Source organism: Lycium ferocissimum, unplaced genomic scaffold (assembly GCF_029784015.1).
Source record: "Lycium ferocissimum isolate CSIRO_LF1 unplaced genomic scaffold, AGI_CSIRO_Lferr_CH_V1 ctg657, whole genome shotgun sequence".
Classification (NCBI taxonomy): domain Eukaryota; kingdom Viridiplantae; phylum Streptophyta; class Magnoliopsida; order Solanales; family Solanaceae; genus Lycium; species Lycium ferocissimum.
This window is the reverse complement of record NW_026726405.1, coordinates 162,153-234,241: the sequence shown is the minus strand read 5'-3', so window position 1 is coordinate 234,241 and position 72,089 is coordinate 162,153. Positions and strand designations below refer to the sequence as shown.

At 35.3% G+C, this 72,089-nt stretch overlaps 4 protein-coding genes, 1 long non-coding RNA gene and 1 other non-coding gene across 6 annotated transcripts in view; 4 read left to right on the top strand and 2 right to left on the bottom strand.

Moving 5' to 3' along the window:
* LOC132045399 (lysM domain receptor-like kinase 3) overlaps nt 1–1,379 on the top strand; it is a 1,513-nt gene extending 134 nt beyond the window's left edge. The window contains exons 1-2 of the mRNA XM_059435986.1: nt 1–678; nt 1,357–1,379. The exon at nt 1–678 is cut by the window's left edge and continues 134 nt beyond it. Of these exons, the coding sequence (XP_059291969.1) occupies nt 48–678; nt 1,357–1,364 (639 nt within the window). The 5' untranslated portion in view covers nt 1–47 and the 3' untranslated portion in view covers nt 1,365–1,379. The remainder of the gene's footprint in view (nt 679–1,356) is intronic.
* Nucleotides 1,380–4,797: 3,418 nt separating this feature from the next.
* Nucleotides 4,798–4,904, top strand: LOC132045406 (small nucleolar RNA R71). The gene has a single exon (XR_009412409.1). It is a non-coding gene; the product is annotated as a small nucleolar RNA R71 (small nucleolar RNA).
* A 9,703-nt stretch (nt 4,905–14,607) lies between these two features.
* On the top strand, nt 14,608–31,230 carry LOC132045400 (lysM domain receptor-like kinase 3). The gene is made up of 12 exons (XM_059435987.1): nt 14,608–15,532; nt 25,152–25,185; nt 25,302–25,306; nt 25,436–25,588; nt 25,826–26,022; nt 26,647–26,736; nt 27,569–27,662; nt 27,773–27,924; nt 28,000–28,091; nt 30,176–30,302; nt 30,526–30,624; nt 30,719–31,230. Exons 1-12 carry the CDS (start codon nt 14,902–14,904, stop codon nt 30,884–30,886), a joined length of 1,842 nt encoding a protein of 613 aa, XP_059291970.1. The 5' UTR covers nt 14,608–14,901; the 3' UTR covers nt 30,887–31,230.
* Nucleotides 31,231–32,556: 1,326 nt separating this feature from the next.
* LOC132045402 (uncharacterized) lies at nt 32,557–34,215 on the bottom strand. The gene is made up of 2 exons (XR_009412406.1): nt 34,027–34,215; nt 32,557–32,824 (listed from the first exon to the last, which is right to left on the bottom strand). It is a non-coding gene; the product is annotated as an uncharacterized LOC132045402 (long non-coding RNA).
* Nucleotides 34,216–66,146: 31,931 nt separating this feature from the next.
* On the top strand, nt 66,147–67,833 carry LOC132045384 (peroxidase 22.3-like). The gene is made up of 3 exons (XM_059435975.1): nt 66,147–66,399; nt 66,611–66,805; nt 67,151–67,833. Exons 1-3 carry the CDS (start codon nt 66,190–66,192, stop codon nt 67,697–67,699), a joined length of 954 nt encoding a protein of 317 aa, XP_059291958.1. The 5' UTR covers nt 66,147–66,189; the 3' UTR covers nt 67,700–67,833.
* Nucleotides 67,834–69,964: 2,131 nt separating this feature from the next.
* On the bottom strand, nt 69,965–71,134 carry LOC132045382 (non-specific lipid-transfer protein 2-like). Its single transcript, XM_059435972.1, has 2 exons — nt 70,698–71,134; nt 69,965–70,197 (listed from the first exon to the last, which is right to left on the bottom strand). Exons 1-2 carry the CDS (start codon nt 71,024–71,026, stop codon nt 70,188–70,190), a joined length of 339 nt encoding a protein of 112 aa, XP_059291955.1. The 5' UTR covers nt 71,027–71,134; the 3' UTR covers nt 69,965–70,187.
* Between the last annotated feature and the right edge of the window lie 955 nt (nt 71,135–72,089).

Genomic DNA, 72,089 nt, shown 5'->3' with positions numbered 1-72,089 from the left:
ACCATTTCTCAGATACCCATTTCAGAAATCTTCATGGTTTTAGAAACATGTTTGAATCCAGACCAAGAATTGTGTTAAGCTTCCTAGTCCTGGTTTACTTATTCTCAGTTCCATTACCAGTTGAGTCCCAATGCAAGAAAGGTTGTGATTTAGCTTTAGGTTCATTCTATGTATGGAGGGGTTCAAATCTCCCTTTAATCTCACGGATGTTCTCCACCAGTATACCTGATATTGTAGCTTACAACAACAAGGTCAATATCCCTAATCAATTTAGTGTCATAGCTGGGACAAGAATTAACATACCCTTTCGTTGTGATTGCTTGGACGACGAGGTATTGGGACATTCTTTTCCGTACAAGGTTAAACCCCGCGATACTTATGATCTGATCGCGAGGAACTACTCCGATGTTACGACTGTGGATTTGTTGAAGAGGTTTAATAGCTATCCTGAGAATAATATCCCTGATAATGTGAACTTAAGCGTGGTAGTGAATTGCTACTGTGGGAATAGTGATGTTTCCAAAGATTATGGCCTGTTTGTTACATACCCTTTGAGGGCTGAGGAGAACCTGACGTACGTGGCGTCCACGGCTAATGTGAGTGCTAATATAATCAGAAGGTATAATCCAGAGGCAAATTTCAGTTCAGGGAAAGGGATCATCTTTATACCGGGAAAAGGTCAGTGTTGATATTTTTCAAATGAGTAATATAGTTGATGGTCTTATGTGTTCGTTTTATTTCCTGTTAAGAGTACTAAGGTTTTATATATGTCTCTCTTTTAGAACTTTAAGGTTAAAGTCCTAGTAGTAATTTTTGTTGTTCATCTTTTAGTTTCGTGGCAAAGGCGGGAAATGCTCTTTGAAGGAAGTAGGAACCACTTTAGGAAGCAAAATGTTTTGTTTAAGGGGGAAACTGGATAAAAGTTTATCCTTTACTATAAACTGGAGTTTGTAGTCTGAATCAATGAGGATGGGTTTCGGTGTGTCTAATGTATAAACACTTAGAAGAAATGATGGAATAACTGAATTTATTATTGAAAGCATCAATGAGTTAAAATATACAAGTTATTTGTATTAGGGGATTTTTGTAAATCAAAATACTAACAGACTATCCTAAGTTCCTAACTGAAGAAGAGCTCTTAAAAGTATAGTATCTGGCTAAATAATAATCTATGTTAAAAGCTAGAAACCAGAGATAAACATAAACAACATAAGGGTAAAATAAACGACTTTTTAAGACAATAAACAACATCTAAAGATGGTGCTCCAACACACGCCCCTCAAGTTAGGCGATGTGTCACTAAGCCTAGATTGAACAAATTGCGATCTAACGGATGCTTTGTGAGAGTGTCATCAGCTAGTTGATCGGCAGCATGGACATGGATTACACGAATCCTATTCTTTTCAACATGTTTGCGCACAAAACAGGATTCCACCTCAGTATGTTTCATGCTACTATGAAAGACGAGATTCTTGCCCAAGACTCAAGTAGGTGACACCAATGTAGTCACAATAAATGGTTGGAGCTAGCCTTCCTTGTTGGAAGACGCAACTCGAGTAGTAGATTGTTCACTAGAGCATCTCAGCAAGAGCATTGGCCATAAATCTGTTGAGAAAATGATATGGATATCTCAAAAAAAAAAATATTATTATTTCCTAACGTTGGTCTTGGGACAATTTGATATAACAATTGAGTGACCTTAAATAGCCTTAATTAGCCATTACCCCTAATACAATTTCTTCTTCATGGCTAGTGTAAACAGATAACAATTGTGAGCCATTTCTTTAATACAATTTGATTGATTATGCAATTGTAACAGATACCATTAAAAGCCACTTTATTTCCATTGATTTCAATATAGACGTTGGAGGCTGCTCTTTGATCTATTCCATTTAGATGATTATTTCATCTATATAAACTCAAACCTTCTTCTTTTCTAAGCGTAGAAAAAATATACATCAAGCCAAATTCTTCCTCCCATTTTTGTGTGCTGGTTTTGTTTGAAATAAATCTTTATTAGATTCCAGGTCCTAGTTTTATACTAGAAGAGCTTGTTGAATCCTTAGGGATACACCCATACCGGGTGAAATATCCTTGAGGACAATGTCCTTGGACATGCGTCAAGCTTTCGGGAATTCCTTACAATGTTTGTGATAAAGTATTTCCATAAGATTTTCAACAAACTTAAGGATATTTCCAAATGATGATTATTATATTTTTGAGATATCAACATTATTTTTTCAACAATCCCCCACATATCTCAAAAATAGTTATAAGAGTACCAATTAATCTGGTTTTATCCAGAAATAATAAATACTCAGAGGTGGAGGTCCTATCGGTGGGATCATCAGCTTGTACCACAAATGTACTTTACAACACGCCACCTAGTAACTGTACGAGTGGGAATTAGCTCATTCTTTGCATTAGGCACCACAGTGATACCTCCTTTCTTTGGTACACATTGAACAGGACTTACCCACTTGTCATGCCGCAATCGGATACACTACCCTAGCATCTAACCACTTTATGATCTCCTTTTTCACGACCTCTTGCATGTTACTGGTTCAATCTCCGCTGATGCTCAACACTCGGCTTGCTGTCCTCCTCTAGCCGAATTTTATGCTCACAAATACCGGAAGAATACCCCGAATGTCCGCTATGGTCCATCTAATAAAGACGTCTGTACTCGCGCAAAATCTCCACTAAATGCTCAATCTGTTCCTCAGTCAATAATACTGAAATGATCACTGGCAATGTCTTGTTCGGACCAAGGAACTCATATCTCAAGTTTGCTGGGAGCTGATTAAGCTCAAGCTTTGGAGGCTCGACAATAGAAGGCTTAGCTGGTGGAGTAGTTCTATTTGCAAGATCAAGATCAAGCTTTCTTGGGTGATAAGTGTAAGAACCTCGACCCTCAAGCGCATATATAGTTTCCACGTAGCCCTCCATATCAGAAGCATCAAAATTTATCAGAACTGCAGCGAGAGCTTCTCCCAAACTTTCTTTTTCCATTTTATGTTCAACAGCATCATCAATCCTATCAAACGACTCAATAACCGAGATACTCTCATAAGCGCTTGGCAACTTCATCCCCTTGCTTGCTTGGAAAGTTATTTCTTCATCATTCACTCGGAACTTAGTTTCATCCTTTTCAAAATCCATAAGCGCTCTTCCCGTAGCAAGGAACGGTCTTCCCAAGATAATGGGAATATCTTTATCCATCGCACAATCCAGAATCACGAAATCAAGAGCAAATACGAACTTACCCACTTGCACCAACACATCATCTATGACTCCAATTGGCTTCGATATATCCGTCCGCCATCCGTAGTTGCATAGAAGTCGGTCTAGGGGTCCCCAATCCGTATTGTTTGAAAATAGCAAGGGGCATCAAGTTAATACTCGCCCATTATCACACGAGCACGGCGAATGTACGAAGCCCAATATTGCACGGAATAGTGAACGCCCCCCGGGTCTCCCTTCTTCCGAACCGTGGTGGAAGCAATAATTGAACTCACTCGATGGGTTAGATTCAGCATCTCGTTAAACGGACCTTTTCTTTGTAAGGTGTCTTTCACAAACTTAGCAAATCCGGCATCTCTTTGACAACATCTAAGAATGGAAAATTAACTGCTAACTGCTTCAACTGATCATAGAACTTTTGACACTTAGCATCATCATTCTTTTTTGCCAACCTCTGAGGAAAGGGAGGCCTTGCTTTGTACATTTGAGTCAAAGGGCGAAGAGCCCCTTTTATCGTATGTTTCCCTGTATCAGCAGCAACTTTTGGAATATCAAAGAACTTTTTCTTTACCTTGGACTTCCTCATCAATAATAGGCACTTTAACGCACCTCTTCTTCCTCGAATAGGTTCTAGATCAACCATATTCTTGTCAAGACTTGAAGTATTTTACCACTCCTTGTGCTAATAGCAAAAGTACGTTCCACTTCCCCACCATTCTTCGGGTTTGGAATAGTATCACTAGGAAGCCCTCCTTTTCTAGCAGGATGCTGTTCTCTAGAAAGATCTCGCATCTGCTATTCAAGATTCTGAATAGCTGCTGAATGAGAGACCGCCGTCTCTGAAAGCCTAGATAATGTCTTTTCAGTGTTCGTCTGACTTGCTAACACTTTCTCAAGCATTGACTCCAACCTCGAACTACCTTGATCATTAGATTGCCCTTTTGGTGGAATGTAAGGGTTGGAACTTCTGTTCCCAAAATTACCGTTGTTGTTGTTGTATCTCCCTTGGTTCGGTCCACCATAGTTATTGTTGTCATTCCCTTGGTTGTTGTTATAGTTCCCTTGATTGTATGACCCCTGCCTTGTTGGAGTCGCCAGTATCTCTGAATTGGCCCAGGAATCTCCCCCTTCGCTATGTAATCTGCATACTGAACATTCTCAACTTGCGGAGGGGGGCTCTCTTGATACGGGCCCTCATGGACTTGGTACATTCCAGGCAGCATGCCTGAGATATCTTCACAAACATTTACCTTCTTTGCTTCTTTCTCATCAAGATTCTTTGTCAGTAAAGAGAGACTGGTGGCCAATTGTGCCAATGTCTGTTGCGTTTCCTGGCTATCTTTCGCAATGTTTTGAATCAACGATGTTCCAAGTGATAGTCTATCAGAATTACTTGAATACCATTCTTGGCTATGGGTAGTCAATCGGTTAAGTATATCAGTAATAGTAGCATAGGACTTATTCATGAAACTCCCGCTGGCAGCATTATTGGCTATTGCTTGGGTCATAGGATTCAAACCTCGTAAAACTTCTCCTTCAAAATGCGTTTCCGGAAAACCATGGTTTGGACTCCTATACAAATATTCCTTGTACCTCTCCCAAGCTTCAAAAAGTTGTTCCCCATTACGTTGTTTGAATTCGTAAATCTGATCACGAATTTTAGCCCTTTTACTCGGGGGGTACTACTTCCTGAGAAAAACTCTGACCATCTCTTCCCATGTAGCAATAGAGTTCCGGGGCAGATTTGTGAACCATTTTCTTTCTTCTCCGGCTAACGAGTATTTGAAGAGTTTCAACCGAACTGCTTCTTGAGTCACACCCCGTTGGATATGCTTATAAGCACACATCCAAAAAGTTTGTTATATGTTGGTGAGGGTTATCATCGATCGCATTCGAAAGTATCCCTCTTGTTTGAGCATATGATAGAGGGAATTATCAAACTTGATAGTAGTAGCGGTCACCTCGGATGAACGATTGCGGATGCAAAGTCTTCATCCGTTCGGTTCATCAAAGAAAAAACATTCTCGACTGGAAGTTCGTTGTTGGCCATGATCACTCGGTTTACAAGGTAGCAAACGAGGTGTGTTGGAATATGACAAAGACTTTAAGAAGAGTAAACACTATTTAGTAATGTCAAAACCGTATTTCCCCAAGAAACGGCGCCAAAATTTGATACGCTCAAATTACACCTATTAATGGTATAACGCGGACGTTGTCAAATATAGTAACCCAACGACGTTAGGGTCGAATCCCACAGAGAATATGGTGTGAAAAGTTTACTAAACAAGTATTATACTAATCTTGCTGTCCTGGTGTATTCCAGAAAAGGGTTTTATAATTGATTTGGTTTGTGGACTAATTTAAAGTGACGGAAATTTAAAGTTGTAAATATATGGGTAAAAAGAACCAAGGTTGTGTCCCCGTCAGATAAAGTGTATGATCATGGGTTTCGATCTTGATGTACTTCTAATGGACTGTTTGTATGAATGCACTTAACCTGTATATGAATCTAAACTGTTTAAAATAATAAAAGATTATTTCTTTCTATGCTTTTTCCAAAAATAAGAAAGTATGCATGAAGAACGATTAATTATGCAAGTAAATTCCTCTTATTCCTAAGTGAATTTATTAAACAAGGTTTAAAGCCCTGAGTTCTTGTTATTTGTTCTTACCTAACCCTAGCTATTTTCCCAAATAAACTAAAGTTTATGGCGTGAGCTAATGTTTGCAACCACTAACTATATGATGAATACGAAGAACAAATAAACCCTAACAATCCATTATGCGTATATCTTTCACGATCCTCAATCACAAAACACCCATCCTTGGGTTCACAACCTTAGTAAAGGTGTTTAGCTACTCATGGCAATAAGAGAACAATAAAAGATTGAAGATTGCATAATTGAATTATTGTATTGAACTTATGAATAAAACTTGAAAGTAATGAATGTAATTGTCTGGAAGTCTTCAAAAGCAAGAATAACTCAAAAGTAATTACTACCAGTCTAAAACTCCATATGTCTAAAAAATAAAACCTAAACAGGTATTTATACAAGTTAAAACTCTAATAATCAATCCCCGGGCCCGTTCCATCTCGGCTAGCACTTCGACGGTTCGTCTTTGCACTTCGACGGTCGTCGACATGCTCGATGACCAACTCGATGATCTGAGTACACTTTTATCACCCTACAGGAATTCCACCGTCGAAGCACTTCGACGGAAGTCGACGATCTGAGTATGCTCTGATGTTTTTGTTACTTCGCAGGAACTTTTTGACGAGGCGATTTGACGGGCCGTAGAGCATGTTGACGGTCCGTCTTTATGCTTATCAGAACAGATTGCCTATTTTCCTCATTTTTTCGCTTTCCGAGCATTCTAACTTCAAAATACCTGCACAACATATAAAACACATCAAACTACCACGAACTTGCTCGAAAACAAGTAAAACTTAGAGTTAAAGAGCATTAGATGTGCCAAAATCTCGGCACATCATTGACGACAAAGAATATGTCCAGCTTGGTGAAAGAGAGATATAATAGTTTTTCAAGTACTCAATGATAGCGAATGGTATTTGTCAACTTGGCTCCATCACTATGTTTGACCACTTTAGATGCACTCATAGGTGTTTTGGCACTTTTGCAATGAGATATTCGTTAGTCACATAGGATTTCATTGACATAGTTGGCTTGCATGAGAACAAATCTATTAGAACTCCAAATAACTTCAACACCCAAGAAAAAGGTTAGATTCCTCAACTCATCAATCAAAAAAACAGAGTGGTTAGGGAAGAAATAGCCTAATTCACACTAGTAGGGTCGCTGCCATGACGATGATGTCCTCGACGTAGACCAGAAGATACATAATGTTACTAAGGCCATGTAGGATAAAAAGAGAGCTGTCAGATTCAATCTTGATAAAACGCATGGAGAGCAAGGGACTCTTGAGGGTAGTGTACCAGGACTGAGGTGTTTGTTCCTGGTCATAAATGGCTTTGCACAACTTACAAATGCAAGAAACATTTGTAAAGCCCGAAGGCTGCAACATGTACACTTCCTCGTCAAGGTCACCTTGAAGAAAGACATTTTTGACGTTGAGTTTGTAGAGATGCTTGTTGAAGCGAAGTGCAATAGACAATATGACACGAACAATTATGGGTTTAACCATTGAACTAAAAGTCGAGTGGAGTCAACCCCCGCCTTTGCAACAACGGTGGTTTGCCATTATTTTTAAGTTTTTCCAAGAGATAATATCTCAGATGGTCACTCAACTATGGGTGTTTCACTCAGAAAGTCACTCAACTTTGTTTTCTGACCAGAAAGTCACTCAACTATTAGTGTTTTACTCACAAAGTCACTCAACCTATTTAAGTGATTTTTTAGTTACATTTTGTTGATTTTTATTTAAAGCCAAAATTATAAGAAATAAACAAGTACCCATTTTATTAATTTACTGCAGTTAAATTGGAGTGATTAGACAATAAGGAAAAAAAGTATCTTGGATAGTCTAAATGAACTTAAGTTTTTCACCGCCAAAAAGTGTAATTATGTTAACCAATAACAAGAAAATAGTTCTTCCAGTTTCCCTTGTGGTTTTAGTCTATGCTACGATAACTATCAAAATTTGTACACATAATTCAGTGTTGAATATTTGAGTTTGTAGTCCTCAACTGGGAAAAATGGTTTTATAGTCCTTGACAAACTTGTTTTTAGTTTTGTGTCTGTTTTATAAGAAATCTTCATTTTTACACAAAAAAAACCAAAAAGGTCATTTTCTTCTAATTTGCCTATATTCCAGAGGTATAATCCTTGCCTTGCTCTATATAGCTGATTTGATACAATTTAAAGAGCTCTATCCCACTAAGCACTCTTTCATGAGCTAAATTGTTCTTGCTAGCTCTTATTTTGTGCATTTTCCAGTTAGTTCTTGGGAGTGCCTTTTATGTTCTACCTAAGTGCTAAAATAGGTCTTTGTCATGTCTGCAACATATCTTATATTTAGCCGTTTTAAAATTAACTTCGGGCTTACAAGAAGACTGAAGTAGAAATGTCCATGTCTGCAACATATTTTATATTTAGCCGTTTTAAAATTAACTTCAGGCTTACAAGAAGACTGAAGTAGAAAATCTAATTACGTGTGAAGACATAACGATATTGCTTGTGTAATTCAAACTTCAGACACATTTAGGTCTGAAATAAGCTTGATCCCTAACTTCAGCCGTATATTTAAAATTTGAACTACCAAATCTAAATTTTAACTCTTACATCTGATATTGGAATTTAGTTTGAAGGAAATTCAACTTCATACAACTTCGTACCTGCATTAAGGTATGAAGTTAGGCTCTACAAAACCTAACTTCATACATTCATTTTCGAAGTTAGCAATTATATCAATCTATGTCATGATACTATATATCATAATGTTTTTGTCACACCCTGATTTTACTAGGGTGTGATGGGCACCCGACCCCATGCTCGGAGCCGAGCGGACCCGCGGACTTTTATTACAGACATAACTCCTGAGACTCCTAATCAAACACAAATGACAATTTCGAAAATGGTTTTCGGGACATACTTTTTTTTCGTAATTTTCAAATCAAACAGAATCTAAAATACATGGAATTTATTACATAATACAGAACGACATATCGGCTGATGGAGCCGGATACAAAACTGATGTGCTGAACCCACGACTCTGTCTGCAAAGTCTCTAACAGATAACCGTAACATATAGATACACACTTTGACTCGGCAAAGACTCCGGGAGCAAAAGGAGCTTGCCAATGCCGCCGAACATCTTCTATACTTGTCTTCTAGTCACCTGGTGTACCTGCGCGTCATGAAACGCAGCCCCCGAAGAACAGGGGGTCGAGACGGAATATGTACTGAGTATGTAAAGCATAAAATACGATAAACGTAATCATAACCGAACAGAGGATACAGAACATAAATGCAATGACCGAGTATCGTAAACGCTTACTCATAAAACAAAGGCAAATGCATAACAGAAAATATGCCATAGCCGGCCCCATTATGGGACTCGGTAAAACGAAAGTGGTCGCCCCCGACACTGGCGCCACAACATATCGGAACATATCAGAATGTGCACATATCATAGCATATCAGATGGCCATATCATATCATGTCATATCAAAGTGTACATGGCACAACATACTCCACAACCCATGTACATGTATACCTGCCCCCTCACACCGAGGCACGGCGAACAATGCGGTGGAAGACGCTTGATAACATATCCCGGCCCGGCTCGGTGAAGGAAGCATTGAGGCATCCACGAGTGGAGTAGTGAGAAACTAAATGCAATATAAAATGTACAACATATACAGAGATCGGACGGAATAATCAGACGACATATCATGAAAAAGGGTCCGGACGAGGCATAGCACATACCTTTTGAAGGCCGCGGAGGATTCTTATCAAAATAGAACTTCTGGGGTCATTTGTATATATCAAAATATAAAACTTATACAGAACTCGATAGCATAACTTAGATAACAAATCATACGAAGGAAATTGTACGATGATCAAAGTGTATGACTTTCGGATGTCACGACGGATTAAGTCAAAAATAATCCTTCTAGAATCGTTCCCATTTTTTGAATATAGTGTGAGACTTTTTAAAATAATTAAAACGGCTATCATCAAGTAGTTAGAAAAGTAACCCAAAAGTTTTCCTTTACATTTTACTCAGAACCAAGTCAAATAAAATAATACGGGAAAAACTCGGGAATAGTGGGCCCACCTCGGGTCAAATGAGGTGGCGTACACATAACACGTACTTTAGTGTTCAAAATATCACTTATAAGAGTTTTAGGATGGTCGGATTCAATTTACACAAAATCTAGATATTTAAACAGTTTTTCCAACTGTTTACAAATTACTTAATTCAATTTTACTGAATGGAAAAGGGGTGAATTTGGACGTAGATTCCCAAGAGTAGAGTCGTCCCCGAGATCCGAATTCAAACCTACCACATCTAGGACATGCCAGAGGAAGGAAGGGTGGAGCCTTACATACCTTTCTTGCCTTTTATGCTCGCCAACATTCAATTCCCGTTTCGTCCAAAACCTACAAATGGTCATGTTTACCAATTGACAATTGTAAGGCTTTTAGCATTCGAATCTTTAACTCACTAATTGTCTATAAAAATTTGGGCAGCATCTCCCCTATATATATAACATCCCCGAGATTCAAACTCGGCCAAAACAACAACAACCATACCAACAACAATATAAACAACATCAACAATCGACTAGAAACGCATTCTAGCGCAAATAGTCTTATTTTCCAAATAATGCAACAACTCCAAATCCAACTTTACACTTATAAATCAATATCCATATTTTCATGTTCACATACTAATTCAAAATCATTCAAACATAAACCAAGAGCATTCCAAGCTATATATCCAATATTCAACAATTCCATCAATTTCCATATTCAATCCAAAATTCTCATATATGCAACGAAACCATTCCAACGCATTTTCTACTTACTAATTCATCTCCAACAACAACAATCTACACTTTATCAACTTCATTATCTTAATATCATAAAATCGCATTAATATGACATAATTCTCTACATTTCATTTTCATGCCAACTTACCCCATATATGCTTCATTTACATTGTAATGATCACAACAACACAACTAACATGTTACTCAAAATGAATCCATCACCATTCCATCCACATATAGGCCACGGCCAACATGCAAATCTCCAATTTCATCCCATTTTCATTCAACTTTCATTTTCAATACAATTTCCATAATAACCACAACTAGAATGCAACATAAAATTCAACTCATCTCAACTATACCACACACACCCATGCACGGCCACATGCATATATTCATATCCACTTTGCAAACTTCCATATTTTCATAGATTCTACTCATATCCATAAACTACAACCCAAACAAACCTTCATAACATAAATAGAAGGGATGAATTCTTACCTTTTCCTTCCAACTTCTTCACTTAACTCAAGTGTGAGATTGATGAAACCAATGCTCAATCTTCCAAAACAACTACACCAAGTTGTAAAGGGACCTTGAATTAGTAGGAATATAACAAGAAAATAATTTTTGGATCAATTTTTCAAAGGGGTAAAATAGGGGGGTGTTGGCCGAACACCCCTTCTCTTCTTGTTCTTGTTCTTGTTTTTCTCCTTCTATTCTTTCTCTTGAACCTTCCATATGTTAAGTGATAATTATATAGTCCAACTTATTAATTCATCACATGGATGAATTATGGTGGGCTTGGATCCTCCTAATGGGCCATGGCCGGCCACCCTATACATTGGGCCTTGGCTTGTTGTTTTTTTTTTTTTTTGTAAATTCTCTAAGCCCAATTATTTTGTCCATATTTTTGCTAATTCATGAAACCAATTTTTTTAAAATTCCAATTTTGCCCTTAGTCTTTCCCAATATTTCCACATCTAAATTTTCCATAACCAACTTATGAACCAAACAAGATCAATACCTTACATTGTCCTCAACTTGTCTCAATTATCCCAAGGTATCCAAAGGTGTAAGATACGGGTTATAACAGTTTTTTCTCTTAAATTTATTCCTTTCGATACAATGATTTTGTTGTTCATTTGAAGGTCAAACAAAATTGATTGTAGTGAGAGGCAAAGTATGAAACAACAATCAATACCAAGTAAAAAACTGTATTAGTCTTCATCATAGTGACAAAGAATATTTAGACTTCACCAAGAAAAATAACTATTTCACCAATTAAATTTTGTTTAGTTCATCTTATAAAACCAAAAAACTATGTTAACTTCACATTCAAGATAGTCGAAATCAATCATGGACAAGTAAAATATGCAACAGTATCAAGGAAAATGTGTTTTTTCATTTTAAATTTTATATATCAATGATATAAATAATAATTATATAATAATGAGTGATTAACTAAAAGATAATTGTATGTAAGTTTATTTAATACTATTATTTGGTAACCTAAAACAAATAGTAAATAACCTGTTATGACAAATTAAATTATATTACTAATATAAAGAATTTATTATACTGTCAAATTAAATTATAGTACTAATATAAAAAATTTATTATACTGTCAGGGCATAGATATTAAATTATTTTTTTGCCTCGTGTGCACCAAACGTAAACTAAAGGGCAGACAAATAGCCTAAAAAATTAGGCAAAGAGGACTTTTAATGAGGTTGAATCAGACATTTTCCATTTTGCGAATAAGTCGAACATGGGAATTGAAAAGGCAACATCAAGACTCATCAAACTGAAAATTCAAATTAGGGGACTTCGAAAAGTAGTTCTTCAAATGACAAATAAATACAAGGACTTGACAATGGTATAAGGAAAACGGCTAATTAAGAGACTTATTCTTGATTCTTTTCTACTTTAATTTCTATATATTCTTAAAATCTTTTTTTAAAAGTTAGATAGACTAAAGTAACCTGTGTGCTTTTTGATTTGGAGAAATGAAAACAAAATCAATATGACACCATTCAAGATATTTAGCGGTTGGATTTTGTAAATTAAATGAACAGTAGCTCAGTAAAAACTACCCAATAAAAGAAGAGATATTGCAGTTTAAACATTTGTACCGACTTATTTCAATTGAGTACCCGAACACATGATAAAGTATATGTATTTCTATTATAAATTTTCATTCAAATTTTGGAAAAGCTTTTACGCATGATCTCAAACCCCTATCACGTAGATAAGGCATATATCAACCTCATTGGAATAAACCTAAGGTTTTACGGCTTATTGAGGCTAATGCGTATAATCAAGGAAAATGACATATTTTAAGTTGTTAACTTATCTACGTAAAAGGTTCTCGAAAATACACACAAAAGCTTTTTAAAATTTGAGCCTAAAGTAATTGATATGAACACTTTATCATGTGTTCAGGAGCTCAATCGAAAAAGACTGCAATTCGAGTGTCTTAATAAAATTTATGACAAATTTAAAAGGTTATCGATATATTGTGTCTTCACGATATATAGGTAAATTTATTAGAATAATACGATGGGATTTATATTTGATTTTTTTAAAAGAGTTATTTCATAAGATTTTTTTAAAAGAGTTATTTCATAAGTTACCAGAATAATTATCCAAAGGAGATTAAAGACAAACATAAAGAACAAGATTTGATGATCTCAGAACAAGATTTGATGATCTCAGCTGGCAGACTTCTCAAACCAATAGTCCCATGTCAAGAGTAGAAAAGGATTAATAGAAGTGAATGTTATAAAGTTGATTTTTGAGCAAGTTATACCCTCTGCTTGTTTGTTTTTGTCATTATTTCTTAGGTTCTTTCGAAGCCATAGGATACTGTTTCTTATAGTACTAGCTAAATTTAACAATTTGTGAAGAATTCATTCTAATCACTACCGTTTTATACGAAAATATTCAATTGGATTGATAGATACCTATGATTAGTTGATTACTATTTTATTTTCTTGGAAAAATAATTTTAATTATCAGTAAAGTTATCTTAATTTCACGAGCCTTTTATTGTCAGGGGAGCAAATCGAACTAAAAAATTCACATTAGGTTTAATGATAATTAAAATCGAACGGATGACTTTCACCACGTCAAGATGACACTCTACGCTGGATTATATTCCTTACCTGCCCAATGAGTAATAGAACTGGCTAATTTTAGTTTCCTTGTGCAAATTCATGTGGAAAAAAAAATCGAACACGCAGAGATCAATACATTATCATTAGTGTAAATTCAAGCATAGATATGCTCTATTCCGAGTGCCTTTAACTTGCTAAAAACTAGAATGGACTATAAAGTTAATAAAGATTGTGATTCACCTTTTTTGTATTAAAAAGATTCAAAAATCAAATTACTTAAACCAAAAAAATCATTTTTGCTCAAATGAGATATCTGAAGATAACGAAAACTATAGTTAGTACTCCTTCAGTCTCATATTAGTTGTCATGTTTAGTTTCTTGAGAGTTAATTTAACTAATCTTCAAACTTAGATTGGATTAGTTTAATTTAATATTTCAAAATTACACTTAGTATATTCAAAAACTATATGAAAAGTATTATAATAAGTTGCAGTTTTTTCTAATCAGTATAATGAAGAAAAAATATATCTTAAAAATGTTGATTAAAATTCATATAATTTAACTCTAAAAATTGAGATATGATAAGTATTTTGGTACAGAAAAAGTAATACTAATAGAATTTGACTTTGATCAAGACCCACCAATGACTTAAATTCAAATATCTATCTATCTACTTGTTGACAATTGCCCACATAAACGCTACTGACGGCTGCTATAGGAATTAGAATTGTAAACAAAAAAAAAGAAAGAAAAGAAAACAAGTGGCCATCGGGAAGAAGATATATTCAACAGCCGAAAAAACACGGCTTTTCTTTAACTCCCTGACAGCTGCGCTGACGACACAATTCTTTTTCATTGTTTTTTATTCCATATTAAATACCATCCAAATCGAAAATAATGATACTTTAATACAATCTGGAATGTTAACAACAAACCAATTCAATCATTCATTATTTTAGTAATTTTTCAATCAAACTTCATCAAAACCCAGTCAACGCCTTCCTACAAAGACCCAGCTAAGTTTCACAAACCCATTTCAGAAATCTTCATGGTTTTTGAAACATGTTTGAATCCAGACCAAGAATTGTGTTAAGCTTCCTAGTCCTGGTTTACTTATCCTCAGTTCCATTACCAGTTGAGTCCCAATGCAAGAAAGGTTGTGATTTAGCTTTAGGTTCATTCTATGTATGGAGGGGTTCAAATCTCACTTTAATCTCACAGATGTTCTCCACCAGTATACCTGATATTGTAGCTTACAACAACAAGGTCAATATCCCTAATCAGGATAGTGTCATAGCTGGGACAAGAATTAACATACCCTTCAGTTGTGATTGCTTGGACAACGACGTATTGGGACATTCTTTTCCGTACAAGGTTAAACCCCGCGATACTTATGGTCTGATCGCGAGGAACTACTCCGATGTTACGACTGTGGATTTGTTGAAGAGGTTTAATAGCTATCCTGAGAATAATATCCCTGATAATGTGAACTTAAGCGTGGTAGTGAATTGCTACTGTGGGAATAGTGATGTTTCCAAAGATTATGGCCTGTTTGTTACATACCCTTTGAGGGCTGAGGAGAACCTGACGTACGTGGCGTCAACGGCTAATGTGAGTGCTAATATAATCAGAAGGTATAATCCAGAGGCAAATTTCAGTTCAGGAAAAGGGATCATCTTTATACCGGGAAAAGGTCAGTGTTGATATTTTTCAGATGACGGTCTTTTTGAATTATGTGTTTGTTTTATTTCCTGTTTGAGTACAAAGTTTTATGCCTCTGCTTTAGAACTTTAAGGTTAAAGTCCTAGGAGTAGTAATTTTTGTTCATGCTTTAGTTTGGTGGCAAAAGGGGCAAAATGCTCATTGAAGGAAGGAAGCAGGAACTTTTTTAGGAAACAGGAACCATTTTAGGAAGCAAAGTGTTTTGTTTAAGGGTGACATTGGTTAGAGTTTATTCTTTACTATGAACTGGAGATTGTAGTCTGAATGGATAGAATCAACGAGGATGGGTTTTGATGTGTCTAATGTATAAACACTTGGAAGAAGTGATGGAAAAATTGTACTATCTATTATTGAAAGCCCCAGTTAGTTTAAATACAAGGTATTCCTAAGAAGATCCTAAAGTATATCTAGATAATAATCTATGCCAAAATATAGAAACAAGAGATAATCATAAATAACATAAGGGACAGACATAAACGATTTCTAAAGACAATATCATTAAACGACATCTAAAGATGGTGCTCCAATACGCCGCCCTCAAGTTAGGCGTGTGTCACTAAGCCTAACTCGAACAAATTGAGGTCGAAAGCAGGCTAGGCCAGTGCTTTTATGAGAGTATCAGCTAGTTAATTGATTGATAACATGGACACGAAAAACACGAACTTTATTATGTTCAACATGCTTGCACACAAAATGGAAGTCCATCTCAACATGTTTCATGCGACTGCGAAAGACGGAATTCTTGCTCAAGTAGGTGACAACAATGTTGTCACATTAGATGGTTAGAACTTTCCTTGCTGGAAGACGCAATCCAAGTAGTAGATTGTTCATCCAGAGCATCTTAGCAAGAGCATTGGCCACGACTCTATATTCAACATTTGTTGAAAGCGAGCTAGAATCTTCTATTTTTTAGAGGACAAACTAATGGTGTTTTCTCGAAGAAACAATATATACATTGAGGTAGAGATCGCTGAGATCACTAGCCCAGTCAGCACCAAAATACATTTGGAGATTGAAATCAACATCGGGGGACATACGGATGCCAAATTGACTTGTACCAGAGGTACTGAGAACTCTTTTGTCAGCTTTCAGCTGAAGCTCAGATGGAGCTTGCATAAACTGAGAGAGTTTGTTGACAGCGTAGGATATGTCCGGCCTGGTGAAGGAGAGATATTGCAGTTTGCCTAGTACTTGACGATAGTAAGTGGTTTTTGTCAGCTTGGCTGCATCATCACCTTTGAGCACCTCAGATGCACTCATATGTGTTTCTGACACTTCTGCAATCGTCACTTAGGATTTCCATTGACATAGTTGGCTTGCGAGAGAACAAAATCCATGAGAATGGATTAGTGGTTTTATGGCTAGTTGAGGCTAATGCGTATGATCAAGGGAAATGACATATTTTAAGTGGTTAACTCATATATGTAATAAGCGCCAGAGAATACGCGCAAAATCTTTTCAAAAATCTGAGCCAGAAGTGTCTAATATAAATACTTTATCATGTGTTCATGTACTAAGTCAAAACAAATTGTACGTAATTTGAGTATCTAAATAAAATTTACTAATAAATTTAAGAGGTTATCGATATATTCCGCCTTCAGGTAAATTTATCAGAGTGATGGGATGTATATTTGATTGTTTAAAAAGAGTTCTTTCATAAGTTGCCAGAATTATTATCCAACTGAGAATTCAAGGCAAACATAAAGAACAAGATTTGCACTGTCAGCTGGCAGACTTCTCATGCCACCAGTCACATGTCAGGAGTAGAAAAGGGATTAATAAAAGTGATGCTATAAAGTAGATTTTTGAGTAAGTTATTTATACCCTTTTTCTTGTTTATTTTTTGTCATTATTTCTTTGGTTCTTTCGAAGCCATATGATACTACTTTCTTATGCTAGTAGTTAACTGTGACATATTATAAAACGTCCGTGATGAATCCACTCTAATCACTACAGTGTTTATAAGAAAAAATTCAATTAGATTGGTAAGATATGTATGATTAGTTGATTACTATTCATTCTTTTAGCAAAACGACCCTAATTGCCTAGTAAAGTTATCTCAATTTCACAGTCACATTGAATGATGGTGGTGCATATAACAAATTCAACTAGAAAAATCATATTGAGTATAATATAACTAAATTCGAACTAATGATTTTTACCGCCTTAACTTGACATTCTATGTTGGGTCACATTCCTAATTCCTCACTTAAGGAGAAATAGAACTGGTTAATTCTAGTTTTCTGTGCAAATTTATGAGAAAAAAATCGAAGTAGAAAGAGCCAAATACATAATTATCCGTGTTAATTCGAGCAGAGATATGCTTTGTTCCTGATACCTTGACTTTCTAAAGACTAGAATGGACTATGAAATTAGTAATAACAAGCATTGCAATTTGATATCTACTCTAGTATGATCTTTTGTCTAAGAAAAGATAATTCACTCAAACAAATTTCTTAATTGAAAAAAAAGATATTTGCTCAAATAAAGTATAAGAAAATACCAAAAACTATACTCCTTCCATCCCAATTTATAAGACAATCTTTGCTTTATAGTCAGCCAAAAAAAAAAAAAAAAGAGCACACATTTCTGTATATAGCAACAATTCAAAAAAATTTAAATTTACCTTCTTATCCTTAATAAATGATTTATAACCATACAAATTTCTATAATTTATTTTAGACTATAAATTTTAAAATTGTTCATTTATTTTAAATTTGTATCCAGTTAAACGCTGTATAAGAAATGGGATCGAGGGAATAGTAAATAAACTACTGTAGTTGAATTCGACTTTGGCAAACTGGAAGCATAAAAGGCTTCAATTAAATTTCTATCGACCTAACGGTTGAGGATTGCCGACATTACAAATACTACAAACATAATGCCGCCATAGATGACTGTCTTCAAAAGCTGTAAGAACACGGCTTTCATTAAACTCCCTGACAGGTTCGCTGACGACACAATTCTTTCATTGTTTTGTCCCCATAAATATATTAATATCATATAATTGAAATAATGTACTACTGTTGTGTTAACAACAAACCAATTCAATTATTCCTTCATTATTTTACTAATTTTCAATCCTAACTTTATCATAACTCAGTCAACTCCTTCCTCGAAAACCCAACTAAAAACTTCCCAAAATACATTCTTGAATCAATTTCCCACATACCCATTTCACAAATTTTCATAGTTTTTCATCATTAAGCACAGTTTCTTCAAGAACAAGAAGTGTGTTAAGAAAATTTCCCAAAATACCTTCTTGACTCAATTTCCCACATACCCTTTGTCAAATTTTCATAGTTTCTTCATAAAACATGTTTGAATCAAGACCAAGAAGTGTTTTAAGCTTAGGGGTTTTCTTTATACTAGTTTACTTATCTTCAGTTCCATTACCAGTTGAGTCCAAATGCAAGAAAGGGTGTGATTTAGCTTTAGCTTCATTCTATGTTTGGAGAGGTTCAAATCTCACTTTAATCTCACAATTGTTCTCCACAAGTATACCTGAAATTGTAGCTTACAACAACAAGGACAATATCCCTAATCAGGATAGTGTCATAGCTGGGACAAGAATTAACATACCCTTTCGTTGTGATTGCTTGGATGGGGAGGTATTGGCCCATTCTTTTCCATACAAGGTTAAACCTGGTGATTTTTATGATCGAATCGCGTTTAATTACTCAGATTTGACGACTGTGGATATGTTGAAGAGGTTTAATAAGTATCCGGAGGATGATATCCCGGATACAGGGACCTTAAATGTGACAGTGAGTTGCTTCTGTGGGGATAGTGGTGTTTCTAAAGATTATGGGCTGTTTGTTACATACCCTGTGCGGGCGGAGGATAACATGACGTCGGTGGCTTCAGCGGCCAATGTGAGTGAAGATATAATCCGAAGGTATAATCCAGGGGCGGATTCCAAATTAGATATCGGGTCAGGAATCATCTATATACCGGGAAGAGGTTGGTCTTTATATGTTTGTTTTATTTCTGTTACCAAGTTTTATGCCTCTGATTTAGAACTTTAAGGTGAAAGTCCTAGTGCTTTTTGTTTGTTCATGTTTTAGTTTCGTGGCAAAAGGGGGAAAATGCTCTTTCAAGGAAGGAATTAGGAACTAATTTAGGAAGCAAAATGTTTTGATTAAGGGTGACATTGGCTTAAAGTTTATTGTTTACTATAAACTGGAGTTTGTAGTACAATGGATGGAGTCAATGAGGATTGCACCTCAAGGAATTTTGATGCTGGGCTCGTGCCCAACTTCGTCAAAATATCTTAATTTTATGGCGTTACGCCGACACCCGAATGTGATGAAAAATGAGCAAGGGATTCCAGCACATCGCCGCCTGGGTGTGAGGTAGTATGAGCAAGGGTTCCCGCATCATGGATGGGTGCAATATAAAGAAGTTAGTTCCGCTACATCAACGCAAGGATGTGGTGCAAAACGTGAAAGGGTTTCCACGTTATGGATGAGTATGGGCAAAGAAGCAAGTTCCGCCACACGGTGCCCGGATGTGGTGCAAAATAAGAAAGGGTTCTCGGATCATGGACGGGCGAGGGAAGAAATGCCAGTCCTAGAGAGTCGGATTTAGATTGGTAGCTGGAACATAGGAACATTAATAGGGAAGTTGATAGAATTAGTGGATACTCTAAAAAGGAGGGGAGTTGATATTGCATGCCTTCGGGAAACTGAATGGACAGGACAAAAGGCTAGAGATATAGGTAACACAAGTTATAAATTATGGTATTATGAGATAGATAAAAATAGGAATGGAGTGGGAATTATTGTAGAACTGGGACTTAAAAATAGGAATGGAGTAGAAATTATTGTAGAACCGGGACGTAAAGATAAGGTTGTCGAGGTAATACGAGCTGGGGATAGGATTATTGCAGTATGGCTTCTTTGGGGGAAGGAGACAATCAATGTCATCAGTGCTTATGCTCTGCAAATAGGATATTGCAGGAGCTAAAGCTAAATTTTGGGAGGATAGGGATAACTTGGTTCAAGATATTCCAGGAGATCAACAAATCTTTATAGGGGGGAGATCTAAATGGCCATGTAAGTAAAGATAGCGACGACTTTGAACAAGTACATGGGGGTTATGGTTATGGTACTAGGAATGACGAAAGGATGGTACTAGGCTCTATCAAAATTCACTTTTATTTATGATTTAGTTGTAACTAACACATTTTTAAGAAGAGGGATTTTCACCTAATTACTTATAAGAGTGGGGATAATTATAGTCAAATAGACTTTATCCTTACAAGAAGACGAGATAAAAGTACATGCAAGGACATTAAGGTTATTCCAGGAGAAGTGATGACCTCCCAACAAAGGTTACTAGTCTTAGATATAAAGTTTAGGAGTAGAGAGAGAGAGGTGATGACTATCAAACAACTGTAAATTAGGCGGTGGACATTAAGGGGTGTTAAGGAGTTAGCATTTCAAGAAAAACTTGGGGAGAATGGAGCTTGGGACTTGGATGTAGACGTAGACATCCTATGGAAGGAAATGTTAGGTTGCATTAAAAAAGTAGCAACTGAAGTGTTAGGTGTGTCAAAGGTGTAGGTACTTGACCACAGGAATCTTGATGGTGGAATGAGGAGGTACAAAAAGTTATTAACGCTGAAAGAGAGTGTTATAGGAAGTTGCCAAAGGAGAGGACAAAAAAGCTTTTGAAGAATACAAAAGAGATAAGAAGGTTATTAGTAAAGTTTGGGGTAAGCTTTAGATGACTTGTATCAAAAGGCAGGGACACGAGAAGGATAGAAAGAAATGTTTAAACTAGCACGACTAAGAGAGAAAAAGGGTAAGGATTTAAACCAAGTAAAGTGTATTAAGGATGATTCTCAACAAGTGTTGAGATGAGATAATTAGATTAAGGAGAGGTGGAGAGACTACTTTGATCAATTGTTCACCTCGAACTAAGAGAATACCCTTTTATAACCTCCACACATCTCTGAATGATGAAAACTTTAGCTACACTCCTAGAATTAGGCCGACTGAGGTAAAGGATGCCATGAAAAATAGTGGGGATTCATAAAGCTTGTGGTCCTGATAGTATCCCTATAGAGGTTTGGAAGTGTATCGGATATGTTAGAGTAGAATAGCTCAGCAGGCTATTCAATACTATACTAAAAAGTAGTAAGATGCCCAATGAGTGAAGAAAGCATATCCTGATTCCGATTTATAAGAACAAAGGAGATATTCAAAGTTGTGCAAACTATCGTGACATTGAACTAATGAGTCATACGATGAAATTCTGGGAAAGAGTGATAGAGCGTAGACTTAGCAACACGACAATAGTGAAAGAGAAACAGTTTGGATTTATGCCTAGTAGACTGTAGATCTACCACAGAGGCTCTTGCTAAGAAGATTGATGGAAATCTACACATGGTGTTTATTGATCTAGAGAAAATACATGATAAGAGTACCATATTAAATAGATAAATGTCATAAAGGACATGCATAAAGAGTCTGCCACTAGCGTGAAAACAATAATAGGGGATATAGATGTGTTTCCTGTAACAGTGGGTTTACACCAGAGCTTGACATTGAGCCCTTACTTCTTTACACTAGTTATGGACGAGCTAACCTACATAATACAAGATGAGGTCCCATGATATATGCTATTTGCCGATGATATTGTGTTAACTGACGAAACTAGCGAGAGTGTAAACCAAATGCTTGAACTATGGAGAAGCTCTTTAGAGAGAAAGGGTTTTAGGATAAGCAGAAGTAAGATTGAATACATGCATTGCAGGTTTAGTCTGAGAAGAGAGAAAGTGTGATGAGTCATGAGACTAGATGGGATTGCAGTGCCCAAATGCAAACAATTTAGAATCTAGGCTCGTCGTTTCAAGATAAAAATGCCTACCAAAGTGAAAGGTAAGTTCCTTAGAACAACTATAAGACTGGCTATGTTATATGGTAGTGAATGTTGGCCTGCTAAAGTCCTACATATCCATAAGATGAGTGTTGCAGAGATGCGAATGATAAGATGGATGTGCGATCATACCAGATTATATAAGACTAGAAATAATCACATTCACCAGAAGGTACAAGTAGCACACAGTGAGGATAAATGCGAGAAGATCACTTGAGATGGGTTAGGCGTGTTCTGCGACCTACAGATGCACCGGTCCATAGTTGTGAGGCTATGGTAAGTGAGGGTGTTAAAAGGGAACGGGGTAGACCTAAAATCATATGGGAGGAAGTTGTCTCGAAAGTCCTACACATGCTTGGTATCAATGTAGACTTGGCTAAGATAAGGCACAATAGAAAAAGAATGATCCATATATTCCCTCCGGATCAAAAGGAGTGTCCACTTAGCCGCACACCCCTTAAGAAAATACTAACTCCTAAAATAAATAGGTAATTTGACTAAACTGCCCCTAATTAAATAGGTATTGGGATTTTATCATGTAGCACTTTATAGGCAAATCTAGAAAAATAAGGTTAATTCTTTCTTGATTTGATAAGTGGACACTCTTTTTGCCCCAAGAAATAAAAAAAAAAAAAAGCTAAGTGGACACTCTTTTGATCCGGAGGGAGTAGGTGATAACTACTAGTTGAGATAGGTTTTAGACTTGTTAGGGAACTTCTAATATTATTATTATTACAACAACAACAATAACATACCCAGTGTAATCCCACATAGTGGGGTCTGGGGAGGGTAGAGTGTACGCAGATCTTACCTCTACCTTGGCAGGTCAATATTATTATTATTATTAATAATTTTTTAACTCATTTTTCATTTTTATTTTAACTAGTATGATGATGATATGATATGAGCTTAATTAAATGAAGAAATGAGGATTCATGTAGCTGACCTCAACTTGTTTTGGGACTGAGGTGTAATTGTTGTTGTTGAACCCTTTTCATTCCTTTCTTTTTGGCGTGATGCACAGTATATTAGTGACCAATTGAACTTCAGCATTGTCATCTATCTTGGTTCTAAAGTTGTTCCTACATCCATGGACTAAAGAGGTTCAAAGTTCACGACCAACTCTAGTAGTGCTGCACTGCTCGTAGGTGAAAAATTTGACGGTTCTTCAAGCATAATAATCTTGTGTAAAACTCCTATGATTTAGAAAATGCTTTTGATTAGCAAAATTCTAGCTATACCAGCTGAGTTTATCACTGGGCTCCGTAATGGCAACAACAGGCCAGTATTCACAAATAGCAGAAGCACAACTGAGTGACTGTTGCTTGGCTTCTTTGAGCTCTTCAATCTGCATCCCGGGATCATTTCTTCACACTGCAGATATTTATAACATGGAATGCAAATGTCGAAGATTAAGAGTTTCATTTACCCTCGAAGAGAATTAGATGAAATAAATGTAGAATAATCTTATAAAAAAATGATCTTTAATTTTGTCATTGATAGTAAAATATCTAGAGGTATACCCTTTTGGAAACACAAACAAAGCCCTTCAAGTATTTTTCAGAACTGCTTTGGTTGTCTGAAGATCAAACAGTAAGTGCTTCACAAAAAGAAACACTTTAAGAGCAGAGTTTTGCTTTTGAGGATCTTTACTGTCCATAATGGCTACAGAATGAAAGCTAAAACGCTTCTTATATGAAAAAAAGAAAAAAGGGCTTGCGTGAGTCTATTTTTTCTTGATTCTTATTTGGGTACCTGGGTGGAGCAGGACTAACTAGTCTTTCCTAGAGCAATCTCAAAATGAAATACCAAAAATGCGATATTGTTGTGTTCTAAAGACAATGAGTTTTGTAACCTGACTCAAGTCTGTGTCTTGTACAAATGCAGTTCTGCTAAGATTCTGATACGCTCATTTCTGCTAAGATTCTGATACGCTCATGTACCTCTCTGTTTCCCGTTATGTTAGTGTGAGCCCGCATGGTCCCCTCTTTCAATCTATTTTTGAAATGATAGTGTAAAGAATGGATCTTGGGCCTAACTCAACCTCAAAAGCTAGCTCATGAGGGGAGGATTGCGCAAGTCCATATAAGGAGACCAAGTAACCCATCCACAACCGATGTGGGAGAATCAATAAGAAGACCAGAAATCCACAACCGTTTGGTAGAATCCAGTGAATTTTTGGTAACTCTGTAAATTTATTTGTGCCCGGAAGAAGTCATAGTTTGATTGTTAAGGAATCTCCTAAAAGAGACTGCTTCTGATTTTGATACTCTCTAGTCTCTACACCATAGGGCATAGCTTACTTGATCAATCTTCCCTCTTTAATCCATTCCAATTCCTTGACCTTTTTCACACAATGCTAAAGTTTCTCGGTAACAGAAGGTCAAAGTTAAAGAAACTGATAAACTTCAAATTAATTTTAGCTTTGACATCTTTTGATCTTACTTCGTCTTCACACGTTTTACTAATTAATGAATTTATATTTTATATAGCTGACCAGCTTCAGTATAATGGTGCTTTTGATGTTTTTGTTTTCAATATCTGCATAGTCTAAGTTGGCCAACTAAAATTGGAGAGAGGTAACACCTTTAGTACAAATACTTTGGCTGTTTTAGTGCTTGTGCCTGCTTTGGTTATTTCTTTTTCATGTTTCTTAATGTTAATGTATAAACAATGTTTGAATCATCATTTCTTTCATTTTGCAGATAAAAATGGGAACTTTCCGCCACTGCCAACAAGGTAGCTCATTAATATTTGATGTTAAAATCTGATCATCTTGTTCTCTATTGATCTTCCAATCGCTATCACATTGCTGACGTTTGTCATTTGTATTGTTTCTGCCCTCTAATTTGCAGCACAGGTGGTTTGGATCTTTCCTCGTCTTCAGTGTTGGCTTATTTGTTATCCGTTTTCAGACCATTCATGATAATAAAGGAAGTCCTTTAACCTACCTACTCTTACTTATCGTTCTATGCTTCTAAATAATTAGGTATGTCTGGTGGAGCAATAGCTGGGATATCTATAGGAGCAATAGGAGTAGTCTTGCTGTTGGCTGCTTTGGTTTATGTAGGATATTATAGGAAGAAAGCGAAAAAGGGTTTGCAGCTCTCATCCGAAGACCACCTCCGTCAGTCTGGTCATGGTTGGTGTCAATCCCTATTTTCCCGTTCTTACGACATTCATTTATTTGACGTACATTATTTCTTAAGGTGCTTATACTTAGATCACTTTAAGGCTGAAAAAGCAATTTAAAGTAGTTGATTTCTTTGTTGGAGTTGAATATTTCCTTTACTTATGCTGCCAACCTTTAACAAGTATTGGAATGGTAGAAAGCAACATTTATAAGTCAACTTATATGTTAACCTTTTGTCTGGATTAGGCCCAGAAGGAAGCACATCAGTTAAAGCTGCAGATTCTGGTCGCAAGGGTGATGGCGGGCTTTCAGGCATAACTGTGGATAAATCTGTTGAGTTCACTTATGAAGAGCTTGCTACTGCAACTAATGACTTCAGCATTGCTAATAAAATTGGACAAGGTGGTTTTGGTGCAGTTTACTATGCTGAGCTCAGAGGCGAGGTGAGCTATTGTTAAATTTTACGTATAACCTATTATATTATGAAAGAAGTGATTTTTTTAGTTCTGATCTAATGAAGTAAGTGGGTAAACAGTAATCCAGAGAAAGGAGGAATTAGTTATAGCAAAGAGCAGGGAAGGCAAATGCAGAAGAACATTCAACAAACAAACGAATGGCTTAGTCATGTGGTCATGTTCTGGTGATGCATTGGCATACATAATTTCTCTATTTTACTTCTCGGTATAACCTATTATATTATGAATCAAGCGATTTTTTTTAGTTCTGATCTAATGAAGTAGGTGGTTAAACAGTAATCCATAGAAAGGAGGAATTAGTTATAACAAAGAGCAGGGAAGGCAAATGCAGAAGAACATTCAACAAATAAATGAATAGCTTAGTCATGTGGTCATGTCCCGGTGATGCATTGGCATACATCATTTCGTGCATACTTTGCATATATGTTAATCCTAACCAACACTGAATCATGATTTCACTTCTCCAGTGGGTGGGATATCCCATGATTTTTCTGTAATCATTCTTATTTGTAAAGTTTTAACCATAACCAACTTAAAGAATTATTCAAGTATCTTTGTTCCCAATACTTATTGTGCTGTTAACTATTTCAGAAAGCTGCTATCAAGAAAATGGACATGAAAGCTACAAGGGAGTTTCTAGCTGAATTGAAGGTTTTGACAAATGTTCATCACCTGAACCTGGTAAAACTTAACTTCCCTGCCACTGGAGGCATGTCTATTTTGATACTCTTCTCATTTTCTCATTTGAGGATTGCTCTTGAGACTTTTTTTTAACTTATAGAGAGAGAGAGAGAGAGAGAGAGAGAGAGAGAGAGAGAGAAAGAGGGAGGGTGTTGGGGGGGGGGGGGGGGGGGGGGTGTTGTTCAATACTAATGCAATATCATTTCAATGAACTAATTCAAAATAAATGACGTCTCAGCATGTACTTCAATGTTTGTTATGATCCTTGTAACCTGTACTTAGTGTACCCTAGTTGTTACAATCTGCCATCCATTTACAACTGAATAATTTGCTTGAAATGCACCTAGAGACTAGAGTGCTCAGATTACAGAAGAGAATTAAGGCCTAAAAGTCTCTGTAACTTTGCATCTACTTGATGCCTTTTCTAATGAAATTTGTTTACTTTACCAAAAAAAAAAAAAAGAGAATTAAGGCCTAAAAGGGAAGGGGTGCACTAAAGCTAAAAGAACAATGGGTGCTTGAGGAATTAAAATCATAGATACAGATTATTAATTATATTATAAAGTTATCATGTGATGAGTGGGTGTTTTGTTTTGGTGCGGGGTATGACACTTCAGGAAGGATATGTGACCACTGTGACAGGATCAAAATCCACTTTCTTGATTGCTTCAACTAAGAGATTCCAGGGGATTCGTTACATCTGTTATTGGGGTTTGTAGTTTGGACAGGGATCTTCAACATTCTTAAATGGGAGGGATGTTGAAACTCAAAACATGGTGTGATTCTTCTTTTCTATACGCTTGACCTATTGTTTCATTGATATTGAGTGCAGGTGCGGTTGATAGGCTATTGTGTTGAAGGCTCCCTCTTTCTTGTATATGAATATGTTGAGAATGGTCACATAGGCCAACATCTACGTGGTACAGGTATCTTTGATGTTAACTAATCACAATTCACATGTCAGAATTAACCACTCTTTCAGTAATAGTTAAGTTCCTTAAAGAACTTATACTCAATCTGGTATATTTATCTCCAGGAAGGGACCCATTGCCATGGTCTAAGAGGGTTCAAATTGCTCTAGATTCAGCTAGAGGTCTTGAGTACATACATGAACATACCGTACCAGTTTACATCCATCGTGATATTAAAACAGCAAATATTCTGATAGACAAAAACTTCCATGCAAAGGTTTGTCAAGGCACCTTTTTTGTGTTTGTCTACTGAGGGAGGCTTTTTTGTAATCGTGTTAATCGTCTGATTTAGGTTGCAGATTTTGGTTTAACGAAACTGACTGAAGTTGGAAGATCATATTTGCGAAGACGACTTGTGGGTACATTTGGATACATGCCTCCGGAGTAAGTGTTTTCCCATTTTGAATGGAAGCTTTAAAAGTAGGAACGGTGCTATTCCTTACCCTATTTCTTTCTTTGAAGAAGATAATCTATTATTATTATTATTATTATTATTATTAGTATTATTATTATTATTATTAATTGTTCGGATAATTATGTTTTCTTTCTTTTAAATGACTGGTCGACGGGAAAAGGGTAGTTATTATTTCAAAACCAAGGTTTTCTCAACATCTTGCTTAAAGCTTAAAGGTTTAAGTCATCGACAGACCTTTGAACTTGTCCAAAAATTTCACTTGGACACCCAACTGAGCCCAGTACCATCTAAACACTTAACTTCTACCCAAAATGCGTCATTTAGACACCTCTAGCTTAAACCAAAAGTAAGAAACAATGCGTGTAGTTCACACTTGCTGATGTGGTAAAAAAAGCCAATATAAAAGAGACACGTGGCCTTTAATTCCACATAATCCAAATATAACAATAAATACAAAAATCTATGTTTTTTCAACATTAATAAAAAAACAAAAAGAAAAAGGGAACTATCTCTCTCTTCTCAGTCATGTTCCCAATACCCATACTCTTCTCTTCACACTTTCATCCGCCATTGATGACCCAGGTTCCCAATTTCTTCTTCCTTTTCAATCCTCTATCTTTACTGATATATATGTATATATATTCACTAACCTTCACTTTTTAATCTCTTTCATGTCTATCCGAAAATCCCTCTCCTTTCTCCCTTTTAATTCATTAGAAATTTCATTGTTTTTCTTCAATCATGATGCCTGGTGGCAAATGATACTAACATAATTCAAGTATTTCCGGTTCTTCTTCGTCCTCTTTCAGTGAAGGTTGTGGCAATGTAGTGTCGGGGTGGCGTGTATGGTGTATGACTTCGTGTTTTAGGGGTTTTATCTTTGAAAAAATATTAATAAAGTTATTTTTGGGTCAAAATTGGTATTGATGTATACTGATAACGGGGCGGTATGATTTTTTACTGGCGATGTTTAATTGTGATTATGTGGGTGTAAGGTGTGAATGGAGGAATCAAGAAGTGAAATATTGGTGGCTTCAAAATTTTTGAAGAGCAAAAATATTATGGAGATGGGCGGGTTCGGTTCTGGTGGAAAACCATGATGGGTTTGGTGATAAAGGCAGTTGTTGTGGCGGTGGAGGTTGACACAAAAGTGGTGGAGGCAGTCAACGACGGTGGGTGGAGAGAAGATGGGACAAAAGAGAAGTAGTGAAATTATGTTTCTATTTAATTGGCCATGGATGGTTTTAGAAGAGGTAGGGGTAGGCCGAAAAAGTATTAGGGAGAGGTGATTAGACAGGACATGGCGCGATTCTAGAACTCATGCCCCACTTAAAGGATATGACCTTAGATAGGAGGGTTTGGAGGACCTAGATTAGGGTAGAAGGCTAGTAGATAGGCTCGTTATCTTTCCTTATTAGTAGTGGCATTATCGCAGTATAATTTCTTGTGCTTAATTACGATTTACTATTATTAATTAATTAAGTTAGCTGTTGCTTTGATTTCAAAGGAAAATATTTCCTATACTTTAATTATCATATTTTATTTGTGTCGCTTTCGTTATTTGCATTTCCACATCGCTTATGAATTTCTTAGAAAAATTTGATATCACCTCTTTTTATGCTTTTTTTGAGCCAAGGGTCTTTCGGAAAGAAAGTTACCGTCCTATTATTGGTACTAGTGTATTAAATGAGATCTTCTAGACCCCACGTTGTGGGATTTCACTGGGTGGTATGTTGTTGTTGTTTAATTGTTTTTTCTTCCATTGACACTTGTCATTGGGGCCCATGTAGCAACAATATTAATGCAGTTCACGCTCTCATAAGCAGTGTGCAACACGCACAGTGCCAAGCTGGAGCGATGTGTCCAAGTGGCACAGTAAAAGTCTTCTTGGAGGGTTCAGATGGTACGGGTCTCAATTTGGGGGTCTAAATGAGTTTTACGGACAAGTTTGAGGGTCTATCCATGACTTAAGCCAAGCTTAAATTGTTGTTTTCTAATTAAAGCATTTTTTTGAGGGCCTCATGTGACAGAATTGCACATTGCTTTTCTACAGGTATACTCTCTCTCCTAAAGTTGATGTCTACGCTTTTGGTGTTGTCCTATATGAACTAATTTCAGCCAAGGAAGCGATAGTCAAACCAAATGGTTCTGTTACTGAATCAAAGGGTCTTGTTGCTTTGGTAAATTTCTTTTGCCTTTTTTCTTTTTTCCAATGGAACGGATTGCATGGACCCTTTATCAGCTTTAGCAGAATCATTGGATTATATCTTTGCTATTCATTCCTGTTATTAGTCTCCAATTTGACAGGCAATTTAAAACTCACTGTAATTCATAATTATGTAACACTGTGATGCTAGTTTTTGGTAATATACTGATACGTATTTTGCCTTCTGATGATCATAGTTTGAAGAAGTACTTAATCAGCCAGATCCTGATGAAGACCTTCAAAAGCTGGTTGACCCAAGACTTGGAGACGACTATCCCCTTGATTCAGTCCGGAAGGTATAAGATTTTAATTGAAACTTGCATTGGTAGCTGCAATAGTTTTTTTTTTTTTTCGGCGTCTTACAAAAGTTCATGTCTTCACCAATTACAGATGGCACAGCTTGCCAAAGCTTGCACCCAGAAAAATCCCCTAATAAGACCAAGTATGAGATCAATAGTGGTTGCACTGATGACCCTCTCTTCGTCGACAGAAGATTGGGATGTTGGATCTTTCTATAAAAATGAAGGTCTGATAAATCTTGTGTCTGGAAGGTGGTAAACCAAGATCTTACTTCCACGCGCAATTAATATCTCATCCAGATCCTTGCTTGCGAACGAGACCGAGACCATGTTGTTTAAGCATTGGATCAGTGTACTTACTATTTGTGCAGTGTGACTTGTGTAGTACTTGCTTGAATAGTGTAAGAGAGCATAGAAAGATGTCTTGATTTGTAACATTTAGGACAAAGTAACCTTCTTTGTGAGTTAGATATGGAACATTTCCTCATGGCAAAATACATTGTTTTCTTTGTTGTCTGCTGCTGTGACGAGCAGTGTTTATTGTTGTCCCACATTGTAGATCAATTCAGTCACACGTCTGAAAAATACAGAATTACTTCTTCATATGTTCGTTTCTTATGGCTGTTATGCGAGAATCTAGTTCTCTTCATACTCTTCATATTTGATAGCTTAGCAATTTCATCTTTGATGAGTTATTGGAAAAAAAAAAGGCGGTTCTTTAAAGTCATTAGGAAAGAAAGATTTGAGAGATACTTAAAATTTCGGAGGGATACATTAATTTATCTTACAGAGTAAAGTCAGCCTCTGTGATTGAATTGTAAGTTTGAATAGAAGCTAGAAAACCTATTTCCATACAAATTTGACTACAAAAATTTATTTAGACTTTTATTTTAAAAAATTACGTAATAAATTTTAAATCCTAAACAATTCTGATTTTCTATCTCAACTTTAAATTAGTCTCTAGCAAGAAGTCTTCATTTGCTTTCCTAAAGAAAAAGATTGTTGAGAAAGTTTTGACAGTTCAAAGATGATAGCACTCCCACAAGCAATGCATCTAAGACTTGATCACATGATTTTATGGCACTCCCACAAGCAATGCATCTAAGACTTGATCACATGATTTTATGGAACTTCCAAAGTAGTACAAACTAATTCAATAAAGTGGTAGATTTGTTTGTTCTCTTCATTCTTGTTCGTTTGCAAAGATGGAAGGCAACTCTCCTATTTTTTCTAAATGCACCATTATTGACATTCCGGATGGTTGTGCTAGCAAATACTAGAGCAATTATAGCTCCCACAGGATGTGAATATCTCTCACCTTCTTGAATTTGGCTAGGTTTTAAAGCTGTATACGGGTTGGATCTGAGTCATGCTCGCTCAAAATTCAAACGAGGCCTTAGGAATGCCACGAAGGCACGAACCTATTACAAACTTTAACTTAGTAATCTTGAGAAAATAGTTGATCCAAAAACAGTACTCTAACAAAGTGCAGCTTTTATTCCAGAACCGCCATAGACATGTTAGTAAATTAATATTATCTCAAACAGGAAAGTCCTTCATTAGTTTACAAAACATTTTTTAAAAAATATTATATTTTACAGCTGGTTCTTATTTAGTAACTAGTTATCGGGAACGTGAGTTGCACGTTTATTGAAATACAATAAATTTAACGGTACATATTTTAATACTTTATCTGAACTATAAAACAGAAATCTAAACATACAAAAAAGTAATAACAAGTAATATCAAATCAGAAAATTATAAAGTTGATGTTACTTTAGTGATGTAGTGCTTTAATTTAAAGACAAATACATGCTCGAACATCTATGATTAACATGTATCTAATAAAAGTATTTACTTCATAAAGATTAGTAACAATTATGTATGCAAATAAAAAATCAAATTATACCTACTTTTAATCACATCGCGTCCAACCCAAAGTTCAAGTAATTAATAAGTCATGTTATGTATCCATTTCATGAATTCCCTGAATAATTGTTTTCATCGCATATCAAAAGAATAACGAACTTACAACGGGTCATCAACTACTAAGACACGTTGTATCTCTTCACCTTTGCTTTTCTTCAACCCTCTTTTTCCCCTTTTATGGCTGTGATTTGAATTCATTGTCTCGAAAGATTGTCCACTAATTGCCATAGATGCAGTGAGAAAGCTAGAGGTCTTTATTCTTGTTCTTCTGCGAAAGACTTCTGTTTATTAGAGAATCCAATAATTTGTACTAGGGGTGTACAAAGTAAACCGACAAACCGCACTGTGACAAATCCGAGTCAAACCGAGAAAAAAACCCGACTAGTGGTTTGGTTTGACTTGGTTTGGTGTTGAGAAAAAAAACCCGATCATAATTGGTTTGGTTTGGTTTTAACTAAAAAAAGTCAAACCGAACCAAACCAACCCAATATTACATATATTCAATTTTTAAAATATTTTATACATAAAAATATTTATTTGTAATGGAATTTATAAATATTTCTTTTATTTTTTAGTAGTTTTTTTTATCTATTATCATATTATTCAAGCTTGAACTTAGAATTTTGAATGTCAATAAGTTTTATATCCTATGGATATTTGTAACTCAAATAAAGTTCAAACTAAAACCCGGAATTGCTCAACACTAACGCTAACAAAAGAAATTCAATTTATCATTTATCATAGGAATGACGATAATGTTGGATATCTAATCTTTAGTTTTGCATAATTAGTTTAGAGAGTGAAAATACATAACTTAAGTTTTTTTTTCTTTGTCATGTAATTAATACTTATTAGCGTGCTTATTTTAGCATAACTTAGTATTTTTAGATTATGGTCATTTTCTTTATGGCTTGTTAATTAGCAATATTTATTTTAACCGATTTTATTAGTTTTTGTTGAATATTTTAATACAATGTCATCACTCTTCTCATTTTGTGTTATTTTTTAACAAGAAACGCGCTAATTATATAGTTGTATCTTACTAGGAATGAAATATTTGAAGTAAAAGTTATATGTATTGTATCAAGACTATTCCGGAAAAAAACCCGAAAAACCAATTATGAGAAAAAAAAATCGAATAACCCAAAAACCCGAGGTTGAAAAACCCGAATTTTATTGGTTTGGTTTGGTGTATAAATTTAAAAACGACACGTTGTATCTCTTGATTTGATTTGGTGTTTAAAAAATCCGAAGAGTCCAAATTGCTAGATCCAAACACCTATTTATTAGAGAATCCTAATTTGTACCATCTCAATTTCTACAAAACGATTTTTGTTTACAAATCAAACGGTAATTTGATTAAGAATATATCAACTTACATAAAAATACCTCATAGCATGTTAGAGACAGTAATTTTATGAACTGAAAACTGATACCACATAGAAAAGATTATTCTGAGTCTTCACTTACTGCATCATCAACTACGAAACTTTAGTATCACTGCTCAAACCTGCAAAAAAAAAAAATCCCAAGTTCAACAAAAATCGTGATTGAATAATTCAAATGAAAAATGAATAAATTATCGAGCATAATAAACTCATAAAGAAAATGGATGGAGACATACGTGTGAAAGGAGAATGGAGAATATCTAACATTAGAAAAGGAGCTCTGCACTATGTTGGCAAAGGGAACAAAAAGTTACAGATCGATTTGTTTTTTCCCGTGAAAAAAAATTACAGATCAAGTGGTCAGTAAAGAACGTGACTCTTAGACTTCTCTAACCTAACACATAAATATGAGTTTTTACAGTTAGTGTAGTTTAAAGAGCATAATAAAAGTAGGTAACTTAAAATGCTGAAAACATTATTGCTCTAATTTAACTTTTTATTTATTTATTATAATGCAAGTTTACTTTTTTATCCAAAAGAACTATTTATAAGAGTAGTGTTTGATTAAATAGAAAAAAGGATATAAAAGTCCATCAATTTTTTATGGGCATTTTAGCAATTCAACTTTTAACTTAGAGACTTCCCACTTTTAATATCAAACAAAATAATAATAATATACCATGATTATTGAGCAGAACTTGCAGGTTGAGATAAAATAATTCATTGTCAATTTAATTTGGAAACTGATGCCCCTATCTTAATGGATTATTTAAATCAATGTTCCACATGAATAATCCATTAAGACAAAGGAAACGAAAGTTATTGAGTGCGGGAGGTGAAAAGCCCCTAGGAAATTAGTATATCATTATGTATAAATCATCAGAAAACTTCTTTGTGATCTTTGTTTTTCTATTAACAATTACAAGAACCAAATAGCATTCAATGTATTACCAAGCACAACAGTTACACAAAAGCTTAATAATGAGTAATTGAAAATAAATGTGTTAAATGGAACGTGATGCTTATGGAGAAATGAAATGACGGAGAATAATTAGCAGAAGATATATAAATAGTAGGAAGACATTTAATGGAGTTTAATGTTATTTTTTAGATAAAGGGTAATTTTTACATATAGATAAGGGATAATTTGGTCATTTGACTTTTCAAGAGTATTATCGTAATTCAATTTTTGACTATGGGACTTTCCACTTTTAGTATTATATCGTATTACATTTAATGGTCAAACTAGCCGTTACTAACCTTTTCTTTTTGAAAACTACCAGCCGTTGGAGGGAGAAACGCCTATATATACAAGTTAACATGGAGACTTGTAGATAGGATTCTTCTAAGTCATTTTTCTTTCTCATATCTCTTCTTATACGTTGGTTTTTCTTTATTGAGTTTCTGTTCCCAGTTTATAGCTGGATGAGCCCAATTTATATGTACAGTCATTTATTTTTCACTACCATCTTTAGCCACTACAACATTGGCTCCTAATGCATTTTGTTCCTTTGCCGAAGAAGCAACCTCTGTAGGTTTCTGAGTCGGAGTCTACATGATGTCAGGGGAAGTAGAAACTCTCCAACCATGGTGCTCACATTATTAAGGTCAGCAGGTTCAGATCCATCTTTCCAGGGGTGACAACCCGCACTTCATGGAATCAAACAATCTGAGGTAAGCAAATACAATTGTTGCTAGAGTTCCCTAGTGAACCAGTTGTATTTTATTTTCTTGGATTGTTCCATTCCATTAAGAGCTGGCCGGATGAAGAGAGATCATCAAGATGTTAGTCACTCCTAGGAAGATGGATCAAAATGATATTTATGGTTCTAAACCGGCTAACCTTAATAATGTGGACAAGGAGCCATATGCTTTGAGAGTTTCTACTTCCCCTGACATCATAGAGATCCCACTCAGAAACTTGCAGAGGTTACTTCTTCAGCAAAGGAACAAGAAAATCAGATCGCAGAGGATGAGAATGAGGTGCCTCTCTGTTTTGGTTCTAATTTGTTGATCTATTTGGAATGTGTGCTTGTATACTTTTCTCTAATTTGAGTCAATGTTTTGATTCCGTATGTCTATGGCAGTTTTGAAATAAAAGCCCCATTTATTGTTTTCCAAACTGATATACGCCATTGTACTTAAATTAGAGTACCGAAGAGTTCATCAATTATAACACGTCACCTGTAACGGTCTTTGTTTGTGACACAAATACTCATTTAAAAAATGAAGATCTAGAAAAACACACTGTACAATAAAAGACCGCCTATGAACTAAGATGAGAAAACTATGGAGTAAATATCCATCACAATTAGAAAACTATGGAGTAAATAAGGAATAACAGATTCATTCTTAGCTCAAAATAACATTAATCGAATTTGCACACTAAATATCATCAAAATTACAATAAAAAACACACCTTTTTTTAGGTGGGATCCAAAGTCCTCTTAGAACCTCCATTCATAAAAATAGTATCTGCACTAAGTAAACATATTGGGACATACATACATGCCTATATCGAATGAAATGATATAAAGAGTGGTGACATAATTAATCCGAGTCCGGAGCCTAAAGGGTATAAAAATACACGGTATAAACTAAAAGGGGGTAGCCGAAAATATATATACCAAAAGGGGTATAACATGGACTAGATTCCATTAATTCTTCTTGGCTTATTGTTGAGTCTATTTCTTCATCACTATCTTGTATATCTTCTAATATTTTATCGAAAGCGTCTGATTTCTTTTGGTGTATATGTTCTACTCTATATCCCCAATTATCGATTCTAGCTTCACATAATTTAAAGTGACTTATAGTTTCTTCTATTGTTAGATCTCCTAATTTACATCCTTTACATCTAAAAGTTATATTTTTATTTTCTCTATGAAGTATTTTTGCTTCTTCTATAGCTATGTCTACTTCAAAATCTTTTTATATTAATTCTATGTTCATAAGGGTTGACTCAGTAGGTTCATTTTCATCTAGAGTACTTTCTTCTTCTATGTCTCTTTGTGGTGTATAGTTATAATTGGTAAATCTTATAGATGTCTCTCCTTTAGAATTAGTGTACATTAGGTGTGACTACGGATTGTAAAATCTTCTTTCTACTAAAGTCTTTTAATTTCCATTCTAACCCTGCGTATTCTTCAGGATTTATTTTTATAGGTTTAATTAAATTTATTCCTCTATTTCCCATTAATTCTACGACATCTTCCACTTTAATTTTAAATTTAGTATTACTATTATTTGTCATCTTTCCTAAAAATCCTATGCACATTAATAAATTATTACCATTACACATTTCTTCGTATCCTTTAGTCCGTATTCCTATTCTTATATGTTTTCAATTTGCTAAATTCATTATAAAGTACGGACTAATATAAAAAATTCCTCCATTATTTATCATATCTATCTCTGTTATTCCGATTATTGACTTCTTCATGTCTGACCATCGATCATCGTAAATTACTATTAAGACTTTAGTACCTAAATTTTTTCTAGTTAATCCTTTTAATCCTATTACTATTAATCCCATATGCATTAGCGTCCTTCCAGTATTTTTTATTTGTCTTAAAGCTTCTGGATTTATTAGATTTGTAGTAGTAACTTTAGTTCCTATGACTGACAATTGCTCTTCTCTATAATGTCTATATAATTGTGCTATTCTTGAAAACTGTCCTATGTTGTATAAAGTCTTTGGATTTAATAGTTTTAGTTGATTTTGTTGGAAAATCTATATGTCTCGGTCTACATCTATTACCTCACTTAACTGTTGGTTGTTTTTTTCCTCTGGTGTTCTTCTACTTAAAATTCTTGATAAAAAATTATTACCTATTCTATTGTCTGAAAAACTTACTCTTGGTCTTGCTTGCCTTTCTGTTTCTCCTTCGTTTGTTGATCTAATTGGAAGAAGGTCCATTTTTGTGCTTTTCTAGTTATTTTAACTTTTTCTTTTTGAGGTGTTATTTTCACCTTTTTTAATTGGTCTACTAATTCTTCAACTTCTTTAGAGGGCTCTTTATTTTTCTCTTTTCGTTCACGAACGCGCTCACTTACTACTTCTAACTTTGTTATTATTAGTTCTATTTTCTCGATTATTTCTAATATTAGTGAAATTATAGTAATATTTTGTTGTAGTGCTATTTGATCCGATTTAGCGTTAGGTATATAATCTTTATAGTCTGCTGGTAAAGGTATAGACTTTTCTATTAATTTTGAGGCTTCTTCTTGAGCCAAGGTTGGTCTACTCATGAAAGAGTGATTTCTTTTAGTTCTTCTACTGTCTTTTTTAATTCTTTAATATCACTAGTTAAAACTTCTATCTGTTGTGTTATTTTAGAGACTATTTGGGTTGTCTTTAGTTCTATCTCTTTTGGTTTTTCTGTAATAACTTTAACTAACTTTTCTATTTCCGTCTTTGTAGGTAATTTTTCTAGATTAAATTTGTTAACTAGAGTCTGGACTTTCTTTTCTAATTCTAATTCTTGTGTTTTTAAGTAATCAAGATTTTGTTCTATTTTCTCGAAAGTTTTCTTTTGCTTAGTCTGGGATACTTCTACCACCTCTAATATTCTAGTAATGTTTTTATTATTTTCTTGTATTTTTTCACTAAAATTAATGACTAAATCTACTAACGTGTTCAACTGTTTGTCTTCACTATGTAATATATGGTCTCCGTCAATCGAAATTACACTTTATAATACTATGATCTTTTAATGTTCTATATTTCTTTTCTGGGTATATTCTTAAGTCTAAGTATTCTAGATTTTTTAATGTATCTATTTTTCTAACTTTATTTATTATCCTAACGGAATCTTTATTTTACAAACTTTCTTCTGGTATTCTATATTAGTTGTAAATCTTTCTATATCTTCTCTTATACCCTGTAATTCCCACGTTATAGCAGAGATTGTTTCTTCGTTAATCTGACTTTGTAAGAGTCTATTGTTTATTAGTGATGATAATGTTTACGAATTTATTATTTCTAAATATGCACTTAACGCCTTTTCTACTTGTCTATATTCTCGTCTTTTCTTTATATCTCTATATAAATACCAATGATCGATAGCTATTTGTCTAGCAAAGGGTAGTGTTCTCATATAATTAATATGGTCTAAATCGCTTCTGGTTCTTTGAGGTCTTTCTAGATTTTATATATCCTAGTAACTTATATTCTAATCCTGATATTATATCTACCAATTCTTGTAGTCATAACTGGTTTTCTTTGGTACTACTTAATTTAATATATTCTGGGTATAGGTTATTTAATTCTTGTTTGACTTTTAAATAATGATCTTGCATCTATTAACCTAAAGGCATAAAGTTGGGATAATAGTCAAAATACCCCCCAATGTTTGACCAAAATGCCAACTACACACCTAACCTTTTTGTTGGTCCTATTACCCCCCTGGACAAATTTTTTCAGTATTAAAATGCCCCTTTTTTGCTGATGTGGCAGAGAATGAATACACCGCCCGTGGCGCGTGATGGCCTTCAAAAATGAACGTGTTTTGGACTCCAACTAGGAGATTATGCCACATAGATATATTTAAATTCCCTTCATTTTTACACCCAACTTCTCATTTTTTAGCCCAACTTCTCATTTTTTTCTCAATCACGAAAACAAGCCCTAAACACAAAACCCATTTTCCTTTCATACCACCACCGTTAATCCTGTGGTTTCTTACTGATTGCATAGGGAAATTAAAGATCGTCTATGAGTTTGAAGTGTAAGTTGCCAAGTGAAGATTTGGATGTTTTGGTATCCATCTCCATTTTTTTTGTCAAAATAATATCCATTATAAACAAAAATCTGAAATGAAGAAAATCAACATATGATTCCCAACAACTTGTTAAAGAACAACTTTCCACCATAAACGAAAATCTCAAGAAAAAAAAAAAGGAAAAATGCTGGAAAAAAAAAAAAGTTGAAAAATCTAATGTTGTTAAAGAAAATCGATTGGAAGTTGCTTGTTTGGAGTTGCTACTTGTTGCTTGGTTGGAGTTGTTTAAGCACTAATTCTTTGAGTTGATATTGGGAGAAAATTAAACTCCATTACTAGGAATTTAGAGAAAAAGCTATAAGAACACCAAATGGGTTTATTTAAATTCTTCATTGTTTGATCAAATTAATGGATGAACTTTGTTCTATTAGGTGTTAGGAAGCTATATTTGGATTTGTTTGGATTAGATTTGAGGAAGTTGGTGTGATTTTTTTTTTTCAACTTCTAATGAAGATGATGATGATGATGATGATAATGTTGATGAAGATGAAGGAGAATTGGTTATGGGTTTTGGATCCTTACTAAAAATAGAGTATGGAAAATTGAGAGATTTTTTTTTTTTGAGTTGATTTGGTGTGATTTTTTTTTCCAACTCCTAATGAAGACGATGATGACGTGGCACGTGGGCCGGGCGCGTGTATACAAAATCTGAACGCTTAACTAAATGGGAGTTGTCATATCCAACTAGATCGAGAAAAAAGGGTCATTTGATAAATAAAAAATTTGTTCAGGGGGTAATAGGACCCCCGCAAAGGTTACGTGTGTAGTTGGGATTTTGGTCAAACGTTGGGGGTATTTTGACTATTATCCCGCATAAAGTTTAATAGTTTTTTATCTAAGATAGTCTTAAAAATATAGCGTCGTTGGTAAAATGAACTTCCCAAAGGAGATTATTTCAAAAACTTAACAAGCAAGACCAAAGTATTATGATTCAATTCTTCTCTATAAATATATATATTTGGGAGACATACAGATTTTCCAACAAAATCAACTAAAACTATTAAATCCAAAGACTATATACAACATAGGACAGTTTTCAAGAATAGCACAATTATATAGACATTATAGAGAAGAGCAATTGTCAGCCATAGGAACTAAAGTTACTACTACAAATCTAATAAATCCAGAAGCTTTAAGACAAATAAAAAATACTGGAAGGACGCTAATGCATATGGAATTAATAGTAATAGGATTAAAATGATTAACTAGTAAAAAATTAGGTACTAAAGTCTTAATAGTAATTTACGATGATCGATGGTCGACATGAAGAAGTCAATAATCGGAATAACGAGAGGTAGATATGACAAATAATGGAGGAATTTTTTATATTAGTCCAGACTTTATAATGAATTTAGCAGAATTCGGAAAACATATAAGAATAGGAATACAGACTAAAGGATACGAAGAAATGTGTAATGGTAATAATTTATTAATGTGCATAGGATTTTTAGGAAAGATGACAAATAATAGTAATACTAAGTTTAAAATTAAAGTGGAAGATGTCGTAGAATTAATGGGAAATAGAGGAATAAATTATATTAAACCTATAAAAATAAATCTGTAGAATACGCGAGGTTAGAATGAAAATTAGAAGACTTTAGTAGAAAGAAGATTTTACAACCGAGTCACACTTAATGTACACTAATTCTAAAGGAGAGACATCTATAAGATTTACCAATTATAACTATACACCACAAAGAGACATAGAAGAAGAAAGTACTCTAGATGAAAATGAACCTACTTTTTTAGAGTCAACCTTTATGAACATAGAATTAATACAAAAAGATTTTGAAGTAGACATAGCTATAGAAGAAGCAAAAATACTTCATAGAGAAAATAAAAATATAACTTTTAGATGTAAAGGATGTAAATTAGAGATCTAACAATAGAAGAAACTATAAGTCACTTTAAATTATGTGAAGCTAGAACTGATAATTGAGGATATAGAGTAGAACATATACACCAAAAGAAATCAGACGCTTTCGATAAAATATTAGAAGATATACAAGATAGTGATGAAGAAATAGACTCAATAATAAGCCAAAAAGAATTAATGGAATCTAGTGCATCCAGTTCTAGTCCATTTCAAAGAACAACAGGAGAACAATACACAGTAGACACATGTTATATCTCGCATTTTGTACGACAGAATATTTTAAGTTAGTTGCGACAAGTTAAAGACAAGGCTATTCTTCCGACTTTGTTTTAAGACATAAGTTGTCTATGATTTATTGGTATGGATTATTAAGGAATTTGGGGTTAAAAGTGAATTATGGAAAGTTAGACATTTCATGAAAATTTGGGGCCAAAAGTGAAGTTTTGAAAATTTTATTCATGAAAAAAAAAAAAAAGAGATCATGTGGCCATGCACATGACTTGTGGGCCATAGGCCACATGTATGAAGAATATGTGTGGTATTAGATGACTTATTAAGTCATCTTTATTATGTTCATCTCTTGGTAATTTCTAGAAAATTGAGAAAAAGAAAGCAAAAAAAAAAAAAAAAGAAAAGGGACATGACCGTCATGTGCAATTATATATATATATATATATATATATATATATATATGATTAAGCTATGGAAAGGAAGACAATTCATCATTTGTTGTCTAGAAATTTCAAGAGAAATGAAGGAAAAAAAAGAAGAAGGAGGAACCAGAGCTAAGAGGGGTCAATTTCAACCAGCCCCCAAAGTTGATCATGGAAAAATTATTTTCTAGCTTTCTTTACTAATTGGAAGGCCCTCGTCGACATGGGATAGTTGTTGGAGCAAGCAAGGCGCTCGTTTGCGCGAATATAGTTCTAGCCGAGTGAAGAACAAGTGAGGAAGGTAAGGTTCAAACTTTATTTTCATATGTTATCCATGGTTTGTGGGTGTTGTGGAATGTGGAAATGAATGAAGTTCATGAAAACATGAATGTCAAAGTTGTAGCCGTGTGTTGTTGTTGTAGCCGTGCATGTGTGGTGGTGTGTAGGAATGAAGGACTACTTTTACTTAGTGTAATTTGATTGTTGTGTTGTGGATTATGTGATGCGAATGAAAGTTGAACGATTTAAATTGAAGTGTGGATGTTGTTGGGGCCGTGTGTAGGTCATATGTACATGAATGATGAATTAAATTCATTTAGTGTTTGGTTGGTGTTGTTGTGAATTTTATAATGTAAAATGAAGTTTTAATGATCCAAGTTGAAGCTATAATTGTGCGGGCTGAATTGGACGATGATGTGATATTGATATGGTTTCTTGAATTTATGAGAATAAAGTTGTAAATGCATGTATTGTTGACATAATTTATGAATGTAGAAGAAAGAAAGGTGTTGGCAAGGTTCTTGTTGAATTGGAATGGTCTCGGGTGGAATGGCCATTGGTTGGGTTGTTCTGAATATTGTATGGATTACTTGGAATGTTCTTAAATCATGTGTGAATGGTTGCGGATTAGTAATCGAATATGAGCATTGCTAATGAATTGATCGTATGTAGTTTATTTGAATATAAATGAAATGTTGACGAATTGTGTTGAAAGAAATTATTAATGTTAGAATGCATTTGGGATTGAATATTGACATTGTTATTACGTTTGTTGGTATTATTGATAATGATTTGGCCGAGTTAAATTCTCGGGGATGTCCAATTTATAGGGGAAATGTCGCCGAAATTTCGGTAGATAAAGTGTTAATTTGGTATTGAATGCCTAAGTGCTTATGGCTAATGATCGATACCTAATGACGTTATCAGATTATGAGCAGTCGAGACTTAAGGTTGGATTAGCTTAGGAAGCGACTAAGGTATGTGAAACTCACCTTTCTTTCTTTTGGCATGTCCTAGTTGAAAGTAAGTTATGACACGTTCCCCGAGGTAACTCTATTCTTGCAATCCGAGCATGTTTATAATTCTTATTTGTTTCTCGATATTCATATTCTTAATGTAACCAAGATATGGTCTTTATGTCATTAGTAAGATTTGGATTTCAAAAATTGCATATAAGTTGTGTTTGTCACACCCCTTTTTTGCGCGCCCTGAAGGAAAAGTTTATTTATTAAAGGGTTTTTCCATTTGAAGTGACGGTTTTGAATAGGGATTATTTATTTACAGAGTTGCCACCTGGAATTGAGTTTTGGTGTTCCAAGTCACCTTATGAATCCCTAATCAAAAGGAAATGACTCTTTATTATGGTCCGCAAAAACAGAAGACCGGGTAAGGAATTCTGTTGATTGGGGAGAAGGTGTTAGGCATTCCCCGAGTCCCGTAGTTCTAGCACGGTCGCTTTATCGACTTATACTTAGCTTAAATTAATCTTTGGATATATTATGTATCTGAGGCTTGATTTGCTCGTACTTTTATTGTTGAACTTTTATTTTTAAACCCTTTTATTATTTTTTAACTCGGATGCGTAACCGCATTCCGAATCTTTTAAGCGTCTCAAAGTAAGATGCATAACTGCATTCTTATTCGAAACAAAATTAATTATTAAAACGAGTTCGGCCAAGGTGCGTAACCGCATCCTTGAGTTATTAAAAAACGTCTCGAAATAAGATGCGTAACCGCATTCTTAATCGAAACAAAACGTCTTGAAACGTGCCTAAAGCTCATCTAGCGTTAAAGGCAATTATTTGTCTCTAAAATCCGAGACTTATTATTATTATTGATTAATATTAGCTTTCACTCTTTCGACAACGAGTTTTGAATAAATTCGCAACCCATCTCGGTCCCTTACAATTGATTTTACCACTCTTTTCTTTTATACTTGACAACGGGGTTTGAAATAAATTCGCATCTCGTCTCGCTCATCTCGCACTAAAAATTAATTAATTGGGCCTTAAACGTTTCTCAGGCCCAAAACATTTTCGCACGTTATCTGGGCTTGTCAAAACTTCAATTCTAATTCCACGTTAACACATCTGAACAACATCCCATATATCAATCTAAATGATGAATTTAAAAGCAAACAATTTCACCTCAACTAATTACCATTAAAACATGGATCTAATTACACCAAAGATAACAGAATCTACTAACGACGCCTCCACCTTAATAGCTCATTTTAAACCATCAATTAGATTCCACACACACTCAATTAACTTAGGCCAAACCCATCGACAAACACCTGTGGTCGTCCACTTCTTTTCACTTGACACCTTCCAAAGCCGACTCTTATTCCATTTAAACACTTCAAAAGAGTCATTCCTATTCCACTTAGACACTTTTTGCACTGTTATCGGAGCAAAACCAACATCAAAGGGGGCGCCACCTCATTGCACATCCAATCAGCTCAAAAGCCTCAATTTTTAATGGTCAAAACTCCACGAATTTATAAATTAGTGAATTTACAATTAAAATGAGCTGGCACAATTTAATTGAGTGCAGACAATTTAAATGAGCTGCACAATTTAATTGGCCACTTAATCCACGTAGGAGACGACTAGTCATTATTGGCTTTCCCATAATTGCGCAAAGTTGCCTGGTTTGTTTTGACAGAACCGGTCCAATTCCAATTGCTTACCACTTTCTTAGACGCTCAAAACGAAAAGCTAGACGCATCACGTTATTGCCACATTATTGGCCGTCACATTAACTTATCAAAATTAGTACCTCTGTTTATTAAACCCAACGTGAAATCAAACAGTAAATGAGAGGGATCAAAATACTATATTTGTTTAACTTAAATGACACAATGATTGTTAATTCATTAGCTTAAACTACAATATCTTAACCAATCATGAACTTCAACTAACAACCCGACAAGTAACAGTGATAAAATCAAACAAAATAAAAATACTTATCATGAAAAGAAACAAACAAAAATTTGATGCAATAATAATTGAAAGAGAGAAAGATTGGACCTTTAACTGCTGAAAATTTCCATCAATACACCAAGACAAAAAGAGAACCCAAGCTCACGTACAAAAATGGACTGCGGCTGGAAACTCGACGCCGACGAGAGCTTTAATCGATGGACCTCAACCTCGACCAAAAATAAACCCAAACAGAGATGAAAATATGGCTGAAAATGGTGTTTAAAGGCTGAACCATAATGGTGCTTAAAGGCTGATTTTTTTAAGTTGTTATTTCACTGATGGAGCTGAACGGGTGGTGTTTTCATGGCTGTGGTTTTTTTTTTTTTTTTTTTTTTTGGCTGTTTCACAGTGAGATTAGTAGCTAAACTAGAAACAAAATGGTGAGGTGATTCACTTTTTACATGGTGAAAGACTATGAAAGGATCATGCTAGCTTCCAAAAAAAAAAAAATAAGGACGGAGGAGGTAAGAAAAATGTCAATAAAAAAAAGGCTATATCTACTTTTCTTTTTGGTTCCTTTTGAGTCTATCAGATCTTAGTTGCTAAGTTTTATTTTTCCTTTGCAAGCTGCGGCTGATTTTTTATGGCGTAGAATGGCGGCTGTGTCTCTAGGTGTATCCCCTCTTTTTTCTAGGGTTTTATCCAATTTATAATATTTAGGTAGGGTGTGAAAAATGATGAAAAGGCTTTTGGGTCCATGGGCCTTGGAATGATGCAGATGAATTTTTATAATGTAAAGGGAGTTTGCTTCTTTTTTTTTTTTGTTCTTTTTTTTTTTTTTTTGTTATTTTAAGGAAAAATATATATCTATAAAGGAAGCATGTATACGCGTGTGTAGGTGAGGTGTATTTAAAATTGGAGCGGTCTCCACCCCTTTTCCTTTATCCGTTCCTATGCGTGAAATAACATATGATTAACAAATGAGGACATAAAATATTATTCCTACTAAATTAAAATAGCAAGATTAAAATATGTACTTACTCTATATTTATTTATTAAAACTTTTTGACTTGGAAATTAAACTAAAAATAGATAACACATTTTCGGACATTTTTTTTTCTTTTGTACTAATAAAAATAAAACGAAACTAAACATATATCCTAAATTGTGACTCTATTTTTGTGATTTTCGAATATTCAAATAAGACCTCCTAAACAAAAAATAAAACCAAATAAAATGTCCCAAACCATATTTAAAGGAAAATTTAGATACTAGAAGGTGAAACACCCCCGAGGGTCAAAAATCACGTGTCTACAAAGAGCCTAAAGAGTGATGTTTTTAAGTGACCGCAAACTACGAATGTCCGTATCTCATAGAAAGGCTCCTGATTGCTTCGATATGTTCGTACGCGATTTCATAATATGTAAGGTCCGTAACTTTCCGAGGCGGCCCGAATTGATTCGATATATGACTATGATCTCTACAATATTCGATATGCCATGATATACGATATGTTTCCAGTAATGTCCGAAAGTTATTTGCAAAATATTTGTCCGGATTTTCAAGATGCCTGATATGCTTACGTTATATGATTTGATATATATTCTCGAAATATGATTTTGTTTCGTGAGTTTGGTGGGGCAAACTCAATGGGGGCAAACCCGTGGCGAGGCAAAATTCCGCACCGGCTTAGGCGAATCCCACATTGGTTTAGGCGAATCCCACATCGGTTAATGTTAGGCTTACTCATCGAGTCTCCGAAATGGTTTATGTGCATGGTTTCACTACTCGCTCGTGCGAGTCGTGGCCACTCTTTCACCGCGTCCCGGCCGGGTACGTATTCGTGCACATTCCCACATTTTTTCACCGCGTCCCTCCATGGAGGGTCAAGGCACGTATATTTAACGCGTCCCCTTGCTAGCGGGGCCGGGCACGTTATATGATACGATGATACGGGGAGGCGTGCCGATGGCATACGATGATTCTTTACCGCGTCCCTCCGGGGTCGGCATGTCGATGTTCATGCATATGATGGTTTTAGTTACCGCGTCCCTCATTAGAGGCCGGGCACGTTACACGTACACGTTATATTTGCATATTATGATTTTATTTCACCGAGTCCCCAAGAGAGGCCGACACGCTATATGTTTTTATGATGATTTTATAACATTGATACGCACGATATATGTTTTCAAAAGCAAGTCCTTGTGATTGTTCGTACTCTTTATTTTGTGATGATCTCGCTTACTACATTTCATGCTTTACATACTAAGACATATTCCGACCCCCCTTTCTTCGGGGTCGCTAATGCCACGCAGTACACCGTGAGAGTCGAAGATATTAGTAGCACGTTCCAAATGATTGGCGAGCTCCATTTTCTCCGAGTGCCGCGAGTCGATTATCATGTTATGGTTTCATGTTCGGGGTTAGAGACTTTGGCAGACAGCGTCGTGTATAAGATGCTTGTTACGGAAGCGGCTATGTAAGCCATACGTATTATTACGCATTGTACTAAAGGTTTTATATGTTACGATTTTCTTTGATTCAAGAAAGGGTAAAAGCATGTTATTCTTCAAAGATTTTCGTTATGTATTTGTGTCATGATTTGAGAGCGCGTGATTACGAGTATTAAGTGAGTCACGGTTCGCTCGGCCCTAAATAAGGGTCGGGTGCCCATCACACCCTATCGGATTAAGTGCGTGACAACACAAGCACAGAAATGTACCTAAGAAGAGTTTTTAGATCAAACAGAGGAACCAATAAATATAAAACCATCATGGGAAAAGAATGCCTATGTAAGAACCTATTATTCTCCAAGAAGGAGGTAATAAAGGAAAAATATTAAATATACAAGGCACCATGATCCACAAAGATGGAATTCAAGAATGCACTTTGAAAGGAATAGTAGTAGTGTATATATAAAAACCTATAATGATACAAGATGCGGAAACTATGTATAAATACTTAGAGACATTTTTAGGAGAATCAAACAAAGCTCTATGGGAAGCATATAAGGAAGATTTTCCAATGGAATTCCAATACTTAGTATCCATGGGAGAAAATCCATACAATTTTACCAATAAAATACATACTTTAATTACAGAGAAGATCCAAATAGTGGATTAGTAATACTACAAAGAAATGCTTTAATTAAACTTCGAAAGAAGCTTAATATAAGTAGCTGGTTTCATATTAAAATAATTTTAAAATGATTATTTTTATTATTGTACAATTAGGGAAATGCGTTTGACCAAGAACTAGGGAAGGAAATTATTTAATAAACTACTGTGAGCTTAGGAAGAGAGATAGAAGACGTATTGTTTCCTTTGGCGAAGTATTTTTGCTTCTTCTATAGCTATGTCTACTTCAAAATCTTTTTGTATTAATTCTATGTTCATAAAGGTTGACTCGAGGTTCATTTTCATCTAGAGTCCTTTCTTCTTCATGTTTTGTGGTGTATAGTTATAATTGGTAAATCTTATAGATGTCTCTCGTTTAGAATTAGTGTACATTAGGTGTGACTCTCAAGTTGTAAAATCTTCTTTCTCACTAAAGTCTTCTAATTTCCATTCTAACCCCGCGTATTCTTCAGATTTATTTTTATAGGTTTAATTAAATTTATTCCTCTATTTCCCATTAATTCTACAACATCTTCTACTTTAATTTTAAACTTAGTATTACTATTATTTGTCATTTTTCCCTAAAATCCTATGCACATTAATAAATTATTACCATTACACATTTCTTCGTATCCTTTAGTCCGTATTCCTATTTTTATATGTTTTCCGAATTTTCGCTAAATTCATTATAAAGTCTCGCTAATATAAAAAATTTCTCCATTATTTGTCATATCTACCTCTGTTATGCCGATTATTGACTTCTTCATGTCTGACCATCTATCATCGTAAATTACTATTAAGACTAGAATACTAAGGTAAAACTTTAGTCCCACTTGGATTAAAGTTACTGTTAAATTAAATAATCTATACCCATTTGTCCAGGAGCTTCTGGTGTAATATAAACTCCTATTGTAAAATAGTATTAAGTTTTTTTTTTAAACTACCCCCTAGTGTGAAGTAGTTTTTGGGGTTCCCCGAAAGGGAAACCTCCCTCCTTCTTCAAATCATGTAAGTTTATTTACTATGTTTTCTGTACTAATCTCCCTACTATGTAAATTATTTTGTGATTATTATGTTTAAGTAATTACTTCTTTAAATCATTTTGTGATTATTATGTCTAAATAATTACTTCCTTATCCTCATGAATTTGTTATTCTTAGTATATGGTTATTCTCTTAACTTCTTAATAACCTCGATGGATTAACCTGTAAATTCCTAGGTTTAAAAGAGGCCGGTTTAATGTCTAAATAAAGGACGACGTTGGTCGTGGTTACTCGCGTATTAAAGAACATCACTATTAACAAAGGTTAAGAGAAAGAGATGAACAAGATAACAAAATTCGTGACTGGACAAAAACCATAAAAAAAAAAAAAAAAAAAAAAATTAAAAATTTGGGAGATATATATATATATATATATTGGAGTCTGCAACTTAAATGATCTCAAAAGTGAAATTTTGATTCAAAATAACCCAAAAAAAAATATTTTTGCTCACAAAAGTAGTACGCAAAAGGAGTTAACTTATTGCGCACTAATCTTGAGCGCAATATATAGGGTTCTACTCTTTTCTTCAAAAAGTACCCCACCCAACAACTCTTAAACTTCATCTCTCTCTAGCATTTAGTATAATTAATCACAAATTGGATAGAATCTCCATAAAGACTCTTTCTTGTGCTTTCAATCCAAAATCCCCTTTTTTTTTTTTTTTTCCCTCTCTACATATCCCCACTACTCTCTTCTCCTTAAATCTTGCCTATTTGTACTCCAAAATCATAATTTTTTCTCTCACGTGAAAGTATGGAGCTTGGACTAAGCTTAGGAGATAATACCAACACTACTACTACGACAACTTCTTCAAAATCATTTTTCTTGTATTAATTAACATAAAATGCACGTAAGATTATTTTTATGTTATATGTTTTGATATTATTTTCTTAATGACAATTAGTTATTTTAGTCTTTGTTATCGTTTATTAATAATTCGTGCGACGTCCTAAATTAATTATGAAAAAAAAAACTCGACATATTCTAAATAAAGTAATGTCTTGACTAAATAATAAAACAATTAAATCAAAATCTTATAAAATAAAACACTTAAACCTAAGGATAACAAGTTTCCAAACTTCGGGCCACTTTACAACCCCTAAAATGAAGATCAAAATATTTAGGTATACTTGATGTATTGAGCCTATATTATTGTCTAAAAAGATATCAGGTTCTATATAAAATATTGATACTTCGCAGTTTTGAGACATGACTAATCTTTGGTTAACGTATGGAAAAAACGTGAATTTCAAAACTTTAAAATTATATAAAGTGTGGGGAAAATAAAACTAACCCCTATTGCGCATAAAATTAGTGCTTCTAAAATTCATGGGATATATACTTCCTGTGTTCACTTTTACTTGTTCACTTTTGACTATGCACACCTCTTAAGAAATAATAAATGAAGTGCATAATTTACCAATGTACCCATATTAATTGATGCATTTTTTTATTGGATTTGAAAAATGATTTGAAGTGAGTATTTAATACTATGCGTAAAATAGGAAAAAAGAAATTGTCTTATCTTGATATGCTAAACGTGACAAGTACTCCCTCCGTTCACTTTTACTTGTCACGTTGTGACTTGTCACGCTATTTAAGAAATAATGATTAAGATAGGTATTTTACCACAATATCCCTATTAAATGGTATATAATTATATTGGAGTTGAGAAAATGATTTGAAATGAGTAATAAATGCTAAGGGTAAAACAGAATTTTTTTTTTGTCTTACCTTGATATGTGAAAATTGACAAGTAAAAATAAAAATCTATAAAGGGAATAGTGGACAAGTAAAAGTGAACGGAAGAAGTAAAAGTGAAAATATAATTTTGGAATAGTTCACAAGTAAAAGTGAACGGTGGGAGTAATTAAAATACTACTAATTATTCATCTAACGAACAAGTCCGCTTCGGTTCTCTCGGCGCACGTTAGCAACAACTGCGCCACCCATGGGGAAGCGAACGAAGGTTTACTCCGCCGAAAATAGTCAACGAAGAGACGGTATGGAAGGATCTAAACAAAGCGAGATTTCAATTAGCGAACAGACCTAAGCATTACAACTATGAGAACGAGATCTATCTCTCAAGTACACAACTAGGACCAAGAAAGGGAACATGAGAAGGGAATTATGGTAGGGTTGCAATGGAGAACACAACTAAACAAGTGGAACCAAGCAAAGAGTAAAGCCGTACAAACGAGAGCAACGGGGTTTGGAAGACAAGAACACAGGCCCTCCGTGAGGGAGGGTGGTCGGGTCAGGCAAGGAGGTGGAACAACACCACCAAGAGGAGAATGAAGTCATAGATCCGGGCGAGGATCAAGGTAAGGCTTCAGTATGTGGGACAATTTTGATATCTCAAAGGTTACTAATGCCGGCTTGTCGGAGTACGTGAATCCGGGAAAAAGGTGACCAATTGATCGAGAAATGGAGATGAGGATTTTGTCACCGAAATTGAGTTCGGGAAGCATGCAATTGTCTCGCTATGTATTAGGTGCCCATCCTCCATTTTCTGCTCCATGGGTTTATCCGCAGAATGGGAAACATGGCATTAACAAAGTGGTAATGATGCAAAATGGAATAGTATTGGTAAGGTTCACGCAAATTTAAGGAAAATGAAGTCATTCAAGGGGGGATCCACCATTTTGATAATAAACTCTCTAATTGTGAAGTCATGGAGCCTGGATATGGAATTCACTGTGAGATGAATTGTACTGCTCCAATCGGGATTAAATTGCCCGGACTAGATTTCAAATATCGAAAGCGCGAAAGGCTTGAGCAAACTTGGGAGCCTGGTGGGGAAACCACTGATGGCAGATAGAAACACAGAGCGAAAAGTAGGGCTGAATTTCGCTAGGTTACTGGTGGAAGTGCAGATTGACACTCCATTGCCTGATGTGGTCTTGTTTAAAAACGAAAGAGGGAAAGTCGTTGAGCAAAAAGTTACATATGATTGGAAGCCATCGATATGTAAAGTGTGTCAAAAGTATGGTCATACCGAGGATGTATGTAGGAGGAATAAGGAAAATATGCCAAAGGTTAATGTAGGAAAAGCCTACGAGGCAACACAAGTTGTAGAACCAACAAATGAGGAAGTGGTGAACAAAGGGACAATAGGAAGACGCTAGATCGGAAGAGGATCTTCACCGAAATGGTAAGGAGGTGGTTGGAGAAGACCGTATAACCAAGGTGGGCGGGGCAAAATGGAGAAGGCCACAGAATGGTGATGCACGGCTAGTTCAGAAAACAAACGCAGTTGGCGGAGGGGCAAGCAGTAGTGCTGGAACAGCATGTACTACAGGGGGAGTTAAGGTCCCGGTCGCAAACACTTTTCAACCACTTGGGAGGAAGGGCAAGATCTAACAAGGAACAATGTTCCGAAGTCGGGGAGGTAGTAAGAGGCTCCTCCGGAGAATGGTTAAAATCATGAGTCGGAATGCGGAGGGGCCCGAACGGTCTCAATAAGCGAGAGGGAAGTCAAACTCCCCTCGCAATGAATTAGAGTTAGGATTAACGTGTTTGTCGAAAACTAGAATAAAAATACATAAGGTGGGATCGGCGGTGGAAAACATGTTTTCGAGGATTTATATGTGAGCAATCATGCGGCCCATTATAATGGAAGGTTGCTACTAGTTTGGAGGAAAGACCGAAGTTCGATGGTGGTCGCAGAGCGAAACAAGCAGTGCCATGACATGCCAAATCGATGTATTACAACACAACTAAGTTTCAATGCAACCGTCGTATATGCCTTTAACCAAAAAGAAGATAGAAGGAATTGTGGAGCTACCTAAGCAAATTGGGACTGATCTACCTCATGGTGGTATTAGTGGGATTTTAACGCGTGTTGCACGCCGAGGAGCCGAATTGGTGGTACCCCCGATCACATATGCCGAAATTGTGGATTTTCAAAAGTTGTTTGATACTGTGGACTAGCTGAGCTCCCAACCTAATGGGTAAATACATACGGATTCGACAATCAAGATGAAAGAATTTTTTGCCGAATCGATCAGTGTTCAGAACGTGAATGGCCGGATGAGGCGCCCGAATGTAGAGCAACTATCCTCCCGGGGCAATGTGAGTGACCACCGTCCAATTGTGGTCCAAATGGTGAAGCATTATCAATGCTTCAGACGAGCATTCAAGTTCGTAATATTCGTTATCAAACATCCGCAGTTTCTCAAGGTGTTGTCAAGATGACAGGGCGTATAAATGTTTCAAGTGGTCCAAAAATTGAGCAAAAAGTAGAGGCCTCAAAAATGTACCGCATCGTCAACATTTTAGCAACATCTGTCTCAGAGGCAAAAATGAGGTAAGGAGCCTTGCACAAGCGCAGAGACCGCTGAAAATCCTAATGATGCTCACATACAAAGAAGAGAGAGAAACGAATAGATTTTTATAGCAGTCCGTTAAACTCTCTAGATTGTTCTCGATCCAAAGAAGCAAAGCTACTGGATAAAATTAGGAGACGACAACACAAAATATTTTTTCGCCTTAATCAAACAAAGGAAATTGGTACAATCAAAGATGCCAAATTCAAGATGAGCAGAGCCAAGTCCAACATGAGCAAGACAAGATTGCGGGGGTATTTGTTCGATACTACCAGCAATTGCTAGGGGAGCATGGGGGCCCGAGAAGAAAGGCATGCCCGCATTTTCTTTAATGGCCTAAACCGTCTATAGAACAACAACGCGGGTCGCTAAGCGGGGTTCACGAAAAAGAGATAAAAGATGCTATGTTTAGCATCAACATTAATAAAGAGCCTGTGCCCCGATGGCTACGGGGAGTGGTTTTTCGCAGCGGCGTGGCCCGTGCGGGACATGACGTGTGTGATGCAAAGATGAATTACGAGGGATAGTAAAATGCTAAAACAACTAAATACCACCTTGATTTCCTTATTCCTAAGGTGAATAACCTCGTCAACGCAAGCCAATTTTGACCCATATCCCGCTGCAATGTGGTGTATAAACGCATGTCAAAACTACTATGTGTGTGATCACAAATGTTACCACATCCGTCAATACCACACAAGCGCATTTGTTAAAGGTGTCACCGGTACACAATGTGTTAATCCGCTATGACTTACTCGTGCATTATAATAGGAAGACTTCAAATTCTAGATGTTTGATGAAGATTGGACTCGAGGGAAAGCATACGATACGGTGCGACGGAGTTTGTGCAAGAAATGCTAGAAGTGGTATGGTTTCCGAGGAAATTTAACCGCTAGCGATGTCGTGTGTCACTACGACCGCCTTTCTCGAAGGTAAACGACAACTGCGGGTATTTTTACGGAAAAAGGGCTCGCGTCAAGCGTGACCCTCTCTCACCCTTATTGTTTGTGTTAGTCATGGAATATCCGAGTCGAGTATTGACGCAAACGAGGCCACCAACGACACTCTTGCTCCACCCGATGTGCAAAGAAACGCAGCCTCACACATCTTACATTTATGGACGATCTCATGATCTTCCGTAAAGGTACCGGAATATCGCTCAAAGGATAATGAGGCATTGCACCACTTTCTACGTTAAGGTGCTTAAGTGCAAATTCTCACAAATCGAGCATCTACATGGTCAAAGTGGATGATTAAACAAGAATGAAAAACCGTTGGAAAGCACCGTCTGGGTGAAGGGTCCTTCCCCATGAAATATCCGGCCTACTCTCGTCACGCTAAAAAGTGACCAAACTTGATCACCATCAACTTAGTGAAGATGAAAATTACAGAGAGAAAATCGTGGCCGTGGCATCACCAAGATCTATCTTATGCAGTAAACTACAAGTTGTTAATTCAGCTTTCTCTCTCCACAACTTCTCCGGGGGCGCTTTTCATCTTGCCCCAAAGTGTGTTAAAGGACGTCGACAGAAACGCGAGACTATCCGGCGAGGAAATGCTAAGAAAATACCCTTGGTAGCAAGGGAGAAGGTATGCAAACCAAGAAGCAAGGTGGTTTGAATATTCAAGTTGTAGGAAGTGGAATATGGCATCGTGGGTAAATTAGTTTGGCTACTTGTGACCGATAACGAGGCACCGTAATCAGGTTAAATGGTTCATGGCATTTATATGAAACTCGATATGATTTTTGGAATCATACTCCACCTGCGACCGACTGCACTGCACCGAAGAAACTAAATAAAAATTAAGCTAGGGATGCAACAATGGTTTAGTCGTAGAAGGTACATGCTCACGAAGCTGACTCGCAAATACTCGTCACGATGAGCTACCTCACAATGGCCGCCAATACAAAGAACAATTGACACACATGATCCGATATGGAGTAAACTACTCCAACCTGGCACCGGTTCATACTATGGTCAAGTTACTCGAACAAACCGTCGACAAAAGATAGGATGGTCGAATAGGCATAGGTTGCGATAAAGCAACGTGTGTACTATGTGAGCAAGACGAAACGGAGGACCACACACATTTATTCGCCGAGCGCGTACGGTCTAAGACAATTTGCTTATAAGGCCGAGCGAGCGGGCTGTGGGTGCAGTGTACCGGCAGGGCTAATATGATGCCGCAATTTATACACAAAAAACGTTGGTGCGTAATGAAAAAGGAAGTTATAGCCGCCGCCCATGGCGCAAGAATATATTTCATTTGGCAAGCTAGGAATTGGAAGATATTCAAAGGAATTATCAGAATACGAGCACAATAATGCAACAAATACTTATATAGTGCGAGGAAGAATAGAAATGTTCATAGATACAAAGCAGGCAAGGAAATGTATAGGATATTTAGAGACTCTATGTAATTAGTAGTGACAGAGACATGGTGTCTTGACAACCTTCATGGTAAAGTAGTTAGGATTTGCTCTTATTCTAGAATTTTGTTGATGGTTGGTGGTAATAAAAAGATTTACAGGTTATTACCAAAAAAAAATACTACTAATTTAGTAAGTATTAATAATGTCATCTTTTGCCTTTTCCACTTTTTGGTTTTTTTACACTTTTGTGGTATGTCAAATATATGATAATATCTAGTCAAAACTAGATACTAGAAGTTAGTGCGCACAATTAATGTGCCAATCAAATGGTATCCCTTAGTCCAAGCTCCATACTTTCACGTGAGAGGAAAAAATATGATTTTTGGAGTACAAATAGGCAAGATTTAAGGAGAAGAGAGTAGCGGGGATATGTGGAGAGGGAAAAAAGAAAAAAAGGGGATTTTGGAAGCACAAGAAAGAGTCTTTATAGAGATTCTATCCAATTTGTGAACTGTTAATTATATTAAATGCTAGAGAGAGATGAAGTTTAAGAGCCCGTTTGGATTGGCTTATAAGTTCCTTATAAGTCGTTTTCTACTTTTTTTGAAAGGTTATCGCTGCCTTAAAGTCATTTTGTGCTTAAAATAAGCCTAAAAAAATAATTGGGCTCGTTTGGCTTAACTTATCTAAAGCAGCTTATAAGCTGAAAATAACTTATAAGCCAAAAAAAATAAGTTGGCTACCTCAACTTATATTTTTTTTTTGGCTTATAAGCTGGAAACAGCTTATAAGCTGCTTTTTGCTTTTTTTAAGCCCATCCAAACAGGCTCTAAGAGTTGTTGGGTGAGATCCTTTTTGAACAAAAGAGTAGACCCTTTAGCGCATAGTGTGCAATGAAGTTATTATTATTATGTTCGCTTTTTGCTTTTTTTAAGCCCATCCAAACAGGCTCTAAGAGTTGTTGGGTGAGATCCTTTTTGAACAAAAGAGTAGACCCTACGCGCACAAAATTAGTGTGCAATAGAAGTTAACATTAGTGTGCAATAGAGGTTAACATGGCGTTAACTTCTATTGCACACTCATTTTGTGCGCAAAAGATACTTTTGTAACTTCTTTTTTTGGGTTATTTTGGATCAAAATTTTATTTTTGGAATCTTTTAAGTTGCGAACTCTAAATATATGTCCATGCATACAAAACCATGATACTTTTAAAATCTTCACAAAGGAAATGTAAAACGTATTAATAAATCGTAGTTGTTGATCTACTGATCACGTATCTTCTCTTAATCGACAATTTGTTTAATAGATTTTTCAATGAGACGCGTTATGGCCATGGGCCATTAATTGATTATTATTGAATTATCATACCTTATAAGGAAGAGTTTAAGTTATATATACCGTCAATATAAAAAGATGTTTACACTATCAGGTTGTCCAAACAATATCTGCATGTAAGCTTTCCTACAAAGTGAAATTTGTAATCTTGAAAGAAGGAAAATTACTTGTTATAACAGGTAAAAATGATTTGATAGTGTAATTTTTTTTTTACACTAACGATGTGTGTATATATATATATAACTTAAAATATTCTGCCTCTATTCTTTAAAGAACTAATGAAGACCTTTAGCATCAGTGTTAACCAATGGCTACCCTTGTTACAACTAATTTATTTGCATGTTGTTAATGTTGATAGTATATAATATTCGTAAGGTTTCTTTTGTCGATATAGTCCACTGAGTTGTTCTTGTTTCTTTACCCATTTTGTTCTTGCAAGCTATTACGTTTTCTTGTTTTAGACATAATTTGACTTTTTCCAAAATTTGGAGTTGGTAGTTTCTTATAAATATTACTAACTCCGGATCAAAAAAAGTGTCCACTTAATTTTTTTGCTTGGGTCAAAAAAAGTGTCCACTTATTAAATCAAGAAATAATTAATCTTATCTTTTCAGATTTTCCCTTATTAAATGTTATGTGATCAAATCCCAATGCCTATTTAATTAGGGGTAGTTTAGTTAATTTACATTTTTTTTTTTGAGTGAGTAATTTCTTAAAAGGTGTGCAAATGGCTAAGTGAACTCTTTTTTTATCCGGAAAGAGTATTAATGTGAAGCTACTTAATTACTCCCTCATATAATATGTCTAAATAACCATTCCTAGTGAAGTGGAGTAGATCTTTTAGTATATATCCTGGAGAAAATGGTTATTGGTCGTGATTTTTCTTTTAGTACTAGAGGCCGGACACGGGCTCAACTGCACGTAATGCTCCATTTTAAATATTTTTGTAGTGCTATGTAGTTTTTATTTACTTGCAATTTTATATTTTTCTCAATGAGAATAATATTAACGATATGTTTTCATCGAGAAAACAAAGAAAAAATCAAATACTCCATATTATCTGATTCCTTTTTTTTTTTTTTAAGTTTTCTTTTTTGCTATACAAAAAAATAGTAAATTTAACATTTTCAGAACCAATAATTTCAATTATGTAACAGTAATTGTAAAATCGTACAATTTGAACCATGAATGAGATTAGTTACACTGTGTATCGGCTTAATGAACATGACAGACTTTCCAATTATATGAGGAGCTTTTAGAATTAAAATTATTAAGTTAAACATATTAATTTCATGCACTAAATTCCAAGGGAATTAAATCAATTATCATATAAACTATATGATGCACAAAATTAATCCCAAAGAAGTTTTATAACTGAAGTGAAAATGAAATACGGACAAAGGCTAACATTTGAATACTCTAATTACGCAATGAATTGAATAGTTAAATACTAAAAAGTAGGGGTAAGTTTTTTGCACAAATACTGTTAGGCGCACAACCATAAGAAGAAATGAATTGATAGGCAAATCAAGAGATGGGGTCCACTGGTTTGCAAGAAAATACAAACAACTGCAGGGAAAAGTACATGGGGCCCAGTGGTTTGGGATGATCTTTAAATTTTGCCCCTCATATTTATAATCTTTAAATTTTGCCCTTCTTAAAAAAAAACTTCGCTGCCTGTGTTCGAACTCCCACTACCAAAAATTTAAAAAAAAATCACAAGGCAGAGTTTAAATTTTGCTATGCTCCCACCGGTAGAACTTTAGTTATGTTTAACCAAAAGTCTGCCGATGGGGGCAGACTTTGCCTTGAGACATATTTTTTATTTTTTTATTTTTCAAGATAAACTTTTAGTTATGCCTTAACTAAAAGTGTGCCCCTTAAGACATAACAAAAAGTATGCCCAATAAGGCGGAACTTTTCCTTAACGAATAACTAAAGTTATGCCGGACCCAGCATAATTATAAGTTCCGCCTTATAAGGCAAAAGTTTATGCCTTATGGAAAAGTTCCGCCTTAGGGGCATACTTTTTATGCCTTAACTAAAGTCCATTTTATAAGGCATAACTAAAAGTATGCCCCCATAAGCGCGAACTTTTTCTTAAGGCATAACTAAAAGTTTGCCTTATAAGGCAAAGTTTATGTCTTAATAAAGTTATGCTTTATGCGGCATACTTTTAGTTATGCCTTAACTAAAAGTCTCCGCCCCATAAGGCATAGCTAAAAAGACTTTTAGTTAAGGCTTAACTAAAACGTCTTACAAGATGGATCCGACATATACTTGTTAAGGAATAACCAAAGTTATGCAGGATCCGGCATACTTATGCCAAGTCTGCCCATAAGGCATGAGTATGCCGGGTCCGGCATAACTTTGGTTATTCCTTAACGCGACCCAAACCTTGCCTTGCGATTTTTTTTTTTTTTTTTAATTTATGCTTAAGCGGAGGTTCGAACCTAGAACCCCATGATTTCTGCGCGAAGCTCAGGATTGCAACGCGAAGGGCAAATATTAAAGACCAACAATATAAGGGGTAAAATTTGAAGGGTACTGAACCAAAATGCCTTCAAAAAAAATAATTTCGACCAAAATACCCCAACAAAAAAAAAGTTACAAAAATGGCTTTAGCGCAAGAAATTATCAAGCTAAAAGTGTTAACTGAGATTCGCTCCGTTACATTCCTATAGCGCAAAGAATTTACCGCGCTATAGTGTTTTTTCTTTTTTTATTTTCCCCGCTCTTTTGGTTAATCCTTCTTTCGTTACACTTTTTAACGTACTTTGACCATAGATTAATCATGCTTCGACCCCGAAATTTCAATATTTTATATAGAACCCTACTTATTTTTGTGCGTTTAATTAGGTAGGATCAACACATCAAGGATACACAAAAGTTCGGATGACCGTTTTAGAGGTTGAAAAGTGCTCGAACGCCATTTTCGTTCAAGGATCGGACATTAGCTTGAAGTTCTTTACGAATACTTAAATTTGTTCATTAATAATTAATCAAAAGTTAATCAAAATGGCAAAATAGTTTCATGCAAAAAAAAAAAAAAAAAAACTTAATTAAATTGCATCATTCATAACCTTTGAGTAGATGAAAATACTTAACACACTAATTCATTCATTAATAAGAAACCCATGATATGTTAAAAATACAACCACAACATTCTTGAAAAAAACTTAATACTTAATTTAATACTCCAAGAGCATAACGATATATTAAACTTAAAACTAAAATCACAACATTCTTAATCATCATCGCAGTACAAGTCCTCAATATCGTCCTTAAAAATATTGGCGGTTTCAAGACATCTTTTTTCGTAGCGCTTAGTTCTCACCTATTGATGATGCTTGTTCTTCGGCCAACTTTAGCATGTAAAATCTACATCGTCTTGCACGCATTCTCGTTGTTTTCTTTTCCTAATCCTTTGCACGGCAAGCTCGGCAAGTTTCTCGCACCTACTTGAGGCATGGCTAAGGAGTACCTCGTTGGTATTGGGAGCGTTGAGATTTTCCAAGTCACCGAACAAGACGTTCGATTCTAAGAAGCCGACGTGACCATTCTCGCGTAAAACCGCAATAATATTCCCGCGGATCCGAATATTTCACACCGTTGTAAATCATCATTACGTTCTATAAGAAGGGGGATTTAGCTCATCTAGTTGAAATCACGATTATCGCCGAAAAATCGTCATGATTTGAACTCTCATCGTCACCGCTATTTGGTTCTTTTGGAAGAGTAAAGACCAAGTCGAGTTTCTACTACTCGACATTGAATATGGTGTAGTCTAATAACAAAGAAAGGGCTACTTATATAAGGCAAACCCCCAAGTACCCCGGGGAGGGGGGAAGGGTCTTTATGACCCTACCTACTTACCTTATTGTAAGAAAATGTTAGTCTTCACTCCGACATTTCATTACTTCCAATCCCACTTGGGATCTAAATCTCGTGCTACCATGTATACCATATTCTACCCTATGGTAACGTATTTGCATCCGATTGTTCTCTTCGCGAAAACGATTAAGAGCCAAATTAAACTCTTGTGGAGTTCCGCGAGGCAAAATTTGTGGAAAGAGCTCGGATCTCGTAAAACAAAAGGCTCATATTGAAAAAGGGATGATTTTCATCTCGAAAAAAAATATCGGAAAGTATCGTTAAGATTTATCGCATCCAGGGATGAGGGAGTTTAAAGTCGACGATTCCACACGAAAACCTCGCGATTGGTCCGCAAGCGAAAGTATCAAGGCCGCAATGGATGCTCCGTGGTAAGGAAACCGCCGAAAAGATGTGGACTATTTCAAAGTTCTACACAAAGCACACTTGTGATATGGGTGACCTCCTCAGATGATCATTGCAATCTAGATACCAATTTGATTGCTCGTATGTTGTTGCGACATTAGAGAAAACCTAAGGTATCCCTTCGCCTAAGTTTCTTTTAATTTTTTGTGTTAATATAATGTTCCTCATTGTTATATGTCGATATTTCAAATTTTCCAGGTACTTATTAAAGATTGTATTAGAGGCCGTCTTGAAAGTATATAACAAAACGCGTTACTACGAGGAAGGCGTATCTTGGGCGTAGGCGTGCACATGAAATAGTCTACGGCAATTGGGAGGGCTCTTTCAAGACGTTGTCGAGATACATGGCGGCTCTACAACACTTCAATCATGGTACTGTTGTTGAATGGAAGCTCAAATCGAAGCCCGGCGTGTCTTAATATTTTCGATTTTGTATTTCGGCCTTCAAACCATGCAACACGGGTTTGCTCATTGTCGGCTCCGTAATATCAATACGGAACACATGTGTACGGAAGTATGACATAAAGCTGCTAATAGCAGCTTGGAATGGGATGCAAATGGAGCTATATTCCCTCTAGCTTTTGCAATCAAAATGCAATGAGAGCATTAGTACGCATGTTGGGACTACTTAAGGCAACACGTTATTAAGGATCGCACGGGAATATGTGTGATATCGTATAGAAAATGCCGGCATATTGCACAATATGTTCAATTTGCAAGGTGACAACCACCCTTTGTCTACCATCGTTATTGTTTAAGGCATTTAAAGGCAAACTTCCAAAAGGCATATCGAATCCCAACACTTTGCAATTGGACGCGGGGGCCGCAACAGAGCATCGTTAGAAGAAGTTTAACCGCAAATGGACATTATTAGGCGGGCGAACGAGGAAGCCTTCCACCGGTTAAATGCAATTGATAAAGACAAATGGACATTACACAAGGACGAAGGTAGACGACGGGGTATGCCGACAACAAATGTACCCGAGTCATTCAATGGCTTGTTGAAATCGCACCGGGACTACCCGTCACCGCAATGGTGAGAATGACATTTAAGCAAAGTTGTGGAGCGGTTCGTCGCAGATCAAAAGAGGCCAAAGCACATGCAAGGTCTAAGATGGATGCCAAAACCGTTAAAACTATTCGAGTACCACAAATATAAGGCTCAAAAACATGATCGGATGGAGTACAACCCTGCAGAGCGCATATTTGAACTCACAACAAGTGTGCACCAAGGTAAAGGAGGTAACGTTCACACAATTTGTGAGATTCCAAGAACGTGCACATGTGGCAAGTGGCAATCATATCACATGCCATGTTCTCACGCCTTCAAGTGTTTTATCACAATGGGAAAGAACGCCTCCTCTTACATGGCCGAGGAAAGTATACGGTTGAAAATTATGCAAAAACGTATGCCGGAAGGTTCTATCCACTTCGTAGTGAGAATTATTGGCTACCGCATCCATTTTCAATGGTTGCAAATAAAGCATTTATCCGTAAATTCGTAAAGAATGCATACTCACGTATTCATAATGAAATGGATGTTCCACCGGGGAGATACACTCGAAAAATGCTCATTTTGCAATTATGTTGGTCATGATAAGCGCAAGTGTCCCTTACGCATAAAGGTCAAACTACATCTCATGCGGAAGTACCTCTCAAAGGAGGAAACTTTAGTGGTGGAAGTACCTCTAGTGGTGGTGGCACATCTCGCGGGTGGCGGAAGATCAACTCAAGAGCATTAATTGATGTATTAAATTAAGTATTAAATTTTTTTTCAAGAATGTTGTGGTTGTATTTTTAACATATCACGTGGTTTCTTATTAATGAATGAATTAGTGTGTTAAGTATTTTCATCTACTCAAGGTTATGAATGATGCAATTTAATTAAGTTTTTTTTTTTTTTTGCATGAACGCTGCCATTTTGATTAACTTTTGATTAATTATTAATGAACAAATTTAAGTATTCGTAAAGAACTTCAAGCTAATGTCACCGATCCTTGAACGAAAATGGCGTTCGAGCACTTTTCAACCTCTAAAACGGTCCATCCGAACTTTTGTGTATCCTTGACGTGTTGATCCTACCTAATTAAACGCACAAAAATAAGTAGGGTTCTATATAAAATATTGAAATTTCGGGTCCCGAAGCATGATTAATCTATGGTCAAAGTACGTTAAAAAGTGTAACGAAAGAAGGGTTAACCAAAAGAGCAGTGGAAAATAAAAAAGAAAAACACTATAAATGCTAAGAATTTCATCGCGCTAAAGGCATTTTCGTAACATTTTTTTTTGTCGGTATTTTGGTCGAAATTATTTTTTTTGAGGGCATTTTGGTTCAGTACCCAAATTTGAAGACCACAAATATGAGGGGTAAAATTTAAAGACCACCCCAAAAGAAGGGCAATCCGCGCAAAAAAATGTACAAAAGCTAAGTAAAGTTTTCTGGCTGACAGATGTAATAAATCGAACATAGAGTGGTTTTTTTGTCCAAGAGTGCAAAAGTACATCTATAAAGCAATTTGTTACGGTATCAGTAAAGACCCACAAATTGCAGAATTTCTATAATGCCCTTGAGAGCTAGAAGCAGACATGTTGTTGAACACTAGCTTGCTTCTAGAATCTTATTAATAGTACTAGATGATGAAAGCCCGTGCTAACATAGGCCCAATACAAAAAATAATTTTTTTTTTCCTAGTTTGTCTTAAAAAGAATGATATGTTTTTATGTTTAGAAATCATTTAACTTGGAACTTTCCCTTTTACCTTTAATGAAATTATTTAAATCCTCACAAATATCTATGACTTGTTTTAGACCACAAGTTTTGAAGATCTTTCCTTTATTTTTTAAACATCGTGCCTAGTCAAACTATGTCATATAAATTAGGACAGAGAGAGTACTTTTTAGTAATATAATTATGGAATTTTTATTATAGAAAATATTATAATTCAATTAATTAAAAATATCAATAAATTTTTACTTAGTCCGCTGCTCTCATATATGACTTTCCTGGTTTGCTCCTCCAATTGACAGATTTGAAATACACCTTCTCCTACCGAGTTTCATGCCATCATCTCTTTCTACTCAACAACACTGAAAAGCGCTTTTATGTGTTAGCATCTATTATGGTCTTAAATTTTTAAATATAGACCAACTTCATCATTTTAAGAAAATATGTGTATACGTTTCTTGACCGTTTATATTTCGTCTTCTTGATGTTATTCCATTATTTGTGTGAGACGTATGTGTCTAAACTTATACCCAAAGGTACAAGTTTTAAATCTTTTGGTTTTATGACTTCTTTAGCGGTTTTTGTGTTCAATTTAAATAGTTATTTCTTTTTTCATAAATTTCTCTTCTTTAAATTTTCTCTAAGCGTACTTTTATCATTTTCTGAACTTGTTATCATTATTTAAATGTATTATTTTTTTGTCGCTATTGTCTCCTACTGCTTCACGTGGAGCCCATCTTAATTTTTTTTTTTTTATCTCCTACTTCTTCACGTGAACCCCACCTTACAATTGTCTCCTAATTCTTCACTTGGACCCCAACTTAATTTTTTTATTTCTATTATTGTAGAAGAGTGAGCCACATTTTTTTTTTAAAAACTATATTAGAAGAGTGGGTGGACGACAATCCAACCCACTCTTCTAATATAGTATTAATAGTATAATAATTTTGTCATTGGTTCTAACTGATTTTTTTAATTTAATTTCTTCACTTACATTATGAACAAGTGATAAAGCACGTAAACATCAAAACTCGGAGCGGATTAGAATCATTGTTCTTTTAAATAACCGTGAATATATTTCTCTTAAGCTAGAAAAACAAAAAATTCAAAGGTTTAGCACGTATAATTTATTTACTAATAAGTGAAAATTGATGTGGTGTAAGTCTAAATGTTACCTATATAATACGTTTGATTTTAATTATCATAAAACGAGAGACTCCGACCCACTCAAATTTGCAACAATTGATAATACCAAGTCTTAACATTTCGTGCATGTATTGTCATAGTGGACCAGAAAATTAAAAAAAATTTGTAAGAAATTGTCAAAGTGTGGCTCATTCTTGTGAGAGTTGCTAAACCTAGAACCAATGAACCATTGTCGTGTTACTATGGTCAACATTTTTCTTACTATAAATACAGCCTCATTTTACTCTGATCATCACAAAATCAGAAACATAACAACGAAGTATAAAACTGCATAGACTATATATAGTAATTATAAAAAATGGCTTCAACTAGCTTCCTCTTTCTTTATGTGTTAATCATGTTTTCTCTAGCAGGCATGGCAATTTCGGATTTGTCAGATGATTTCTACGATGATGTTTGTCCTGAAGCTTTACCAACCATTAAACGGGTTGTTGAGGATGCAGTCCGGCAAGAGAGGCGAATGGGCGCATCTTTGCTACGTTTACATTTTCATGATTGTTTCGTTAATGTGAGATTCTTTTTCTCCCACTTAATGTCGTCTTTCACTTCCTCCTAATCTCTATCCGTGAAAGCATTAAGTATTTTAACCTGAAATCTTGACGATATTAGGAATGAAATAACCTCAAAAAATTTATAGGTTAAATAGAGATCCAGTGGAGTCATTGGTTTTGGTTGATTTGAGAATGATATCATTACTAATGCTTTTGTTGTCAATGCAGGGTTGTGACGCTTCGATTCTTCTTGACCAAACGGCTACTATTGATAGTGAAAAGACTGCTCGTGCTAATAACAATTCTGCTAGAGGATTTGAGGTGATTGATAAAATCAAGTCCGAGGTTGATAAAGTTTGTGGATGTCCAGTCGTATCTTGTGCGGACATCTTGACAGTTGCAGCTCGTGACTCTGTGGTTGCTGTGCGTATTACTCCCTTATGTCATAACATAGGCTAAAACTTTACTTTTCTCGTCAATTTTTCTCCTAACCATAGTTGATGTTTAATTTACGGTCCATCGTTGTCCAAACTAATTAGTAAAAGTCGTCAACTAATATTTAAAAACTCATCAAGTTAGGTTAATTAAACTAGAATTCCCAAATTGAGATAGATTCATTAGATATTTTATTAAGTTCAACATGAAATAAAGAATTAGCATCAAGGCTCATATATAGTGAGTCAGGGAGTCAACATAAAATTTGTATGATGCTAATGTTATGAACTTTTATTAGTGTATAATTAACCTGAAACATTTATATATGAACAGCTACATGGGCCAACGTGGGAAGTACAACTAGGAAGAAGAGACTCCACTACAGCAAGCAGAACTACAGCCAACAATGACATTCCAACTCCAGTGATGGACTTACCTGCACTTATCGACAACTTCAAGAAGCAAGGTTTGGATGAGGAAGACCTTGTCGCTCTCTCTGGTGGTCACACACTAGGATTTGCTCAGTGTTTCACCTTCAGAAATCGCATCTACAATGACACTAACATTGACTCCACCTTTGCGAGCCAACGCCAAGCAAATTGTCCACGTAGTGGAGGTGATTCCAACCTTGCATCCCTTGATCCTACACCTGCTCTTTTCGACTCAAAATATTTCAGTAACTTGATATCCAAGAAAGGGCTTTTGCATTCCGATCAAGCACTATTTAGTGGAGGAGATACTGATAATCTTGTTAAAACCTATAGTACGAACCTAAGGACTTTCTCTAAAGATTTTGCTGAATCTATGATTAAGATGGGGAATATCAAGCCATTGACTGGAAATCAAGGTCAGATTCGTGTAAACTGCAGGATGGTGAACTAAGTAGTGCTAATGAAAACAAATGTTTCAAGAATTTGGTTATTTTCAATTGTAATTTTGATTTTTCATTTTTTTTCATTTGGAACCTTTGTTGTTAATCACCTAAAATAAGTTAATTGCGAACAAAGTTGTGTGGTAATTTGTTTATTAAAGAAATTCAATTATGTTGTTTTCAGCTTACGAGTAAATTTTAGGATGGCTATCGAGTGAAAGAGCAGCGTTTTTATTTTGGCTGAATACCTAAAAACATTCTTAACATTGGCTAAGATTATTAGTTTCCTTCTCAAATTAACTGTGCCTAGTCATAATTACCCCCGAACTTGGCTATTTAATAACATTTCTACCCCTGATCGTGTCATCCCAAGTAAGTGCTGTATGTACACTCGCCTTCCATGTGATTTTATTGTCCACATGATAAGTTTTAAAAAATAAAATATATTTTTATGCATATTTAAATTCACTAATTCTTTAAATCATCTTTTTGGGTCAATTTGTAGAAAAGCTTGGTTGGAACTTCATTATTTAGGTTTTTTTTTATTTTTTATTTTTTTATTATTATTATTATAACAAAACTAATGGAGTTCCAGGCAATTGTTTTTACAAATTTGGCCCGAAAAAATATACAATTAAAATAAATAGTCATTGCATAAAAAAAGATATAACAATAAATAGACAATTAGAACTTCACTATTTTAACTAAAAATTTTATTTGGATAAATATAATGGAGTTCTAACCAAGTAATTCATGTTTACATATTTAACGGAAAGGTTACACATTTGAAATAAACGGTCATTACATCCAAAAAGAATAAAAATAAATAAGTACACAATCCATTACTTTGGGTATGCCTTTTTTAATTGGCTGAACATAATAGAGCTCTAACCAAGTGTTTTTTTACTGATTTGGTCCGCGAAAAGAAAAATACACGATTGAAATAAATAGGCATCGCATCTAAAGAAGAAATGCATGTTTGGTGCTCCATTATTTTGTCTATTTTTTTTTATTGAACAAAAATGGAGTTCTAAGCAAGTTTTCTCTTAATATAAATTTGGCCTAAAAAATAAAACATAAACAGTTGAAACAAATAGTCATTGCATGCATCAATGAAACCTTTTTTTAAAATGCAAAGTTGGGATAAAATATACATTGTATATTGAGATGAATCAGAAGAAATATACAATTGGAAAAAATTGTAGCAATTAACGGTTGAAAAATAGCCGACCTTAGAGCTGATTTTTCAATTCTTCTTTACTCCCATGTGCCTAAAAGAGAGTGTACTCACACACTTTACCACATCAGTGGTAGAGACTATCAAATAGCCAAGTCCAAGAAGAATAAGTAAGACTAGGCATAATTTGAGGAGGAAACTAATAATCCGACAAATTTAAGAGTATTTTTAGATATTCTAGATCTGGCTTTACTTTTGAGTAAATTGATTTTCCTCAAAGTTGTTTTACCAATGGATAATTAATTGCAAAAGTCATCCCTAGCTACGTACACACGAGAAACAACTTTAACATTAGTGTTTCGTTTTCTTAAAACTTCCTTGTATATTCAAATTAGGGGCGGTAACTAAGCAATTTGGCTTTGAATTTGAGCGGATCAAAATGAACTCAATTAATAGATTATCCCGCGTAGAGTACATTTTGGCTAACATAATCTGAATAAAGATGGACTAAATAGTAGATCATAATTCAATTCACTCAATTTTGACACAACTTTTGATCTTACTCTTTGAAAACATCTATAGATATATCTTAACCAATCTTATTAATTAAATCGATAACACAAATCTAATTTGTCATTGCGATTTCTCAAAATATCTTTAGGTGCCCATCGGCCATCACGGCCCTTGAATTTAAGTCGTGACAAACTTGATATAAGATCTTAGGCTTTAGAGTCCGATTGAGTATGTTGTCGACCATACTTATAAATGGGAGTTGCAAAAGCATGTTAAAAAGTTTTTCCCTTCTTTCATTCTTATCTCATGTGCTAGAGTTGAATTAAGATTTAATTCTTAAATGTTTTCATCACAGATAGTGAGAATGAGATCGTCCGCTGGGGGCTGGAGGATCAGATGAGGCACCACCAATGCGAGCTACTCCAACTCTCCAAGGGCACGTGACAAGATATAACATGTGAAAGAACTGAGAAATGAAATTGTGGATCGGAAGATACGTTGAACTAAATAAGATATAACATGTATTATCAAGATTGGATTGCAAAACAACCAGCCGACCAAAGTAAATTGTGGATCGGAAGATATGTTGAACTAAATAAGATATAACATATATTATCAAGATTGGATTGCAAAACAACCAACCGCCAAAGTTTTATTACAGGACTCGACTATGACCGAAAAAAAAGAAAAAACAACAAGACACGACCCACAATTAAGCAGGATCAAACTCGATCCATATGCTTCTTATTCTTCTCCACATGATTGCAATACCAACATTTATGCAGTGACAAACTGATTTTTCATCAGCCTCACTGAACCCTGCATCATCATATTTATATTAAACCAACATTATCCAAGAAAATTATAACTGGCTATACGTACAATGATCTTCTCATTAATCAGCCAACAGAATGCATCAAGAAAAATATATAGCAAGCATTGAGATCTGAAGTTTCAAATTTACTACCGTTGGTGTTACTCCATTATTTATTTTACTTTAACAATGCGAGCGAGCACAAATTCTTTTGTAACATGTAAGATGATACTTCTCGATTATGTGATACATTTTTCTTTTTAGACCATAAGTTTCAATTTTTTTTTAATTTCTTTCTTAAACTTCGCATCCAGTCAAACAGTGCAACATAAATTGAAATGGAGAGCTAATAAATGTGTACTTGCCCTGTCCCAATTTTGTTCTTTCTAAAATTTTGTGCTCAATAAACACCACAACATCAATTAGAACATGGGAGTATTAAAAATTTGTCGTTTGCAAACCCAAATTCATTATATTAAGAGAAGAATTAAGGTGAATAACGTACTTGGAGCAGTCAGTGGACATGCTGATCTTAAAGGGACTTTTGACACCACAAACACCAGGGAGACCAGCAGCTTTGCCCATGTCAATGCCCTTGATAATCGTAGCAGCTGATTTCAGGCAATTGCATGCAGTCCTACGATCCTCTGTCGTCTTAGCAGAACTTATCATACCTCTAATGACTCCACAACAGCTTCCGAGAGGGCCACGATTCTGCAGATACGGGAGGCATTGAACCGCAGCCGCCTGAACCTGACCGCAGGTAAATGCCTCTGCATAGGGTGCAACCACCACCATGCACAAAACCACGAAACATGCAATCTTGCCAACCATTTTCACTGGTAAACAAAAAGAGGAAAGATAAAATACTAGAGAGTTATTATGGGGAAGGGGTAGTGGATGATAGAACAAATGTTTTTGCTTGAGTGTTGGGTACAATAGGTAGTGAGACCTTTGGGTTTTTATAGACAGAAAATTGGAACTAAATTACCAATGAAAGAGTGAGAGGATTAGTTGGTAGTTGGAACATTAAATTCAATGCTTTTTTATCGTACAAAATTACTGAGATGCACTATATTGTGGTTAAAGAGACCATACTTCTCTAGTATTTATCTAGTTATTATGTCTTCACCATACATAAACCAATATCCTCTCAAGACCATGGACCTAATTCAAGAATAGTTTTCCTTTTTATCTTATTCTTCTTAATCTCGTTAATTCAATCTTTTGTTACTTTCCAAGTAGTCTTAACAGATTTCCGATAACTAGTGATCTGTGACGGGGCCAGAAATTCAAATAAGTGGCATTCAAATTTTTTCTTTTTATGAAAAGGGGATTAACATCTTATATATATGCAAAACAAAAAAATTGCTTATTTAATAGAGCGAATTTCAACCAAGGGGGTTTAATTTGGGCTCAATTGAACACCCTTGCGCCCCTCTGCCTCCTCCCCTGCTAGTGGTAAAATTATTTTTTACTTTCATAGTCTTATATGAACAATTTAGTAGTACTATATACTAAATTCTCATGAAAACTAAACTAGATATCTTCAAATATTCAAAAGATGTCACTAGGAATGTTTCAAGAGAGGCGTAATTTATTTATCAATTGGCTTGGGGCTTAGAAGACTTCAAGATGTCAGTGAAAGTTTAAATATGAAGAGGTGGTGGAAATTTAGGACCACAGACTCCTTGTGGTCTAAATTTCTAACTGCCAAATATTGTAGATTCACTTGATCACCTGTTACTAAACAGATCATTCCTACTCAGTCTCGAATTTGGAAGAAGATGCTCAGGAGTAGGGATAAAATGGAAGACAATATTCTCTGGAGGATTAATAAGGGGAATAGCAATTTATGGTGGGATAATTGGACTAGTATGGGGGCAATAGCACTTAC

Bases quoted from the DNA above. Each gene is read 5' to 3' on its own strand.
- LOC132045384 (XM_059435975.1), top strand. From the start codon at position 66,190: ATGGCTTCAACTAGCTTCCTCTTTCTTTATGTGTTAATCATGTTTTCT. The intron at 66,400-66,610 runs GTGAGATTCTTT...TTGTCAATGCAG, and splicing joins TTCATGATTGTTTCGTTAAT to GGTTGTGACGCTTCGATTCT. The intron at 66,806-67,150 runs GTGCGTATTACT...ATATATGAACAG, and splicing joins CTCGTGACTCTGTGGTTGCT to CTACATGGGCCAACGTGGGA.
- LOC132045400 (XM_059435987.1), top strand. From the start codon at position 14,902: ATGTTTGAATCCAGACCAAGAATTGTGTTAAGCTTCCTAGTCCTGGTT. The intron at 15,533-25,151 runs GTCAGTGTTGAT...TTCATTTTGCAG, and splicing joins CATCTTTATACCGGGAAAAG to ATAAAAATGGGAACTTTCCG. The intron at 30,303-30,525 runs GTAAATTTCTTT...TGATGATCATAG, and splicing joins CAAAGGGTCTTGTTGCTTTG to TTTGAAGAAGTACTTAATCA.
- LOC132045382 (XM_059435972.1), bottom strand. From the start codon at position 71,026: ATGGTTGGCAAGATTGCATGTTTCGTGGTTTTGTGCATGGTGGTGGTT.